The 62,787-nt window shown below is 38.6% G+C and overlaps 1 protein-coding gene and 1 pseudogene across 1 annotated transcript; both read right to left on the reverse strand.

The window, feature by feature from the left end:
• Nucleotides 1-6,776: 6,776 nt before the first annotated feature.
• NDC1 (NDC1 transmembrane nucleoporin) lies at nt 6,777-56,026 on the reverse strand. Its single transcript, XM_090269500.1, has 18 exons — nt 55,648-56,026; nt 54,077-54,197; nt 51,112-51,213; nt 48,998-49,172; nt 47,066-47,204; nt 42,685-42,793; nt 40,591-40,642; nt 38,732-38,867; nt 37,838-37,930; nt 36,288-36,369; nt 32,271-32,429; nt 26,480-26,725; nt 26,273-26,382; nt 24,240-24,290; nt 22,458-22,521; nt 20,203-20,303; nt 10,289-10,449; nt 6,777-7,094 (listed from the first exon to the last, which is right to left on the reverse strand). Exons 1-18 carry the CDS (start codon nt 55,702-55,704, stop codon nt 7,031-7,033), a joined length of 2,022 nt encoding a protein of 673 aa, XP_090125626.1. The 5' UTR covers nt 55,705-56,026; the 3' UTR covers nt 6,777-7,030.
• On the reverse strand, nt 20,643-21,258 carry LOC150014930 (nucleoside diphosphate kinase B pseudogene; annotated as a pseudogene).
• Nucleotides 56,027-62,787: the final 6,761 nt, after the last annotated feature.

The following is a 62,787-nucleotide window of genomic DNA, read 5'->3' on the forward strand; positions in this document are numbered from 1 at the left end:
CGATGATTTTATACATGTGTGTAGTTTCTACTATATATATGTAGTTTCCAGTTCTCTAAATAAGAATTTCATTTTTAACCTTACTGAACAGTAATCATGATTATTTTAAAGTGTTTTATAACTATAATATCTGGAATCCCTATGTATTCTTCTTTGCAGGCCCTGAACCTCCAATTTCGTCCCCTCTCTTAGGAGGGTATGAGAACTGCCCCTACCCTCCACTTTCTCCTTATCAACAAAAGTAAGTTCTTAGAAGCCATGTTGGCACTGCATGACTTTGTTCCTGAAGTCTAATTAGACCCTTGAACACTTGATCCATTTGGGCTAATTTCTTTCAATCAAGAATTTGGTTGGCATTCGGGTACAGTTCGTCAGTCTCTATTATATATAAACTCAGGAGCTAGAGGGCAGATGGAAAGAGAGGTAGAAAGCCAGTAGACAGAGAAAGAGAACTAAAGCACTGATGCATAAAGCAGAGAACCATTTAGATATCCTGAGAGCTTTACAGAGTCTTCATGGGGTCCAAAAGCAAATCTGTACTGCGTCCACACTTTCCTGTGCCCTTAGGGTCAACTCCCATTTTTACACTCACACTAAGTTGAGGTCAGGATTATTTCCTTGCAACTAAGAGTCATAATATAGTTAGGGACTATTCATTCAAGCTGCAAAACCCTGTTTATAAAAAGTTGAAAGATAAAAAAGATAAACCATTCAATAGTCAACATATCTTCAAAAGACTATCAAGGTAAAGGTCTGTGCCTTAGAGGTCACCTTCCAATGTTTCTCTGCCAGGGGAATCCCATAGGTCTTCTAGAACTACTTTTCCACCAGCATCACTTGCAGGACACACTCAATGGTGTCTGGTGAGATATGTGCATGCAAGGAGAACACGAACACATGAGGGCAAGGCAGAGCCACACAGCTCCTGCAAAATAATACAAGTGACAAAGTGGGCTAGCACAAGGACATTTAAGGCAATGCACTTAGTGCAAGCTAGGAACAGAACAGATGCTCCATCAACAATGAGACGGTAAAGCAAGACACATGAATTTTGTAAATAAGTCGAAAAGAGGACTGTGCAAGGAAGGGTTGCCTCCACTTATTTTACCATACAAGGCGGCGGGCTCTTTGAGGGCAAGGTCTGTGACTTTATACTATCAGAGCCTATCACAGAGCCTGCTACACAGCAGGCAGTGAGTGAATGCTGAATGAGTAAATGTAAGAATTAACAGCATTCTACAAAAGCAAGTCTACACCACCTTGTCTTAAATTCCTTAAGTCAGACCCATGGGGTCTGGACAGCACCTTACAATCAAACATACTATGGGCAATGTAAGCATAGTCATACTACATTGAATAAAATTTAATCTACGAACAGTCTCATATAAGTTAAGGTCAGGTTTAGGTGCCAAATAAATGTCGATATACTGAGAAAACGTAACTGGAATCCTGGAAGAAGGGGGAGCTCGTATCCTACAAGAGGACACAGATTTGTAATCAGTTAATTTACAATTCAATGTGATAAGATCCAAAAACAGAAGGAATGGCAGAGCACTGAAAAAACGAAATCTCTGGGAGTATGTGGGGAGGCTAAGCTCACTGGAAAGAATGAGAAGTTTGCCAAGACAGGGAACACCACAAGCATCTAATGGCGCGAAAAAGCAGCCGTTTCTCATCACCTGCTGCAATTTCAAGATAAGCATATAACCTCTTGACTATGTCTCAGATTTCTGCCTTACTTAGAGGATCCAATCATATTCTCCAAGCTTTCCAATAAATAAATCAGATGGAAAAACTGTACCTTATAGCAAACGATAGCTCACATGCTTCGATGCTCACCCGAGAGCACACCGCATGTAAGAGAACTCGCTACAGCAGCGATTAAGTGCGCCCTTCTGACTGGCAGCATTACCTGAACACTTGTTAGAAATACAAGTTCGAGGGCCCCACCTTAGATTTACATAATTGGAAACTCTGGAGGTGGTACCCAGTGTTTCAACAAGCTTTCCAAGTGATTCTGACACATGCTAAATTTGTTAACTTCTCATCTATAATAAACTCTTCTCACAGTGTGATTCTGGTCAGCAGTTTGCTAAGAATAGCTGGATTGTTAACTGATAAATTAAAGCCACCTCTGTTATAAGCTATTTGGTTTTCAAGAAAGATGACTGGATTGGGAGAGCAAAAGAGGGATCTGAGGGCCTTTAGTACAGCACCTCAACTACCTTGAGGTGAAGTTCAGACTAATTTAAGTAAAGTTGACAGACAACTGTTAACCTGGGAGAATATGATCCGTTTAGAAACACTATTCTGGCAGGAAAAGAAACTTCTATTAAAAGATAGCTTTTGGTACCTGCCTCATTTGTTTAGTTTTGAAAGAAAGGAGCCAAGACAATGAAAAAAAGACTTAAATTCAAGCTCCTTAGAGTTACCATTAAATACTGATCACCCAACAAATTAGTCTAGTTAAGAACAAAAGCTGATTCCTCATGAAGTTAAACCGGCTTCCGACCAAGACAGAGGCATAGACAGACACGCTGTGTCTCCCTCCACAACTAAGAAGGAATACAACTACCTCAAAACTAGAGACAACCAGATGTTCCAGAAAATCGAGCTGCATGGAAGTCCAACAAACAAAGATATAAATAAGAAATACTCATCCAGACAGGTAGGAGGGGCAGAGAGGACGTGGTGTGGTGGCTGCAGCGGCAGGCCAGTGGAAAGCATGGTCACACGTTTTAGAAAGTCGGGAGGGACACCTGGGGAGCGTGCCCAGCCCCAAACCAGACCTCGAAGCTCATAGTCCCAGCACCGGGGAAAATAAAGCTTCATTGCTTCTGACTGTGCAAACCAGTGGCGGTTGGGGCAGAGGAAGACACTGCCCATCTCTCAGCAGAGTACGCTTGTTTAAAGGGCCCCCAAAGTCCTAGAACATCCACAGACCCACCCACTCTGGGAATGATGGCCAGGGCAATAGATAGAGAAGCACCAGTCCTGTATGGAAGTGGGAGAAGTGGCTGGAAAAGGGGCAAGTGCTGAGCAAGCAGCATTGTTCCCTCTCAGATCCCTCCCCACATACAGTGCCACAATGTGGTGCAACTGGTCTCCCTGTACTGATGAATACCTATGGCTCCGCCCCTTATAATGTAACAAGAGCGACGCCTCTACTTAAGACACGGAGGCAAACAAACACAGGAGCCTGTCAAGATGAGGAGACAGAGAAGTATGGCCCAAAAGAGGAAATGGATCGAGGTTCCAGTGGGAGAACTAAGTGACGAGGAGATAGCCAACCTAACAGATGAGGAGAGAGACAACCTAACAGACGCCGAGTTCAAACCACTGGTGATAAAGATGCTCACAGGCTTGACAGATATGCTTGAGTACGGCAAACGCGTAAGAAGTGAAGGCTATGCTAAGTGAAACGAAGGAGAATCTACACAAAACCAATGGTGAAAGGAAGGAAACTGGGGTTCAAATCAATGATTTGGGGCATAAGGAAGAAAAAAACAGTCAACCAGTATAGAATGAGGAAACAAGAAATGAAAAAAATGATGAGAGGCTTAGGAATCTCTGGGACAACTTTAAATGTGCCAACATCCGAATCATAGGGGTGCAAGAAGAAGAGGAAGAGCAAGAAATTGAGAGCTTATGTGAAAAATGAATGAAAACTTCCCAAATTTGGTGAAGGAAATAGACATACAAGTCCAGAAAGCACAGAGAGTCCCAAACAAGGTAGACTCAAAGCAGACCACACCATGACACGTCATCATTCAAATGCCAAAGATTAACGATAGAGAATCTTAAAAGCAGCAAGAGAAAAGCAGTTACCTACAAAGGGGTGCCTATAAGACTATCAGTTGATTTCTCAAAAGAAACTTTGCAGGCAAGAAGGGACTGGCAAGAAGTATTCAATGTGATGAAAAGCAAGGTCCCACAACCAAGAATATTCTATCCAACAAAGCTATCATTTGGAATAGAAGGGCAGATGAAGTGCTTCCCAGACAAGGTAAAGCTAAAGGAGTTCATCATCACCAAGCCATTATTATATGAAATGTTAAAGGGACTTATTTAAGAAAAAGAAGATCAAAACTATGAACACTAAAATGACAACAAACTCACAACTATCAACAACTGAATCTAAAAAATAAAAACAAAATCTAAGGAAACCAGAATAGGAACAGAATCACAGGTATGGGGACCATTTGGAGGCTTATCAGCTGGGTGGAGGAAGGGGGAGAAATGGGGATATGCTGCAAGGATTAAGAAGCATGATTGGTTGGTACAAAATAGACAGGGGGAAGTTACGAATAATATAGAAAGGGGTGAAGCCAAAGAACTTATATGCATGACCCATGGACATGAACTAAGTGGGGTTGGACTGCTGGAGGGAAGAGGGGTACTGAGCAGAGGGGAGCAAAGATAAAAAAAAATGGGACTACTGTAACAACATTATCAATAAAATATACTTAAAAAAAAAAAGTTAAACCTTTTTAGGTTTTAAAAGCATCAACTGTAGAGAAGGAATTCAAATGGCGAAGGAAACACACCAGAAATTAACTGACCATGTAAATATACATTTCAATTAATAGTCCTATTTTTTTTAAATGTCGATTTATTTTTCTACCCAATTCAGTGTCAGTGATATACAAAAAGATATAAACATTACCACATTTACAGGAAGACATACAAAACAATTACCAAGGAACAAATCCAGCAAGGTAACCAATTGTAGCTTGTCCATGTCCACTGAACTGTAGCATGTTTATCCTAGGACAGTTTCAAAGTTCTCTGGGAAAGAAGTTATATGGATTTATACCTTCCATAAGGGTCAAGCAAACATTACAAGAGCTGATGGAATCATGTTTTATACTGACAGAGAAAAGCTCTTAAAGAACACTCTAATTTTCAGGCCAATGTTACAGCACCAATGGGCTCATAGGCAAGACACGACTTCTTCAGCAAACAAAAACACTTCTCTCCTCTTGGCCTTCCTAAGATCCTCCTCCTGTACACAGCAGAAGGAGCTCTTTTTAGTAGCAGGTGATTGAGCCACACCCTCCCCCAACAGATGGTGTGGAGATTATCAACAAACAATAGGGGAAAGGAACTGACTTCCTTCCCAGTTAAATACAATCCAGATTTGGGGAGACAGTTTCCAGATCCCACCAAGCAGACTTTATGTGACCCGTATTTTGTACAAAGCACATTCTCTGGATAGAAAACAGGAATGAACACCTCAAAATTTTTCACATTGCTCATCAAACATACCTTTGCCCAAAGTCTTAGCTAGACATTTTAACTAAGAGTTTAAAGGAATCATCCCATCATCAGTCCCAGGAAGAAAATGGGTTAAATACCATAATTCCTTATGGCAGAAGAAGGTTAAGAGTCCTCTTCTCCCAAAACGCCTCAGCCAGGGGTAGCACAGAAAATCGAGTGTAAAAAGCTCAATGGCTTTAAAACATAAAACTCAACAGTTCTCAGTCAACCTAGTCACAGTTTTCTGGCCATCTGCAAGTAACTACCACATTCAAAATTCAACTTTCACATTTAAAAAAAGAAAGAAAAAGAAAGAAAAAAAAAATCAACTCCACTTCAGAGGGGAAAAAGGCAATGACAATGGCCATAGCCTAAGTTCTCCAAACACTTGTCAACTGGGGAGCTGTCTCATGAAGACACTTTGAAAGTTAGCAGGATTCATTTATAATTTGGCACAAGCTCGCTGAAGGGGCAACAGAGGGAATAAAGATATAATACATCAAGTAATCAAATTGTAGACATATACACCACATTAAAGAGTCATACACAACTGTGCTGACTGAGTAAAAATTTGGGGACACTATAGGGGAAAAGATAATAGGAAAAAAATTAGCAGGAAACAATTCAGTTCAAAGCTAGTCCAGTGAATATCTACTAGTAGAATTTCCAATCTTTCATTTCCAAAGTTAAACAAATAAATTATAAAATTATCTCACTCACTTTGGGGACATACAATATGCTACCCAGTAATCCCTCTGATTTCTGGTTTCACTTGCTAGCTGAGGATAAGCTGCTTCTGGCTGTAAAGATTTTCCTAATATATTTTAATTAGCCAGTTAACACAGCTAAGACTGCTCCCTCTGTGAGGCCAAAAAAATTCACAAAATATTTTCATCTAATGAAGATGAAGGGTGAGAAAAAAGGGAGTTTCCTGGTTTTTCTTGCAAAACATTTTCTCTCACTTGAAAAACTCTACAATCACTTAATGTTTTGTTCCAGAAAAAGAAAGTAAAACTAGTTAGGAAGAGTCATACACTTATTGTTTACTAGCATGATACAAAATAAATTTATAGATGTCAGTCAATTGTATTTCAAAAACCAAATGTGAATGTTTAATCTTGTAACTTAAGAACTGAATTTTTCCACATTCCTTTATATAAAGTTAGCATCTGTAAATTGAGACTTTTTTTGGACAATCATGCAAATTTAATTTGTCTCTGCAAACAAAAACACAACCTAAAATATTAACAAAATATGTCCTTTAGACAATCTTTTTTCTGTGAACTTTTTCTCCAGTGTTACCATTTTTATCCTTTAATAAACAGAAACAACTCTTAAACAGTTTATGTATTTCAAGTTTACAGACAGTTAAACTCTCGATGAGGACAGAAGACTGGAGCAAGTCAACCTATCTTACCTTCTGAACTGGCTCTACTCCTCTCAAAAGTAAATTCTAAAAATTTTCTAATTATTATTAAGCTATACAAACTAAAGACATTTGTACTGCCATAGATGCATCTGTGGAATTGAATAAAGATTTTATTATACCACACACACAACAAGGAACTGGTACAGAAAAGGCCGTTTTCGGTTATTCTGTTGAGAATTTCTTTCCATGATTTCTCCCATTAAAGTATAGTTTTCAAAGCAACCACCACGACAAAGGAAGCATCTAATTAGTCCATTTTCTTCTGATCCAAGAATGCCGAACATTTACTGTCCCATCTGTAGTTGTATCAGCAGTGTAATGAACACAGTTTATATTACTTAACTATTCTTTGAACTCCAAGAACTGTTGAAGTCTTTTCTGATGTTCTGCAGATGCTTGCACAGCACTAAATGAAACATAAATTCAAAGCATAAGCTTTATTTTACATTAAGCATATTAAGTGAACCACAGAGCACAGAGTCAATATTTTTCAAAACAATTAAAAATGAAGAGAAATCTTCACTTATTTAGTACTTCTGAAAAAATTGGATGAAAACTCTCCTTAATCTAATGAGGAGGAGGGCTTTCATTCAGTAATGGCATGCTTCCACCTTCTAAAAGACTAAAGCAAATTAAGATTGACAAGTAAAGGCATCGATTTTAACCTGCTCTGCTGTGGAACCTGCTGTGCAGAGTTCCAGGCCTTACAGATTTTCTGGATTTTATTATTTTATTTAAACCAGATTTGAACATTATCTTTGAGTTGTGGAGTATTTGAATTGCCTTTAATATAAAATCCTTTAAACTAAAATGTTTGGTTAAAACATAATAGACTCCACTAATCGTTTTCAAAGGTAACAGCTTGGTGGTTTAGATTTACTTTTCTCTTTGAAAATAAATTATGTCTTGGATGGGGAAATTGAGTTCTCTCCCAATCCTCAGCCCCACAAAAATACATTATCTTGACAAAGTTAGGGCAAATATATATTAAAACTAGTGTAACACTTCCTTTTAAACTTCTATGCAAAAAAATAAAAACAATGAAAGATTCTGGTTTTCTAGTTGTTGAATAGTAATATATCATTACTGAATGATAAAGTTCTAGTAACAGGAAGTCACCATTTTTAAAAGTGCCAAAGAGTCTTACTATAACAATTTTGCTACAAATCATTCTTTAAGTCCCTACACAGACATCTCTGCTTTCTTAAACCATGTAGCTGCTTCTAATTGAGCCATTTCAAGTACTCCACTGTGCAGATTCCCACCGAGGAGCTAGCGAGACTGTCATTTCCAACTAAATGGCTCTGAACTCTCCTAAACATCAAGTCTGCAGCTTTTTCATGAATCTTCTCTCTGCTAGCAGGAACTGAACTCTTACTACTATTAGTACTACCCACTCTAATATCTGTCTTTTCCCCTCAAATTTCAACATTATAGGCTAGAAAATCAGTAAATCAAATTTCCTTATTTTAAACCTGGTTCTCAGAGATAGCTTTGGATAATGAATAAATTAGGTATTATACAGTAATAACAGTTATTTCCCAAACAATATACAATGTATAGTGAGGGCTTTATATGTGTATGATCCATTTTAATTTTATTAACAATGGAATAACATAGAATGAATAACCTACTTAATTCGAGTATAGACTCTGTAGATAAAACTGTCAGGTCAGAAAGTTCTGAGTGTGAATTCTGGCTCTCCAATTTACTACCCACAAATTCTTGAGCAAGTTACTTATAAAATCATTAGGAAACTTACCCACACCAGAGACAGTCAATGATGTAACCAGACATAAATTTAAATGTTTTAACTCTAAATCTAACATTTTTTCACCCTGGCCAGTGTGGTTCAGTTGGTTGGAGCATCATCCAATAAACTGAAAGGTTGCAGGTTTGACGCCCAGTCAGGGCACATGTCTAGGTTATGGGTTCGGTACCTGGTCCAGACACATTTGAGAGGCAACCAATGAACGACGTTTCTCTCCCTCTATCTCTCCCTCCCCTCACCTCCCTCTAAAATCAATAAGCATATCCTTGGGTGAGAATTTTCTTTTTTAATTAACATTTTTCCAGTATACCATTCTATCCTATATTTGTACAAAATAGCCTCTACTAACCTCATTAATTTTAATGCACATATAAAATTTGGCTCTTCTCAGAGAAAAGCTAAGGCAGAGTTCCATTCTCAAAATTTTTTATCAGTCATCTATCTCCCTCCCTTTCTTTTCTAAAAAATCTCTATTTCCCCCTTTTCTCTGTTTTGGCACTGTCATCAATATAGACAGGAATATCATATCTCTTTCATTCTCTAAATTCATTGGGTGTTTTCTGAGAGTATTCTGCAGGGCAGTTTATATCTCAGGAGCAGTTTAGCAATAAATCAGTAAAGAATTTAAAATTTTAAAAGCAAGAAAGACCTGATTTCAGGTTCATGTTCTAACACTCATTGGACTGTGCTATTAAGCAAGTTCTTAATCTCTTTGGGCCTCAGTTTCTATTTCTGTACAATTATGATAATATCTACCTCACAGGCTTCTGAGAAGAATAGATAAAAAGAAATATATATATATATAATGTGCAAAGTTATTGTCTAGGACAGCACTATCCAACAGAACTTCCTGCAGTGATGAAAACGTTTTGTATCAAAGCTGTCCAACAGAGTAGCCACTAGCCATATATAATTACTGAGGACTTGAAATGATGAAAAACTGGATTTTAAATTTTATTTAACTTTATTTAATTTAAATAGCAATACATGGCTATCATACTGCAGAGCACAGATGTAGGAGGCTCTCAATAATATTTTGAATGAATAAACCTCTTAAGGAGAGACGGTTATCTACAGCTCTTTTGTATTCCCACTCAGAACCAAAGTATTCTGTAATACTCGCTACTGCTACTGCCTAGTTTTATGAAAGTAAAAGAAAATATACTACTGCTTCTAAAAGCAGGTGCATGAGGAAGTTCTCAACTATTAACTGACTGCGTACAGAAAAAGCAGAGTACTCTCTCGTCTTCTGAAGTTCATTTATAATTACGATAAAACACAATTTAGTTAATAAACTAGTATCCCTTACCCTGCTTAGCTAAATTATTTCATGAGAAGAAAGCAGCAAACACTAATGGAACTAAATATAAACAGGTTTAGCATTTGTGGTTTTCTCTCTGGCTACGTGTCTGAAATTGATCTGTAACTATTTTTCTAGCATGATTCACAAAGCATGGAGGACTCATTTATAGAAGACTCTGCTCACCCCAAGTCTTAGTTTGCTGGCCAAGATGCAATAACAGAATTATTTTTCTGCTTTTTTTCTCCCTGAAGGATGTTTAGGTAATTTTAAAAAACGGTATGCAATTGCATTTGCTGCTTTTATAACTTTCTCTCCTTTTTTTGTCCATTTGAAAGAAGGCCCCAAAGCTTATACAACAGGTCAAATTTTAAAATATAAAGTCTCAATCCAAGCTGTTAACTCCCAGTAGGAATCACGAAGGTCCCAAAACAACACTTTCAACATGTGAGCCTTTATAATTTTCATACCTATTTCTCAGAACTCCTGAAAATGGATCATCATCAGGGATCAAAACAGGTAAACTTACTTCAGATGTTCGCCAAATGTAGTAGTTATTCGATAGATAGCAGTTTTTAGTGATGCTCTAAATGCAAATCTTAATGTTTTGTAAGAAGTGTCCACAAGGGTTTCTGAAATCCGAGGTGGTTTACTGGAAGCATGAGGAAGCTTGAAGTACTTGTCAACTGCCTAGATCAAAGAAAGAAAACACATTAGAGTGAACTACAATGACGGCCAACTTAGTCCAAAGGATTAAGGAGATTTTATTTTGGACAGACAGACAGACACATATATACTACAAAATACTTATTTTGGATCACAAATCGTTTGAAAAACAATGCAGTAGACGTTCAGCCCCGTCAGCGATTACCTGAAAAAATTCCTTTCCTCTAAAAAAGAAAGCTATACTTCATAACAACCTTGAAAAGAAAGACATTTCCTCTAAAAAAATTAAAAAGCTGTACTTAACACCCTTGAAAATGCAAAACTGGGAAGTAAAACACAGATATGTTACTCTCCTTATGTTTAGCAGTATGAGTCCTTTACTGAAAAGCTCAAGAAAAAACAAGCCCAAAACTTTATGCTTAAAACAAAAGTCACTTACTTAACTATCTTATCTTCCTTTTCAATTCTAATGATAAAGCATCTAAGAGCAATAGGTTGGGAGAGGGAATCCGAAAGTGAAACTGATTTTATTTAGTTGACAGAATTGAGATTTAAGTATATCTTTAAAGGCCAAAGGTATGTAATATCATTTTTACATGCTAAAACTACACTGAGATGACAGAAGTGAAAATATAAAAGTGTAAGTGTACTAATATATTACAGCAATATAATGTTTAAAGGGACAAGAAATAATAGTATAAGTCTATTATTTCTAATAATGAATATAACCACCAAAAGAAATAAAAACAAGTTATAATGATGTTTTTAACTTCAAGAACTCTTTTATGTCATCTAAGTGCTATTTTTTATTTTAGCATCCTATTTTGTTTCAGAGATGTAACAGCCTCTCTTATTTCTGAGGATTCTGATGATTTTTTAATGTGTTTTTGTTGTTTTGCTTATAGCTTCTTTCACGACACTTTCCCCTCCTTATGTCTTCTGGTCTTTATCTTCTGCATTAGTGACCTTTATCAGAAATCTAGTGACCCTTTGCCCTGGCCGGGTAGTTTAATTGGTTGGAGTGTTGGTCCAGTACACCAGTGACCCCCAACCTTTTTGGCACAACAGACCAGTTTGGTGGAAGATGTGGGGAGGCGAAGCGAAGCTGGGGTGAGCTTCACACGCCCACTGTGAAATGGGGGCGGGGGGGGCGGGAACAGGAGGCAGAGCTCAGGCAAGCTTTACTTGCAGCCCAGTTCCTAACAGAGCGTGGACAAGTACTGGTCCTGGGCCCAGAGACTGGGGACCCCTGCCAAATACCAAAAGGCTTGATTCCAGGTCACAGCACATGCCTAGAATGTGGGTTTGATCCCTAGGTTGGGGTGCATATAGGAAGCAACTGATGGATGTTTCTCTCCACTCCCCCTGACCCCCTGCCTTTTTCTCTCTCTAAAATAAAAACAGCCAATAAACATATCCTCATGTGAGGAAAGAGGTGGGAGGGAGGGAGGAAGGAATCTAGTTACCCTTGGCTCACAACTGAGAGTGGGACTTTCTTAAAGATCCAACCAAAAGTTCTCAGCATGGTTAGATTGTCAACAATAGCTTTCAAAATAGGTGATCTGTGTGGACTTTTGCAGGGTGAGCGCCCAACTCAGTAACTTGAGGTCTTTCTTTCTGAATTATTCAGAGTTCCCCGAGAGTTTTCCAGTCCCCTAGTCCTCAGTGTTCAGGGAGCAAAGTGGAAAACAGAGCTACTGACCTTTGAGTACACCTACAACTGTGTTTGGACTCTCTCAATCCAGAGACCCGGTGTTCTAACCACTCTAGGGCATAAACTTCAACTACTGAGGGACAGAGAGGGGAGCAACAGCGGCAGCAAATCTGGGGATCTAGTTAGTTGGTTTTGAAACAGCTCTCACCTACACCTCTCTATTTCGGTACCTGTGTCTTCATCCCTGATCCCAGAGGCACTTGGTGCCGATCCCACTAAAAACTTCAGGTCTGCCTCTGAGATCTGCTGAGTCATTTATCTCAACCATCTGCTTCCCAGCTTTGAAAATTTTGTTGCTGTTGTCTCTTCTCCCGTTTATGGATTTATGTCTTTTTAAAAGTCCTTTTACTATAATTTAGCAGAGTTTGAGGGAAGAAACAAGATTTGATACGTGTGTTCGGTCTACCATGATAACATCAACTCTAATCATTTATTCTTTCAACAGTAACTTGTAAGACTATTTCCCAAGACTGGGACATACTTGAGATAATTTTAGGCAATATGGGAGGTGGTATTCAGTGACATATTTAAACAACATTAAATTGCACTGAATCACAATGGACAGGTTACTTCCTTTTCAATTTTCTTGCAAACCTTCTGATTAACTCTCAGTATACTGGGACAAATAGTCATCATCATTTACCACCTTGGTCAAATGGACCCTTTTTACAGTTTAAAGCTATTTTATAAACAATTTACAGAAGAATGGCAAAATAATGTAAGATAATTTTATAGAAATTTAAATAAGAATATAAACATATTTTCCAGGTTTTGAATATATATACATCTGAAATGGGCAATGAATATTTTGAATGCAATTCATCAGCTACCATTCATAAACCTGGAACATATCCATCCTATAATACTGAATTCAAACTGAAAATATATCTTCAATAGGTTATGGCTTATCATTACTTCTGGTTCTTTTTCTTGCATTGTACCATCAAAATGTAGTATTTTTAAAAACTTTTGACAGCTTATAATTTTGTTGAAGAGAGTTCAACCATTTTCTTTGCAGCACAAACTGCAAAACATTTTCATTCTTAGGTTTATAAAGGCAAATTCAAAAGATTAATCTAGAGAATGTTTTCATTTTGCCATCATCTATCCTTCCAGTCACCTTTGTATACTTTCAGCATTTATCCACTGATGAACTGTATAAAGTAAATTTTGGTGCACATATATCATAGAAGATGAAGGAATACTGTCCACGTGTTTTTAGCAAAATGGGATGATTTGGGTTCTTGTCAATATTGTGGAACAAAGTCCTTCCTGTTAAATGATTTACTAGATGAGAATATCACATATACTTATTTCCCTTTTTCTCCTTAAAAATATTTTCTTGTCATCAATTATCAATTACATCATTTGAAGATGTAATCTGAAATTCCTCTTGCATGATCAATTTCAACATCATCATTAAAGTTTTATAGCTGTTCTGTCCACTACAGTGACCACTAAGATATATGTAGCTCTTAAGCACTAAAAGTGTGGCTGTTCTGAATTCAGATATGCTGTAAGTAAAAAATACACACCAGATTTTGAAAACTTACAATTAAAAAAGGAGTATAGACTTCTGGCCAAGATAGAGGCATAGGTAGACACACATTGCCTCCTTCCACAACCATAAAAAGGATCATATCTACCTCAAAACAAGAAACAACCACAACTACCAGAAACTCTAACTACATGGAAGTCCAACAAACAAAGATATAAAGTAATACTCATCTAGACAGGCAGGAGGGGCAGTGATGGAGAGCCAGGTGGAGAGGGCACGGTGCAGTGCAGAGGCAAGGCAGTGGCTGAGGCTGGCCAGTGCAAAGAGCCATCACACATTATAAAAGCCAGGAGGGACATATGGGGAGCGATTTGAGTCCCAGGCCAGGCCATGTAGCACATGGTTCTAGCACTGGGAAAATAAAGCCTCATTGCTTCTAGCTGTGAAAACCAGTGGGTGTTGGGGTGGCAGAAGATACAATGCCAGCCTCTCAGGAGAGTCCGTTTAGAGGGCCTCCACAGTCCTAAAACAAACCCAAACCCACCCACTCTGAGAACCATCACCCGCACAGCAGCTAGAGGCACCAGTTGCATATAGGAAGCAGGTGAAGTGACTGGAAAAGGGGAGAGTGCCAAGGAAGCAGCATTGTTCCCTCTCTGACCCTTCCCCCACATTCAGCGACACAAGCAGGTGAAACAATTCACCCAGCACTGACAGATCATCTAAGGATCTGCCCCTTACAACATAACAGGTACAACAGCTCTACCCAATACACAGAGGCAAACACAGGAGGATGTCTAGTTGAAGAGACAGAGAAGAATGGCCCAAAAGAGGGAGCAGATCAAGGCTCCAGAGGGAGAACTAAGCAAGGAGGAGATAGCCAACCTATCAGATGCAAAGTTCAAAACATTGGTGACAACAACGCTCACAGGCTTGACAGATATGCTTGAGTACGGCAAACGCATAAGGGAAGAAGCAAAGGCTATACTAAGAGAAATGAAGAAAAATCCACATGAAACCAATGGTGAAGGGAAGGAAACCGGGGTTCAAATCAATTATTTGGAACATAAGGAAGAAATAAACAGTCAACCAGTACAGAATGAAGAAACAAGAAATGAAGGGGAAAAAAAAGAGGAGAGACTTAGTAACCTCTGGGACAACTTTAAACATACCAACATCCAAATCACAGGGATGCCAGAAGAAGAGGAAGAGCAAGAAATTGAAAACTTACATAAAAATATAATAAAGGAAAACTTCCTTAATTTGGCAAAGGAAATAAGACATACAAGTCCAGAAAGCACAGAGTCCCAAACAAACTAGACTCAAAGAGAACCACACCAAGACACATCATCATTAAAATGCCAAAGGTCAAAGATAAAGAATCTTAAAAGCAGCAAGACAAAAGTAGAGAGTTACCTACAAAGGGGTTCCTATAAGATTATCAGCTGATTTCTCAAAAGAAACTGTAAGCAAGAAGGGACTGGCAAGAAGTATTCAAAGTGATGAAAAGCAAGGACCTACAATCTAGATCACTCTATCCAGCAAAGCTATTATTTAGAACGGAAGGGAAGATAAAGTGCTTCCCAGACAAGGTAAAACTAAAGGAGTTCATCATCACCAAGCCCTTATTATATGAAATGTTAAAGGGACACATTTAAGAAAAAAAAAGATCAAAACTATGAACAGTAAAATGACAACAAACACAACTATCAACAAATGAGTCTAAAAAACAAAAACAAACTAAGCAAACAACTAGAAGAGGAACAGAACCATAGATATGGAGATCATATGGAGGGTTATCAGTGGGGATGGAGAAGGGGGAGAATGGAGGAGAAGGTGTAGGGATCAAGAAGCATAACTGGAAGGTACAATATAGACAGGGGGATGTTAAGAATAGTAAAGTAAATGAGAAGCCAAAGAACTTATATGTATGACCCATGGACATGACTTAAGAGAGGACAGGGATTGCTGGAGGGTACCAGGCATAGGGGGGCAAAGGGGAAAAAAATGGGACAACTGTAACAGCATAATCAATAAAATACTTTAAAAAATAAAAAAACTTAAAAAGGAGCATAAAGTATCTCAATTTTATATTATTACATGATAAAATGATAATAGTTTAGATATACTGAGTTAAATAAAATACATTAAAACAAACCTCACCTTTATTTTTTTTAATGTAACTACTAAAAAAATGTAAAGTTTCACATGTGTATTGCATTATATTTCCATTGAACAGAGGTGGTAGTCTGGAGTGCTGTTATCTGTCTCTTTGTATTCATCTTCTGATTTATCTAAATGACTAAAATTATGAAAATAATATAATAAACAGTTATGGCAAAAACTATGAAGGCAGTATACAAATAACTTAAATCTAGGAGAAGCTGGTTTATAATATTTAATGATGTGCTCTGGGTTAGGAAAACTGAAGTACTTAACCAGCTGTATGATTAAACAGGTATCTATTAGCCTCATTTTATGCACTGTAATGGTTCCTGCACTGAAGACTAAGATCACACAACTGGGATCTCAAATATCTAGTTAAGAATTACCCCAAACAATAAAAAGAGTAAGCTATACATCACTGAATATATTCTTCAGGAAAAAAAAATTCCATGAAGGTCTTACTTTGGCCCTAACAGAAGTCTAAAGAGGGGCTGTACTATGAAAACAGACACTTTTGCCCATTTATATTTATATGCAGTAGTATATTCACAAAAGCCAAATAAAGAGAACAGTCCAGTTGCTCGCTCCTGAATATTTATCTCCCAGTGTCATTAACAAATGTCCACTGTGCAGAACCTTGAAAGTTCCTGGTCTCAAGGATCTTACTTATAACCTAGTTAAAACAAAAGTTTACTCTACTAAAGCCAGAATCCCAAACAAATGCTAAAGATAAAAGTAGACTTTGTTACTGGAAATCATGACTATATAGCAGAGTTTCTCGACCTCAGCACTACTGACATTTGGACTGGATAATTATTATGGGGACTATTCCTGTGCACTACAGGCTGTTAAGCAATATCCCTGGCCACTACACAATGGATGACAGTAGCACTTCCCTAGTTGTGATAATAAAAATGTCTCCAGACATTGATGAATGTCTCTTGGGAAATAAAACCGCCCCTGGTTGAGAACCACTACTATAGAATAAAAATAATATTAGATGATGATGCTAGCCAAGTACCAATGAGATGCTACTCAGACACCATTCCTGCCTCTACTCTAATAAAGACAATAAAGTAAGGGGACAACTAAAATGCAGTGCAACCAAGTATTGAGATGGGGGTTATAGGGCAGAGCCACACAAAAGGAAAAAAAATGTGTTCTAGGCAAAGGAAGGAAAAGACATCATGTATAGAATTAGTTAGGTTAAGAAAATATATCTGGGAGAAAAAACCAAATAGTCTATGGTGGTTACTAGAGCAGAGGGCTAATGAGATGAACAGGAGAGTGGCTGGAGTCAGAACGAAGAATCTCTGTCAAGCGTTAGCAGGAACAAGAGGCTGCAGTAATAATCAGGTCAGGAACATCTCGGTCCTACAGTAAGGTCAAGGCAAGAGGGATGGGCAAAAGAGAATGGACGGGTGGTGAATATGGAATTGACCCCTTGGGGTTTGTACAGCTAAAGAACATGGGGACAGGGAGTAGAAAGAATTAGTAATAAAATGATTGTGACAGACATAAGGTCTAAGCTGGATAGGAAAGACAAAAAAGGAGCCAGGAGAGAGCTGAAAGACAGAGGAAGTGAAAACATTGGTAAGGACAAAGTAGGATATACAGAAGAAGCAAGGGCATGAGAGGCTTGTGCTTGGTATAAGGGGTCTCACATGAGCCCACAGATCTATCGGTAAAATCCAGGGGCATGAAGTTTAGGATAAAAATTGCATATTTATCTTCACTAGAGGACAGAATTCTGGAGTTTTAAGCTTTGGAGGTGGAGAATTCAGGGGACAATGAGGCCAGGATGACAGCCATGGGGTGAGACTGAAGGGAATACAAAAAGAGTAGCGAAGAGGAATAAGTCAAAGAGCTGTGGTGCCAAGGTGTGGGACAAGTACCCACCCATGTGGACCCTAAATTACTCATATAATCAATGATTGATTATAGGAAAAGATTGTAAGGTAGTTTGCAAAATCTGATGACTTCCACGTATGATAAAAAGGCTGACGGCGATGTGGCCTAGGGGAGAAGAGATGCCACAAGCAACACACAAGGAAGAGTTTTATGGTCAGGACCAAATTACAGAACCTGTTCTTTGTTCCTTTTACCTTTTCCAGCTCTCAAAAACTTAACTCTGCCTCCTTCTACTCTGCCCCTCAAAAGTATTCTCCTTTCCAACTCCTGTTTCAAAGTAAACAGACCCTGACCTTTTGACAAATCTGTAATTCCTACCTTCCTAACCAAAGGTATAAATAACTATAATCAAATAAATAGACTGCTTCACTTGTCATACCTACCCATAATCAACTACGAAGAATTAGGAATATCTACAGTGGGGAGGTGAGAAGAAAGTAATCTGGGTACACAGTATCTCTCAACAGTGATCCCTATGAAATCAATTCAGTTTTAACCAGCATTTAAAAAAAATGAAATAGGATGAAAAACATCAGAATGCAATACACATAGTAAAAAGAAAGAACTGTTCTAAGAATCTTTTGTTCTGGACTTGAGGTGTGAACACACAACACAATATACAGAGGATGTGTTATTGAATTATACCTGAAACCTACATGATTTTATTAACCAGTGTCACCCCAATAAATTCAATTTAAAAGAATCTTTTGTTTGTTACTTACACACACACACACATTCTAAGTAATATAAAATAAAGGTACTGCAGGTCATGGTTCAAAAAGTTTTGGTTTTTTTTAAAGATTTTATTTACTTTTAGAGAGAGGGGAAGGGAGGGGGAAAGAGAGGGAAAAAACATCAATTCCATACTCACCACCCATCCATTCTCTTTTGCCCATCCCTCTTGCATTGACCTTACTGCAGGACTGGCGCATGGCTGACTCTAGCACGCCCCCGAAAAGGGACCTGGACTGCAACCCAGGCATGCGCCCTGACCGGGAATTGAACCAGAGACCCTTTGGTTTGCAAGCCAGCACTCAATCCACTGAGCCACACCAGCCAGGGCCAAAAAGTTTGAAAGCCGTGCGTCTACTCATAGAACCATTTTCTCTGAAGAGAACTCCGTGTGAAATTAAAAAGTCCTCAACAAGAAATTAGGGATATAGACCTGTAGCTCTCCCTGGGGTCTACTACATTGCTAATGCCCTTCAACTAGCTTTGGGTTCAAGTCCCAGATCTGCCACCTACAAGACTTTTGTGTAAGAAAGTCACTGTACTACCAAGCCTCCCTCAATCTATGAAGTAGAGCTAAAATACCTCCATCTTCAGTACTTCAAGTTATGAGGATCAAAAATAATGATTATGAAATCGCTTTGTTGACTATAAAGCATTGTATTATTATTGTCATTTGGAACTACAAAACCAGAGTGACTAAAAACAAACTATGCATAGAGTACCAAAAACAGGCAAACCATTGTTACCCAATTGTGTAGTTAGACAAGCCAAATATTGGAAGTTGCGGGGAAATACTAGGAAACCATTTCTTTAGCGAAAGGTAACTAGAAAAAGTGAACAAATCATGAAACATACATGTCTCAAATAACACACATGAGAAAGTGAGCACAAAGAGGACTCAAAGGAAAAAAAAATCACTGGTTTTGATGGGTAAGACTTTCTTAGAGGTAAAATGAATTGTGATGAAGAACGGAACAGTGAAGCATGTTTTTTCTTCGTATCTTTAATTGCTTCACAAGTCCAAAAGATATACCAATTGTTACCCTTCAAGCCTACTTCAGTTATCACCTCCTCCAAAAAACCTACTGCACACATCAGTCCCTACCTCTAGATGTCTCTAGCACTAAGTGTTCATGCCTCTCATCTGACATATAGCTAATATTACTAAGGGGTATAAATCACAGTACCCAACATTATGTTAGGAAAGGGAGCCTATTGGAAAGCAAGAAGTACACATTTTATTTTTCTGCCTTTAAGTCTAGGACTGAAAAGACTTATTAGTTTAAAACTATGTACCCATCCTGATGACAGGGAATCCACTGGACTCAGCTCTATCTTTTTCAGCCTCTGGCCAATAGATAACTTATTATCTTCATGGGTAATTTAACTACAGGTCACTTTCAGTAGCTACACATTGTGTAAGGATCCAACCTGGTATCACTGGACAGAATTGCAATCTCATAAATAACCTGTTTAATACCAGAGGTACAGCCTATGGGTTTAATATACATACTTCTTTTTTCTGTTACTGGAAAATCATTATTTATACGTGAATTAAAATATTTCTTTCTAGTCTCTCTTACATTGCAATTTCTTGAGGGTGAGAATGGTATCATTATTTTAACTTTAACTTCCAATATATGTTTTGTTACTCAATAAATACCATGATACATAACAAATAAAAGAAAAATTGGTCTGGGGTTGGGTGAGGAGGAGGAAAAGACCTTTACCTTCACCCAATGCACATATTACCTACCTCTTGTAGAGTCAACAAAGTATTAAGAATTGCTGGTAGAGTAGTCTGGACAACTCCAAATCTATCTTCTGTAAATGATGCTGCTACTAAGTGAGACAGACCTCAAAGGGAAAAAATAAAAGTTAAAAGTGAATTAAAATTAGGCAAATTGATTTCCAATATATCTGTATAATAAAGAACTGATATTCTGAATATATAAACAACTTCTAAATAAGAGAGAAAGTAATACAGAAAAATGGACAAAAGACCAGAATAGGCACTGGAAAGATACTCAACTGCAGTAGTTATGAATAAGATGATACAGTCTTTCCACTTTATGTTCTAACAGGAAAATGTTTTTTTAAATAATATCACATTTGGTGGTGATAAGTGCTAGGAAGAAAAACAAAGCATGATAAGGGACTAGAGTGAAAGTTGTGAGGATACTTTCTTTCTTTTTTTTTTTCCAGTTTCCAAAGGCTTTATTGGTAAATATACTTTAGAAAAGAAAGGTCGATCCTATTGCTTCCAAGTCAACTGAATAGAGTTGTGTCCAGGGACACATCCAAGCGGTGCCAAAGGGGACCGATGCTGTGTCCACCTCTTATTCGTAGATCCAGTCAAAAGCACAAGACTTGTAGTCAACCAATTCTTCGGGCTTAAACCATAGGCTGATTTCTCTCTTAGCACTTTTTACTGAATCACTGCCGTGAATGATGTTCCTGCCAATTTGAATGCAAAAGTCTCCGCGAATGGTGCCTGGCTTAGAATCTGCTGGATTGGTCTCCCCAAGCATCAGCCTCCCGGTCTTCACCACATTCAGCCCCTCCCAGACCATGGCCACCACAGGCCCCGAGTTCATGTACTTCACCAGCCCAGGGTAGAATGGGCGGTCTTTCAGTCAATGTAGTGCTGCTTCAGGAGTTCCTCAGAGGCCCGAAGGAACTTCATGGCCACAAGGCGGAACCCCTTCTGCTCGAAGTGCTTGATGATTTCGCCCACCAGGCTGCATTGCACGCCATCCGGCTTGATGGCGATGAAGGTGCGCTCCGTGTTGGCCATGATCCAAGAAGTGGGTGGGCGGGTGGGCGACGGCTGCGCTCTGCTGCTGAGCCGGAGCGGAGACCTGTAGCGACCACCCGAGCCGAGAGTCGCCCATGAGAGGGATACTTTCTTTAGGTGTCAGAAAAGACCTCTCTGAAGAAGTATCATTTAAGATTTCAGAAGGCAGGGTCTATAATATATAAGTTCTTTAACAACTCAGTTTTCATATTTAACCCAAGTTAAATGTTAAAATATATTAAATAAATTATGTCAACATAAGTTAACAGTGAAAAACAACCTATTAATTGCAATTTTTATGAAGGAAAGATATGCAAAAATCCCAGGCTCAGTTTCTCTGCTTATATGAGGTCTGTACAGAAAAAGTTCAGCCATTGTTAATATAATGAGAATTGCACAGTATCATGTCATCTGGCAGCCAAGGAGAGTGGACTGGAATGCACATGTGTGAACAATGACAACTTCACTGTACTAGTCAGTAGGGGCAATAGACACTGTTGAGTGAGCATGTGTACTCTGACTCTGTGGCCATCACAATCAAAATGACTGAGTGAGGAGAGCAATAAATCTGCATCTAATTTTGCATTAAGCTTGAACATTCATCCACAGAAACTTTGGGAGATTCAGGAGGCCACAGCTATGGGCAGCTGGTGCAACTTCATGACGACAACACGCTTGCTCAGTCTTCACATCTCTACAGACGTTTTTGGTGAAACATCAAATCACCCAGGTGACTCAGCCCCTCTATAGTCCAGATTTGGTGCCCTGTGACTTCTGGCTTTTCCCAAAACTGAAATCACCTCTGGAAGGGAAGAGATTTCAGACCATGATGAGATTCAGGAAAATACGACAGGGCAGCTGATGGTGATTGGGAGAACTGGTGAGGTCCCAACATGCCTGCTTTGAAGGGGTCAGTTGTCATTGTCCTATATACAATGTTTCTTATATCTTCTATCTTCTTCAATAAATGTCTCTATTTTTCATAGTGCATGGCTGGATACCTTCTGGACAGACCTTGTACTAAGGAAAATTTCTGCCCAGATTAAAGTACATCTACATATTTAAGAAAAATAATCTACATAAAACAAAGATATAAAAATGTATCTGAAAATTCAAAGGCTGAGTTCAAAGTCCAGAACTGACCTTTCAAGGATTACACTTCAATATTTAACTGATAATTAAAATCATAATTGTAGTTCACTGAAACTGCTTACCTTCCAAAGCCCAAATATGCATTTGGGCATCTGAAAAAACAGCCTGAATGGAGGCCTCTGGGTGCTACAAATACATATAAAAACATTTAAGTTCCCCTTGGCAAAAACTCTTTATTTCATCTAAGCAACTATGCAGACTATACCAATAGAATATTCAAAGCTGCGTCTCAAGAATTAAAATCTGAAATTTTTATACAATATGATCTAACTGCAATAAAACATTCTGCCACCAACTTACTATGTGACCCTTGCCAAGTCTCTAAATCACTATGTGCCTCAGTTTCTCATTTAAAATAAAGAGACACACTCAACCCCACTATAAAGGATTAGTATAGAGATCACTTAGGAGAATGATTATAAAAGCCTTTTTTAAAACAAAAACACCTACCTAAATACATACTACTTCTCTTGAATTGTCTACCTTTAACCCCACTCCGAAGAAAAACCACCTAACCTTCTTTAATATAATAAGGCCGAATAGTATTGTTGCAAACCTTGGCCCATTTAAACAAATGCTGGCTCTGGTAATGCAATAAATAAAGCATATTAAGTACAACAAACAGCATGTTACACTCTCAACATCAAAGGGCAATGCCCATAACTCCTTATCATACAGTAGATCCACCTGCAAACTAGAATCAAAGTAGCTGTTCACTTCCAAAGAAAAAAACGCTCTTGTTCAGCCTCTGCTCTCCCACTTACTGGCTAAGGCTAGCTTGACCCCTCTGAGCCTCAGGGTGCTGTATGTGTAAAATGAGAACAAAAAGACAACTCACAGGAATGCTGTTAGAAATATATAAATGAGGGACAAGTGAAAAGAGCAAGGGTGAGTTCTCTCCATCCTTGTGAAACAAAGCACTAAGTAAAATTCCAGACAACTCTTCTTCCTCTAGGTGGAAGATGCCTTACTCAGGGGTCAAACAGTTTTCCCCCAAAGCTCTATGGATAGCCTAAGGTAGATTATTTCTGATAATGGTAATTGCTAGGGGGGTGATCTTCCCTGCCATCATAGTAAAAAGTTTCAAGAACTTGAAGTGATTCTTCGTTATGTGCATCCATACTCTTATCAGAGTTACTCAGATCTTTCCCCACCAAAGTATAACCCCAAAAAAATAAAAATAAATAATGTATGTCAATGCAAACTTTCACTTGAAGGCATAATTGAGCGCAGTATTAGCTAATACTGCAATATCTTCAGAAAGAGAGAAGCTAGATTTTAAAAAACTAAAACAAAACAAAAATTCTTTCCCCTACATATGGACAAAGGTTTTGCTCATCAAAGGATTAGTTAACACACAACAGCTGTAGCTGGTGAAAACAGGAAAGAATTTTTAGCTTCTGCAACAGAGATTTACTCTCCTACTGCAGTGGGACTGAGCAGCTAAGAGACAAGTTGGAAAGTCATTTAGCTTGTGGCCTGAATTACAACTTTTTAATCTAACACAAGTTTAACATCTGTGATCTAACCCAGTCATCTCTCTTCTGAAGAGCAAATTGGCCACAAAGATGTTAGCAGGACAATGAGCCACAAGACTGTCATGGATTTGCTCCCTTTGCAGGATGAGGTTACCTATCAGCACAAAGCTGCCTGCAGTCAAGACATGCAGGAGGCCAAATGCAGTCAAGGCCCAAGAGGCCACTGAAGTGAGATGTGAGGTGAGAATGGGCTGCTATGGTTAAAATGGAGGTTAGTGAAGCACTAATGCAAAGCTGTTCTGCTACTTCATTTCTTATTTCATTTCCCCTGCCCCCATTCCCAATGCTATAACTATGTATTCTTACCTTACTGAAAAAATACATTATCAACACCCGTTTTGACAAGAAATTCTTAATCTGAGTTGGAAAAAAGAAGAAACACATTTAGTGTTCAATTCTATTCAAATATAGCATCATACATTTTCAGGTTCTTCTTGACATTAATTTAAATAAAATACCTCACATATTATAGAGAAAGAATAGTATTTACAATAAACCATGTAAGGACATACCTTTGTACTAAGTTGGATAACCAAGATAGGCCAGGCCATCTAACCTAAATTGCACTCACATGTACACATTAACCTCCAAATTAGAGACCTGTCATAATAAAAGGAATTCTAAGTGGTTCTGGTAATACTTTCTAAGACCATCTTCTTTCTCAGTTCTCCACAGCTGTCTTGCCTTTTAACTTCTTAATACTAAAAAAAGAGCATGTTTTCCCTAGCCATCCCCCCCATCTTCAAATCTTAAGATGTGAAGTGGTTTTTTTCACTAGTTCACATTTACAGAGAATATTTCTTAGTATTATTTATAAGCTCACAGTATTTAAGGCATACAGCGCCATGCTGAATACTTAAGTTCATAAAATGTCTTCAGTTCTTCCCTCTATTAATTAATCCTTCCATCAGCAAATGTTATTATTCCTCCCATCTTAAAAGGTAAAATCCTTTCTTGACCCCTCAACTCCCCCCAGCATTTACCCCATTCTTCCACTCCCCTTATAGCAAAACTCATAGAAAGTCCCAGCTTTTCTTATGGTCTCTAATTCTTCTCCCAATCTCTCCTGACCCTCTATCAATCAGGCATTCATCCCAACTACACCCAAGAGCTCTTGACAAGGACTCAATGAAGGCTACATTTCTATTGCAACAGATCATTATCAGTTTAAATCTCATGCTGCTTATTAGCAACAGCATCTGACACTTCTTGAAACACCTTTTTTCTTAGTTCTCTTCTCACCTCAATGGCCACTTGGTCTCTTTGTTATCCCTCACCTCCCAGACCTTTAGTCACTGGAAGATCCCAGTTCTTGCATCTCTTTTCTTCTGTATCCACATTCCCCAAAAGTTTACTTGGAGTCTCATGGTTTTAAAAATTGTCAATACTCTGATGACTTCCAAATTTACATTTCCATCCCAGAACATTCCCCTACACTCCACATATATGTCTACTTTCTTACTCAGTATTTTTTCTTGGCTATCTGCCAACATTTGTTTGCATTAACATGTTTAAAATCAAACTCCAGCCCTGGCTGGTGTGGCTCAGTGGATTGAGCGCTGGCCTGCAAACCAAGGGCTCACTAGTTCAATTCCCAGTCAGGGCACATGCCTGGGTTATGGGCCAGGTCCCCGGTTGCGGGTGTGTGAGAGACAAACAGTCGATTTATCTCACACACAGATGTTTCCCTCCCTTGCTCTCACTCTAAAAATAAATAAAATCTTTAGCAAAATAAAATAAAACTCCAGATTTCCCCCCTTACCTCCATCAAATCCCTTCTTCCAGGATCATTAGCAAATTGCACTCAATAAATATTAATTATTTCAGATCCTTGGGCCAAAAACTTTAGTCAACATTTAATCTATCTTTCACACCACAACCAAATCATAAGCAAATCTTATTATGTCTACCTTTCAAACATATCCAAACCTTGATCACATCTTACAGCCTCCACCACAACCACATCGGTCACAGATACCACCATCTCATCCTAGATTACTTCAACAGCCTTACTAGTGTCTCGCTGCTTCTCCTGCTGAGTATGTAGTCTCAACACAGCAGATAGTGCAGCACTTTCAATTAATAAGAGCAAAACCGTACAGTGGCTTTCCATCTCACTCAAGAGAAAATGCCAGTCCTATACAACACTAACGGGCCCAACTGAGCTCTGGATGCCTGCCACCCCCTCTGACCTCATCACCCACCTACCTACCACTTTCCACTCGCTCACTCTGCTCCAGCCACACCAGTGTCCACATTCCCAATAGCTTACTCATGTGAGATCCCTGATGCTCTCAATGTTACATGCAAATATAAATCCTATAACCATACCATCATACCTGCTCATGTTTATTATGAATCCATGAATAAATCACACTGGGCTGTCTCACTGTCTTAGCCTCAGCGCTAATAGTAGATGGAAGATTAGAAAGTTCATTCATCTGCTGATCTATTAAAAAAAAAAAACAAAAAACCAAGGTGAAAACTTAAGCTATCTGATTCTGTGCAACTATGACATTTCAAATTTTACAAAATAAAGTCCTCACCAGAAGCAGAAGTCCATAATCTTGGCCCTCTTCTTATTAGCCGAGAACTTTGAGGTGACCCATAGCAGGTGTTTACATCAAAAATTCCAGCCATCCGATTCATTACACTAGAGCCAAATGGAGATCCAAGGGGACTTGCAACATCGGGTGTAGATAATTTTGAGGAAAACAGTGATGTCTTAATTAACGGTGGCACTGAAGGCCGAGCCATCTGGCTGGATTTGGGAGTCTGAAAGGTAGTTTCTTCTGCAAAAGAACAGATCCAGCACTAAAAGGGCAACCTAATCTAAATAGGCCAGAATGGGGGTTTTCAAATTTTACACACCTCAACTTTTTGTTGAATGCATGTCCTAAGGTTCAGTAGGTTGTTTCCACTTAGGTTTACATTCTCAAGATCCAGTTTTTACTACTGCAACTCAATGACCATTCAAAGAGCTTTAAGCATCTTTTTCCATCAGATTGGAACAGCCTCTCTTGTTTTTTCCCTTCACAAATATCCTCATCTTCAAGGTCAGTTTCTCTAAGGTATTTTGAATAAACTTCTCAATTTATATTTTATTTTTATATTGCAACAACTTTAATTATTGCAATAGAATCTTTCCAGTTTCACTGCATTCTCCTACTACAACTATTACTTGGCTAAACAAAACCAAATTTATAATACTGTACACATAAAACCCAGTTAAGAAATGGGCAAAAGACCTGATAGACACTTCTCCAAAAAAAGACATACGGGGGGCCTGTACACATATGAAAAAATACCCAACATCACTAGTCATCAGAAAAATGCACATTAAAACCAGTGGACTGAGCATTGGCCCGCAAACCGAAGGGTTGCTGGTTCGATTCCCAGTCAGGGCACATGCCTACGTCGTGGGCCAGGTCCCCGGTTGGGGGCATGTGAAGGGCAACTGATCCATGTGTCTCTCACACATCGATGTTTCTGTCCCTTTCTTTCTTCCTCCCTTCCTCTAAGTAAATAAATAAAATCTAAAAAAAAAAAAAAAAATACACAATGAGATATCACCTTACACCAGTCAGAACAGCTACCATCAATAAATCAACAAACAATAAGTGCTGGCGAGGATGTGGAGAAAAGGGAACCCCAGTGCAATGTTGGTGGGAATGCAGACTGGTGTAACCACTATGAAAAACAACATGAAGTATCCTTAAAAAATTTAAAATGGAGCTCCTATCTAAACCAGTTATTCCACTTCTGGAAATATATCCCAAGGATCCTGAAACACCAACACAAAAAAATATAGACAGTACACCCCTATAAACATAGTGCACTCTTTACAATAGCCAAGATTTGGAAACAGCCTAATTGCCCATCAGTAAATGAGTGGATAAAAAAGCTGTGGTATATTTACACAGTGGAATACTATGCAGCAGTAAAAGAGAAGAAACTTTTACATTTTGTAACAGCATGGATGGACCCGGAAAAAATTATGCTAAGTGACTTAAGCCAGTCAGTGAAAGAAAAATACATGATCTCACTTATATGTGGAATCTAATGAACACAATAAACTAATGAACAAAATAGGAACAGAAGCTTAGATACATAAAACAGACTGACAGCTGCCAGAAATGAGTTGGGGATGGCAGGATGAAACATGGTGAAGGGATTAACCAAAGAACATTTATGCACAGCCCATGGACACAGACAACAATATGGGGACTGGCTTGGGGAGGGGAGAGGGTGGAGGTGGGGAAGAGAGAAAAAAGGGGCATAAACAATAAAAATAAAATTAAAAAAATAAAGATATTTGCTAGTATAAAAATGTATAGATAAGAGTGCTAACCTTATCCCATTCTCCCCAGAGTTCTTTCAAATTAACAGAAGTCACACCAAAGACCAATTTGCCCAGGATATGTACACATGTGACTCTACAAATCTGATCTGTAAACAGCTTCTTCACAAAGTATAACTCTACCAATTTAGTTACAGAATCTGTTGTACAAAAATAAAGGAACATTTCTCTGACACTCTAGTACAAGGCATAAAGACAGATAAATCATACACTAGTATTCTATCTTCTTAATAAGACATTAAACATTTTAAGTACTAAATTTTCATTACATAACTTTTTATGAGTTGGTGGCAATTAGAAATCTTTGAATACTCAATAATTAAGACTGGGGGTTTTAAATTAGAGGCAAGTTTTGCCTGCATGATGATATAGGACAATTTAAAATAATGAAAATCCCATTTAGACCCATAATCCCTCCAATCCGAGATTACAATGACCTTTGTAAAATGCTAATTTGATGCTATTCAAAATCCTCTACCAGTTCCATATTCCTATGGGATAAAAATCTGAACTCCTTTTTTATAACATACAAGACCTCCTTTTATTATCAAACATCATCTTACCCATGCATTCTTTTTTGACATATTTCTTTTTAGCAGTTACAATGTCTTATCATTATTTGTATCCCTTCCACTAAAAGGTCAGTTCCAAAACTGTTTTTGTCATCTTTGATTCTCTGGCTTTCTAGAACATTACTTGATATGCGGTAGGCATTCAATATTTGTTCAATACATAAATGCTAATCTGAAAGTTGGTAACACCTGAAAACATTCTAGAATATTTTAAGATCTGACATTCATGATCCTGACAGGTATGGCTGAGTTGGTTGGGCGCCATCCTGCAAAGCAAAAGGCCATGGGTTCAATTCCCGGTCAGGGTACACGCCTGGGCTGCGGGTTCTGTCTCCAACTGGGGGCGTGCAAAAGGCAGCTGACTACTGTTTTTCTCCCTCTCTTTCTCCCACCCTTCCCCTTCTCTAAAATAAATAAGTAAAATAAATTAAAGAATTAAAAATAGGACTTCCGGCCAAGATGGAGGCTTAGACGGACATGCTCGGCCTCCCTCTACAACTAGAGAGGAATGCAACTACTTCAAAACAAAAGATAACTAGAAATTCCAGAAAATAAAACTACACGGAAGCCCAACGTATGAAGTTATAAACCAGCGGTACTCTTTGGGCAGGTAGGAAGAGCAAAAGTGGGTGGTGTTGTTTGCGGTCGCACCAGGGACAGCAGCAGGGAGAACAATCCCAGCGGCAGGGAGGACAATCCCGACTGCAGTCAAATCCTGGCGGCTCGTGACCCCAACGCTGGGAGAAGCAGCCACCACATCACCTCGAACAGTGAGGCCCAGGGGGCGGGAGGACGGATCCCGGTCTCCTAGCGGAATAACTGTGTGAATCCATCTTGGACCCCCCGCCCCCACACAAACCACCACAGCACTGCGAAATAGGTTGCGGATCGCCACTGGTCGCTGGGCAATGACGACAAAGCACCGGCGAGAAAGGTTGCGGATCGGCGCCAGTCGCTGGGTTCTGACGAGTACATAGGCACTGCCCCCTATTGCCGGCCCAAGAAAGCAAAACGCATCTGTCAAAATGTGGCAGACAACTATAGAAATCCCGGTGGCGCAGCTCACCAGGCAACAGATGAAGAATCTGACAGATGAACAAATAAGAAACCTGTCAGAGGCTCAGTTCAAGGCCATTGTTATCACGTGGCTTACAGAATTAACAAAAGATGTAGAAAAAGATGAGAAAGAATCGAAAAACACTCATACTGAAAGGAACAAAACCACATATGAGACAGATGGTGAGGAAATAAAACCCAGAGTTCAAATCAACAAACCAGAACACAAAGAAGGAACAAACAGTCGACCAGTGCAGAGAGAAAAAACGGGAAGCAAGGAAAATGATGAGAGGATCAGAAACCTCTGGGACAGCTATAAAAGGCCCAACATAAGAATCATTGGTTTGCCAGAAGGCAAAGAAGATGAACTAGAAATTGAAAAATTAAGTGAAAATATAATAAAGCAGAACTTCCCAAACTTGGGGAAGGAAATAGACTTACAGGTCCAGGAAGCACAGAGAGTTCCAAAAAAACTGGACCCAGGGAGAACCACTCCAAGACACATTATAATCAAAATGTCAAAAGTTAAAGATAAAGAGAGAATCTTAAAAGCAGCAAGAGAGAAGAAAAGAATCATGTACAAAGGGGTCCCAATTAGACTATCAGCTGACTTCTCAAGGGAGACCCTGCAGGCAAGAAGGGACTGGCAAGAAATATTCAAAGTAATGAAAAGCAAAAACCTACAACCACGAATACTCTATCCAGCGAAATTGTCATTCAGAATAGAAGGGCAGAGAAAGTGTTTCCAGGACAAAATAAAACTGAAAGAGTTCATTAGATCCAAACCACTGTTATATGAGATGTTAAAGGGACTGGTTTAGAAAAAAGAGGATCTAAACTATGAACACTAAAATGAAAACTGCATCACAAGAAACAACATCAGAAGCTAAGGAATTGAAACAAAGGCAAACTAAACAGGCAACGAGAGTGGAAAAAGAACTATAGGTATGGGGAGAATATTGGGGGGAGGTCAGCAGGGAGGGGGAAGGGGGAGAAGGAGGGAGATGATATAGGAATTAAGGACCATGGTAGGAGGGAATGGAATAGACAGAGAGAGGTTGAGAAGAACTATATGCACAACTAATGGACATGGTCTAAAAGGGGGGGACAACTGGAGGGAGGGGGGGCCACCGGGTGGAGGGGAGAAGAGGGAAGGGAAATTGGGACAAATGTAACATTATAATCAATAAAACACATTAAAACAAAAAAGAATTAAAAATAAAGCCACTTAAAATCTGACATTCATGAACTTATTTCAATCGTTTTTCAACTGTAACCTTTGTTTTTAGTATATGATCTCTCCAGAGCAATAAAGTAAAAAACATGTTTGTGCTTTGATCCATAGAGGAACTTTTTAAAATATCAAGGTTAGTTGCCAACGTTTAAAAAGTGGAAGATTTCACATAACATTTTTTTAGGTTTCAGGCTTCTCTTTTAAAAAAGACCACAACTTCAGCTCTAACCAGTGTGGCTCAGTTGGTTGGGTGTCATTCCACAAAGCGTGCCGGTTGCAGGTTCTGTCCAGGTTGGGGTATGTATGAGAGGTAACAGATCAATGCTTTACTCCCTCTCTTTCTCCTTCCCTCCCCCTCCCTCTGAAAATAAATAAATAAAATCTTAAAAAAAACAAACAAACACGGGTTCAGATTCTCCCTTCAGATGAAGCCTGTGCTCTCAGGTTTGCTACTGTCCTCGCCTAGTTAGTTTTGCCCATTTGTACTAAATGCCTAGCTCCAAAAGGCACTGAACAGTCTTACATTCCTAGGCATTTTCCACTTAAGGGATTTGGTGAAATAGCGTGAAGTTCCTCCACTTGTACTACTTTCTCACAATTCTTATCTTTCAAACAGAAGGAGTACTAAGATTCTATTAGGCTATCTTATAATAATGAATGTATTTAAAACATTAAGGTTTATTCTTATGTGTAAGAATGTATCTCAAAACAATGAATGCCCTCCACCTCGCCAAATCACTCCTCATTTCCAGCTGCTCTTTGGACATTTTCCAGCAACTTTTTGTGTCTGAGATACTGCAATCAGAACAGCATCCAATATTATTTATAAAGATTCACCTGGCTTTGTATTAGGGTAAGCTGAGGTCTCCTATTTGATAGCCAACATTTTATTTTATTATTTTAATACCACCACCACACTGGACTTAAATTTTTTCTACCTATAATGATACCAAGTTCTTTTGCTTGGTTCAGTACAATATCCCATATACTGGATCAATTTTCCCTAAAAATATATATCTCACATTCATATACATATCTTTGGATTAACTACTATCATCTTTCTTAGGAAATAAAATGCAAATGCTTTCTCCTCTCTTAGTAACACAAGGGGTTACCTGGATAATTCGATTTCTGAGGTTCCACTGTGTATGATGAAGACATTACTCTTCCATTCGTAGCAGCAGCTTCTTGGTAGAGAACCAGTTTCTGAGTCATATCATTTAAAAGATTTAAACACTCCCTTGAAATGGCTGTCCAATTGTGGGGATGTCCACCTAGGAGGTCAAAACACCAAATTTTAAAATGTAGATAACTATAGTCTCTCAAATGAGAAAAATCAATTAGAAATGATTTGTATCAGGGCTCACTTTTCTTAGTTAAGCTACAGTCATGCCATCTAATACACAGCAGAAGTTCAATAAATATTTGGAAGAAACAATTTTCCCAAAACTCTACAAGCATTGCTATTTTACCTTAAAAAAAAAAAAAACTCTCAAACTGATCACTAAAATATTAAGCCAAGCACTAGAGTATGGTTGGAGTGCAAACACCCAGGGTTACTTTACTAGCAGTACTGAACAGACTAAGACAACAAACATTAGCATGTCTAAAGAGATGCACACCATGGCCCCTGGTGACCTCTAAATTGTTGTATCTGATCCACCGTACTTCCTCATATTGTCATTTGTATAAAAGTCCCTATTTGCTCTTATATCCATAGGAGCTACACATTATTTTGTAATGATCATACTTTATACTTAAACTACTATGGTCCACACTCTTATTCCCTTACTTCTCATTATCTTCTGATTTTCTAAGATTTTTATATCCTAAAGGCTGTCATGTAAAAAGCAACTGTGTTTCACTATGTGTTAGGAATAGCAGGAGGAGGACTTCTGGCCAAGATGGAGGCGTAGACAGACACGCTGCGTCTCCCTCCACAACTAAGAAGGAATACAACTACCTCAAAACTAGAAACCACCAGAAGTTCCAGAAAATCAAACTGCATGGAAGTCCAGCAAACAAAGATATAAAGAAGAAACACTCATCCAGACAGGTAGGAGGGGCAGAGCTGGGGCAGAGAACATGGTGTGGTGGTGGCAGCAGCAGTAGACTGGCGGAAGGCGCAGTCACACGTTTTAAAAAGTCAGGAGGGGCACCTGGGGAGCATTCCCAGCTCCTCACCGGACCTCGCAGCCCACTGGGGGTGGGGTGGGGTGGGGGGATGAATCAAGCCTCATTGCTTCTGGCTGTGCAGACCAGTGGGGTTTGGGGTGGAGGCAGAAACTACTGATCTCTCAGCAGAGTCCACTTGTTTTAAAGGGCCCCCACGGTCCTAAACATCCGCAGACCCACCCACTCTGGAAACGATAGCCAGGGCAGCAGCTGGAGGGGAGCCAGTACGGTGCAGAAGTGGGAAAGGTGCCTGGAAAAGGGTTAAGTGCTGGGCAGGCAGCATACTCCCTCTTGGATCCCTCCTCAACATACAGCGCCACAACATGGTGAAACAGGTCACCCTGTACTGACGAATCCCTAAGGCTCTGCCCCTTACAATGTAACAGGAGCAAAAGCTATACCACTGGAGCCTGTCAGAATGAGACAGAGAAGTATGGCCCAAAAGGGGAAACAGATCAAGGTTCCACTGGGAGAACTAAGTGACGAGGAGATAGACAACCTAACAGATGAGGAGACAGACAACCTAACAGATGCAAAATTCAAAACACTGATGATAAAGATGCTCAGAGGCTTGACAGATATGCTTGAGTATGGCAGATGCATAAGAGAAGAAGTGAAGGCTATGCTAAGTGACATGAAGGAAAATCCACACAAAACCAATGGTGAAGGGAAGGAAACTGGGGTTCAAATCAATGATTTGGAACATAAGGAAAAAAGAAACAGTCAACCAGTGCAGAATGAGGAAGCAAGAATGGGAAAAAATGAGGAAAACTTCCCAAATTTTGCGAAAGAGATGGACATACAAGTCTGGGAAGCACGGAGGGTCCCAGGCGAGCTGGACCCAGAGAGGACCACACCAGGACACATCATGATTGAGATGCCAAAGGTGAAAGATAAAGAGAGAGTCCTGGGGGTAGCAAGAGAGAGGCGGAGAGTTGCCTACAGGGGGGTGCCTATAGGACTATCTGCTGATTTCTCAGAGGACACTTTGCAGGCAGGAAGGGACTGGCAAGCAGTATTCAAGATGAAAGGCGACCTGCAACCAGGACCTGCAAAGCTATCATTTGGAATGGAAGGGCAGATGAAGTGCTTCCCAGACAAGTAAAGCTAAAGGAGCTCATCATCACCAAGCCATTATTAAATGAAATGTCATAGGGACTTACTTAAGAAAAAGAAGGTCAAAACTATGAACATTAAAATGACAACTAACTCACAACTATCAACAACTGAATCTAAAAAAGAAAAAGAAAATCCAACTAAGCAAACCAGAATAGGAACAGAATCAGATATGAGAACCGTTTGGAGGTTTATCAGCTGGGAGGGCGGAGGGGGAGAAATGGGGATATGGTGCAGGGATTAAGAAGCATAATTGGTTGATACAAGATAGGGGGAAGTTAAGAATAATATAGGAAAGGGTGAAGCCAAAGAACTTATATGCATGACCCATGGACATGAACTAAGGGGCGTGGGATTGCTGAAGGGAAGGGGGGTTCTGAGAGGAGGGGAGCAAAGGGGGAAAAAAATGGAACTACTCTAACAACATATCAATAAAATATACTTAAAAAAAAAAAAAGAAGAATAACAGGAGTCCACTGAAAACTGGTTTCCCCATCCTGGGTGCCAAATAATCGTTCTCTTTACTCAGATCCTTCCTTAAATATTTCCCCTTTACAACTCAAGAGGACAACCACTCCACCTGCAAACAAAATACTTCATCAGTAAGCCCCAGAATGTTTTGTACTGCTATAATTCAGGACCACTAGGGAACTATGTAATTGTCCAATTAAATTTTAACAATATGCCCTAGAATGCAAGTTCTCTGGCAGAGAACATGCCACCCTGTTATAGTTTCCTTAAATAACTAGTGAAAATATTTAATGTATAGAGAATTCCTAAGTGAACCTAAGTCTGATAGAAAAGTATTGCTACAGCCGTGACTGGTGTGGCTCAGTTGGTTGGGCATCACATCCCACAATGCGAAAGGTTACCAGTTCAATTTCCAGACAGGGCACATGCCGGGGTTGCGAGTTCGGTCCCCTGGCAGGGCAGGTGCAAGAGGCAACAGATTGATATTTCTTTCACACATTGTTTTCTCTCCCTCTCTTTCTCCTTCCCTTCCCCTCTCTAAAACTAAATAAAATCTTTAAAGTATTGCTACAGTTATTCTCCACAGCATCAGCTCTGAATTTTTCTTGTTACTAAAAGTAGAGTGGCTTCGATCATTTATAGTTTTATATAACTGGATTTTATATCCATGTAACATTTAACTCTACAGAAGGTTTATTTTTACAATCAAGGAACTGTCAAGTTTGGCAAAATAACGAAGAGCTGATTAAAGAGAAGATGAACGCTACCCAGTTCTCTGTTTCCAGTGGTAGAAGGAGCTGGAATCCCACCAGTGCCCCCTAGGAATAAGGCAGAGCACTCACACAATTACTAGCTTGAAGAGGATGGCAAGTAAGAGAGTCACCAAGAGCACCTTTGGGTCACCATCAAATCTAGCTCCTACTTTTTTTTAAGGGAGGCAGAGTAGCATGACAGGAAGAGGGAGGTCTGCACTTGGAGTTAAATGACAGAATGTCTTATTCCAACTTTGATATTAACTTTATTTAAGCCACTGATCTCTGAGAATTAGACCACCAGATATTAAGATGCCCTGCAGCATTAAAGCTTTTAGGATTCTTAAACTGCTTTCCTGCTCTACGACTGTCAACCTACCAAGTTAAGGGAATAAGGGGCTGTAGGAAATAATATAAAAGTTTAAAAATACCTTTCCTGATGATATAACTTCTAACCACAACCCCAACACTTTGTTTTATAAGATTTAAATCATGACTTCATCTAATGGGCTCACTCATGTGTGATATTTTATTAAATATACCTAATTTACCAAAGACTCTAAGTGGAACACTTCCAGCACACATGTGCCTAATTAGGTCTATTACTTTTATCATTACCTGGCTGGCTAAGACTAAAAACTTCTTGTCTTCGTGAAGGAGAATATTGAGAAAGCAACATCAGGTCCTGCAAGGCCAAATACTAAGAGAGAAAAAAAAATACATATTGTTTAATTTTTTAATCTTTATATAGAATTTTATTTATGAATTGGGATCAGCATAATATGTCTATGGGGAAATTAATTGAAATTTTTCATAAAGAAAATAAGATTTAACCTTCCTTTTTAGACTTGCAGAACTTTCTTGTCTGTGCCCTCTACAGGCTACCCCACCCACTATAGGTTCCAGCTACAAGGAACTTTAGGGCTCCCTGTGTTCTTTCACACCTCTGTGGTGGGAAACTTAAACATCACTTCCTCCTGGACCTTTCCTTGGCCTCCCCACACTAACATACACACACCATTCTCAACTGTGGTACTTAATTTATTGTAACTGCCTGTTCACTTCTCTCATCTGGTTCCACCCACCTAACTGAAAGGCAAGAAAAGTCTTGTTTGCATGCAATGTCTGTGGTACCTTTTCACAGAAAATCTTCATTCTATTCTCTGGAAAACCTCTTAACTCATCATTCAAGAGACCATCCCTTCTGCAAAGCTTTCTTATACTGGTCCCAAGCAGAATAGTGATTCCCACTGTACTTAACATCATAAATTTTCATTATTTTGTGCATCTGCCTTTTCCATTAGATTATGATACATCTTATTCATCATTACACCCTAAGTAACTAGCAGTGACTAAAACCTGCCCAGTAAATAAAGATTTGGTAAATAACCAAATGAATGATAGCTGCTTTTGTTTATCTATTAAATTAGTTATAATTGATATTTAAAGATAATCAGAGTCTCACTGGTTCATTTTCTTATTGATTTATACTTTTCCAGAGTGCAATCAGAACTATGGACCCTGACTATTTCAATTCTTTTTTAATTATTATGACCTCTTAACTGGATTACATATATTGTAGATCTACATTAAAATTTCAAAATGCAATTTAACTCAACTTATTTTCCTTAGCTTGATTTGTAAATTTACTGCAACTACTTTAAACTCTTTGATTAAAATTTGTTTTGAATCATTATTATTATTCATATCTTAAAGAAGAGTTCACTGAATGTCTACACACTACCAAGCACTACCTTTAATCTTAACGGTCAACAATACCACATGAGTAAAAATACATACTGATCCAGTGATTAAAAAAAAAAAAAAAAAGTCAACAGTGCTTTGTTTTGCCACCATGAAAAGTTTATAAAAAACCTATTGAATATCATATTTCATGCTTAGAAATATTTTTATATCTATTCTGAATATAGAATTAACTTGTACATATACATTGCAATATATACTTTTATTTTCATCACTTGGAAAGAAAACTGAAAAAATTAAACAGCATCCATGTAACCCGTAAGTGATTTTTATAATACCAGTACTAGAACATTCTAGGCCCTCAAAAAATATATCTAAATACCTAAATATATTAAGTATTAAGTCCTCCCATAAGAAAAGATAGAGATGACTATATAAAGACACAAAATAAACAGTTCTGGTACCTTTATGATGAGGGGTGGGTTGCTGTTTAAAACTTTTGGGAGGCATTCATCTGACTCTTCTGCAAATGGTAGCTGAACTGGGAACAGATGAGCCTATCAAATATAATCAAAAGGATTATGAAAATGAGTATTTTCTTGACTTCATTACCTTCAGTAAGTACTAACTGAAATTAATTAGAAAAGGAGACAGTGTAACAAAATTAACATCTTCAGTGTTCCTTGCAAAAACTGATTGTATTAAAAGTTACATACAACCAAACATACTACTTTCTAAAATATTACTCCCACAATATTATTAGACCTCTGGCTTCCAATAGAAACAAATTTTAGAAATAAAGATTCTTTGAAGCCACTAAAGAATATAAACTTACAGAGATGGTAAAATGGAACAGATAAACTCATTTTCCAAGACAAGCACATGGATAATAAAGATGATGTAAATCCCATTCACTTAAAAACATTTCTTCAATATAAAATTTTAAGGTTTCATTTAAAAAACAAACATTTTATTGTTGTACATTTAAAATTTTTTTAAAGAATACCAATAGCACATAAAAATATTTTAAAATGCAGTACATATTCATACTAGGTGGGAAAGAAAGGAAAACCTTCAGAAAAGAATTACAGTAGATAAAGCACAATAAATAGCTACCACTAGCAGTCCATTTAGTTTATTTTCCAACAATTAAGAATACCAATACTGTTCCTCATTAAAAAAAACAACAAAGTAATGATGGTTATAAATGATACATCCCTAATGAAGTCTCAGAAGAAAGACCAAAACCCAATTTACCAAAATGGCTTTGGGCATAATAGCATAGTGATCAGTGCTCTACTAAAAATAAACCTGTGTACTCCAAAATATAAACATAGTAAAAAAAACTCAGTACTAACCTCTGTGGCATATATTTTGAAGAGCATCCATGAGATGTACCAAGTCGTCAGGAGAAAGACTCCGCATAACCAGATATGGTAGAGTAAGGAGAGATTCAAGAGGCCACTCACAGTATCAAGAGGCCTATGAAATTGCCTATAAAAGCAGAAATTACTGTTTAATCCTATGGGAAATACAATCTAAGCATTTAAAAAACTTCAGGCTCAACACTGAGTAACAAATAAACCCTATTTGTGAATGATAATGGTAATAGACTCCTCTCATTTTGTACCCTATAGAGTCCTTTCCCTAATACCCTCTAACAAGGAACGTCAAGAGAGCCTAAAGGGAAGAGTAGTAGACCTAAACTGGCACTCAGTTTCTTCTGTTCAAAATCTTCACTGCCATCTACTATGGAGAAAGAATAACCCAAACCTGTAAGCCAACCCCTAGAGGATGAGTAAAATTTCATTATTGTTGCTTTATAGTTTGATACCAAAAATCATTCAATGTAACTAGCACCTCTCCAGGACCACATTTTAACTCTATCTCTACACCCTATGAAGTTTCTTACTAGTTAAAAGCACATAGTATTAACTAAAAAAATCTTTACTTTTAAAATAATTTAAGAAACTCTATTGGAATGCTAAATAAAACGAATGCTATCTTACCAAAACCTTGAACAGATCATTTAGTGAAGTCATCATAACCCTACAGGAGCACCTATAAAAAAGGATTTGAACCTCTGACTCTGCCATTTGTAAGAATTGTGATTACATATACTTCTTGACCCATGCCACTCTCGGTTTCTTCATCCATATAATGGAGGCCTAATCTCTTTATTCTACCTCTTGGGGCTATTATGAGATTTAAAACACCTTACGTTAGAACATTCACTTCTGGAGTGGTGGGCACAATAAATGGAGTTATTTTCAGCTTTTTAAGTATACATTTACTGAGGATTTGGCATACATTAAGGACAGAATACCCGGCACAAACAAACAAAACATTTTTTAAGTGAAAGAAGGAAAAAGTGTTATGTTAAATTTCTATCGAGCATCATTATTTTTTTCCTTCCATTTGGCTCAGTTTAAAATCTGCGCTAACATAATAACTGACCTATGCATGTGGCTTCACATCTAGCAATTCAGCCGAAGACAAAACTAATTTTACCTAGGAACTTCTAAAAGTTAAGGGCTGAAATTAACACTGGAGAAACGTAATATCTCATAAACATCCATATATGCCAATGTTTCCACTCCCAAAAACTTAGTGAAGCCCATATGTGATACAAAAAGTCTCATAGTAAAATAGCTAATAATTAAAAGAACAAACACTAATAGAGAAATTTGCACTTATCTGCAAAATAAAGATTAAAGCTTTAACGATGTACAAAGCTCATGGGGAATAATTAGAACAATACACCTGATTGCCACGTATGGCCTTCAACTAGTCACATGATCCTCCTCAATTTTGCTGTCCTCATAGGCAAAATTAGAATGATGCCATAGCATTGTGGTTGTCTAGCACAACATAGCACAGAATTATTGCTGAGGAGAAAAACGAGAGGCATGTCATGCAACTCAAGAAGTCTACTTTTATGTAAGAGCTGTATCTAACAAAAAATGAATTATTGCTTACTTCTGGGGACAATAACTGGGTGACTGGAAACAGGGGCAAAAGGAATCTTCTTCACTCACACCCTTTTATATACCATTGAAATTTTGAACTATGTGAACTATGCTTATTCAAAAGTGAATACAATTTTTGAAAATCTTAAAAAGTCTAAACCAATCAAAAGATCTGGAAAGAAGCAAACATCTAAAAGGATGAAGACATCTAAAAAGAGTTATAATTACACTTTTCATAGAGCACTTACTCGTCTATTTGAAGGTCCATGGCAGTGCTAATCCAAGCTTTGGGAATATGGCCTGATGGGGGAAAAACAGCAAGTTAAAAAAACAAACCTTAATCTTGCCTTTCATTATTATTTTTTATTTATTCATTTATTTATTTTAATTTTAGAGAGACGGGAATGGAGGGAGGAGGAGAGGGAAAGCAACAATGATGTGAGACAGAAACATGGACTGGCTGCCTTCTGCACCCGCTTCAACTGCAGACTGTACCTGCAACCCAGGCAGGTGCCCTGACCAGGAATCAAACTGGCAACCTTTCAGTATGCGGGCTGATGCCCAACCAACTGAGCCAAACCAGCTGGGCTTCAATCATGCTTTGAAATATGAGGTTGATGAGACAATCAAGTAGACACCAAAACCTCAGTTTAAATGCTAGATTGTTGGATTTGGAATGGGTAAGAAAAAAAGAACAATTTCTAAATATAAGCAGTCCTTGCTTTGCAGTTCCAATATGTACATATTTCAGTTACCATGGTCTATTAAGATTAGTCCTCCAACAATTCAAATCTCAGTTACCATGGCATATTCACTGTTGCTACTCAATATAGTACCTCTAGCTTTTCAGTGCACAGAGCAGTATGTAGATAACAGAAGCACACCATGATCTGATGACCAATCACATCTCTCCTTTCAAAGTCTGTCTGTGACTGTCACTCACATCAGTTATTCAGTTCAGACACAGACAACAAAGCATGTAGTTGTGTTGCCTCCTTGTCTCTCATGGTAAACCCATGTAACATGATACAAAAATGAATAACTGAAAGAGAAAAATGGCCAAAAATGACCAAAGTACAACAAAACAATAAAAAGTGGTAACACTGGAAATAAAATTTGAAAGAAGGGAAAGAAATAGCTGACCATGGAAATGTTGGCATGGCTGCGATGTCAGCCCAATGTACAACTACAGGCATACCTCGGAGGTTCTGTGGTATTCCAGAGTACTGCAATAAAGCAAGCCGTAATCTTTTTGCTAGTGAAGGGTCTTGCCTTTAATTTGTAAAAAATGCAATATCTGTGAAGTGCAATAAAGTGGGGCACAGTATGGAAGAACAGCCAGGCTATTTGCAGTAGGTTAATACAATGAAGTATTAACACTAGAATGACATGTTTGAAAACTATGTAGACAAATGGATTCTATAAACTACAACTGAAAAAAAGTAGACAACAAAATGGCTTAAACACAGTGAGAACAATTTTGTAAAATTTTATCCATAGGAAAAAGTAGAAACAGAAAAAGTTAATAGTCTGAAAATAGTTTTAGAACATTGGGTTTTATTTATATATTATGTGTTACTACTAAGATTATTGTTTTCCATCTAACTTGTATTATTCATTAAAGAATGTGTATTTTTATATGTAAACTCATGTTAATAAATTCTACAAGCTTCCCTTAACAACATATTTATTTTGTATTAGTACCAAGTTATAAACTTATAAAAAGGAGTATGTTATATCCAGAGTAATGACCAAATCACATACAGTATTTTCCTTTTTTAAAGAATTCATTTTTTTTATTGTGGTTAAAAACACATAACAAAAAATTTACCATCTTACCCCTTTTTTAAGTAGGCATACATTATATGTGCCTTGCTATGCAACAGCCTCCAGAGCTTTTTCATCTTGCAAAACTGAAACTCTATACCGACTGAACAACACCTCCGTTTTCCTCCCTCCTCTCAGCCCCAGCAACCACATCATACTTTTAGTTTCTAAAAGTCTGACTACTCTAGATAAATCATATAAATGGAATCATATAATATGCCTTTTTGTGACTGGCTTACTTCATGCAGTATAATGTGCTCAAGATTCAGCCATGTTGTAGCATACAACAGGATTTCCTTCTTTTTTTAAAGGTTGAATGTATGTATATTCCACATTTTCTTTAATATTTTCCCTTAACTAAGTAATCTTTGACAATCTAAACAATGAATAAGTTGGGCTAATCACACGCATACAAATGTAGGCAACACACAAAAACAATAAGAAAACAACTCTGTAACTGACATTTTCTGAGCTATGAGCTAACACATAGTCTATCAAAAAGCATAAATTCTTACCAAGAAAATAATACGCAATGCAGAAATTTCTCATCAGGAACAGTGATTCCATACAACTGTGTTTAACTAGTAAGAGCAAAGATCTTCTAAAGCGTAAGAACTTGTATTGCTATGGAAAAAGAAAAACAGAATCAAGTAACACACCCAAACAGAGGTTCTACTTCATTCTAAAGCAAGCACATAACTATAAGAGCTCACACATAAACTACAATCACTGCATAAAAGACAGAGTTCATTCTATTGTGGAAGCAAAGAATCAACTATTTCCTATGTTAAAATAATTAATATTTATATTATCTAACATCTCATTGATCTAAGATTAGAAAATTAACAATATCAAACAAATACTAAGGACTGTGGTGATAAAGTACGAAAATTATAATAATAATAGCAACTAACATTCTTTGGGCGCTTAACATGTACCAGGTACTATTCTAAGTACTCTACATACAAGTAATCCATTTAAACTTCACAAGAATTCTATGAAGGAGGTTCTATCATAATCCTCAATTTACAGATGAGAAAATCAAGGAGGTAAGGAAAAGTTCAATCACTTAACAAATACTACCAACTAGCAAAAGGAAAATCTGAGATTTTTAATCCAGGTAAGGCTAGCTTCAGAGCCTGTAATCTTAAAGATGATATATATTGCCTCTACACTAAATTTTTTAATGTTATTTTCAGAAAAATAGTCAGCAGTGAAGATGACACTAGCCTAGGAATCAGGAGACCTGAGTTCTAGTGCTCTCCTCTTTCTGTACAACACTAAGCAGGTTATGTCTCCTCTCTACTTGTCTGTGGATAAGAAGGCTGAACCAGCTAAATGGTTCCTTAGTAGGCACCTTCCAATTATGTCAATCTAAAACAGTTATTTTCAGCAGGTGTGCCACAAGAATTTTTAAAACATTCAATAGTTGACTATTTAGTCAGGGGCACTAACCTCTTTTCCTTTACTTAGATTGTCAAAAAAAAAAAAACAATCACAACAGTCAACACAACAATAGCCAGCTGGTGTGAATAATCAGAATTATACTTATTTTGGGGGGCAAAAAAGTATATTTTTTGGTGTGCCGCAGAATTTTAGTAACTAGCTTATGTGTGACATGAGATGAAAAAGATTGAAATCACTGATCTAAGAGAAAGGAATCAAATAAGAAAAAATATTAAACTTTTCCTGAAAAAACTACACTTATTAAACAAGAGTTGTTTGCCCCTCTCCCATCCCTGGCCCTAAAATGCCAATGAAAAAGTATTTTAAATTATTAGAAAGAATCTAAGGAAATCTAATGAACAAAAGATAATCTTCCCAAATTCTGGTCTTTTGTGCTTACTATATTCTTTAACACGTAAAAGAATATATTTATTACACATGAATGTATAATATATAAAAGTATATGTAAATATTATTTTGTGCTTATAATACTTGGACCAATCCTTCTTTAAGGAATTTCAGAATCTAAAGAACATTAAAATTTATAGTACTTAGGTGGAAGTTATATCTTCATACCATGTCTGCAGATTCTTAACAGTATCTTACAAAAAGCAACCAACATGAATACTGGGTCACTCACCATACAATTTCAAGTACACTGGCTTATTCAAACATTTTCCAAGTGCAAAATGTGTAACTGCACTACTCTGTGCAGTCCCTGGGTGTTAGCATCTTCTCCCTTCAACCCCGCCCCCCCAATAAAACCGGCACAGTTCGGGCACTATTCTGTACTACTGCAGCTCTCACTCTAACCGTTACTCGCAGGGCACAGAGACACTAGGGGAGCAGGTAGACTTTTCAGTAGGTTTGCTCCCAAACTGAAGCATTTTTAATTCCTTACTGGGTTTCTTCCGTGGTTTGGCTATGAGCTAACCTTTACTGAATATTTACTATGTGCCAGGCTCTAATGATCTTATCTTATTTAATTCTCCCCAACAGTCTTGTTAGCCTAGAGTTTGCCAAACGCCTCTCGGTGTGCATCCATTTCTTTGTCCTCTATTCCATGCTCATGTTCTACTTTTCCCTACCTATTATTAAGAATTCTATAAAAACAATGCAACTGCTTTTAATAGTATAGGCAAATTTAAAGAAAAATAAATCTAATGGACTAATACAAATTGGTTAAAACTAATTTTTAAGAAGATCTAACTTTTTACATTAAAAAGTAGTTACTAAGTTATATGTACAATATAGAACTATTTATAAAAACTCCACCCCACAAAATACATAGTGTTACAGATACATATATATGTAAATGTACAGTCTGGGGTCTTGAAGAATATACACTAAACCAGTCACTATCTCTGAGGCAAGGAGGTAGACTGGTCACAGAGGGGCCAAGGACCCTTCATTTTATCTATAGCATCTGAATCATTTATAATAAAAATGAAACCACTATACTCTTGGAAAGCTGGCTGACAGGGAACACCAAAAATAAGGATGATGATGATGATGATGATGATGATATCAATAACAATAATAATTTTTAAAGTCTAACATTCCCTGGTTAGCTTAGTTGTTAAAAAAAAAAAGTAAATGGCTATACCCATCACATCACTTTATGGAGGTTCAGAAGAAATGGGCTTCACTTCTCACATCAAGCTCCCAATTCCCTGGCAATCAATCCCGCTTGTCTTAACAACTTAAAATGCATAAGGGAAGGTCATACACTTTGTGCGTGCTCTTAGAACTAATGAAAGAATGTGAAGCTATGGTATCCTCCTTCCCCCTTAGCTTTCAGAAAAGGCCAAATTACCTAGCTAGGCAAACAAAGACAGTTACAAACCTGATGGGTCCAAACTTCACGGTCCCAAGCACAAAAGCCATCAGTTCAACTACTATTACAAAATCTTACCTCCTTTACTCTACTGCGCCCACTCAGCGAAACCCCTGCAGCACCAACCATCACCTTTCGGGACAGTAGCACCCAACTGGGCAGACTAAACACCACTGTACACTCACGGTTTCAAGAAACACTGCCAAATTTTGGCTAAATACTGAATTGCCAAATGTTAAAAATCAAAATTCTGCCAAAGTGAAAACTGAAGCCAAAGAAACTAGAAAAAAACTTTAGTAGTCAAATTTTACAAATGTGACATTACATGGTTGGAACAATAATTTATTAGCACTGCCAATCATTGGACTGCTCCTATGTTCACACCACTGCACGTCTGTGATGTTAAATAAATGGCCACTTTCAAGTGAGGCCCAAAGAGGAGCAACAGATTTTGGGGTATCTTACTTGTCTCTAGCACTTTCTTTTCTTCATTTCTATATTCTTTAGTTATGTTTGGAACAAAGATAATTTACTATGGATATTCCTATACAGAATTTTGGAGTCTTTCTCCTTGTGAAATTTGAGGTGGCAAAGCTGACATTCTACTTTTAATTCATCTTCACGAGATGTGAAGAATTTCTAAAAAAGGGCTTTTTTCTTCATACACTCACAGACTGCAAGGAAGTAAGGGCCAGAAGCTTTCCTGTGAGCACTATCTCCTTGACGTATGTGTATTTTCATTAGATTGTTCTAATGAATGCAACAGGCATGTTTAAAGTTTAGTTAAACCCAGAGTACCCTAACCCACCACACTCTAATACTTGATATTCTCATGACACATCATTTGTTTACATATCCCTCCCTCCTTAACAAACCGATTCTAGTGGGAAGACGCTGGTTCTAGTATGTTTGCTCCAAAGCCTAGCCCTCAGCCAGACACAGAGTGGGAATGAAGCAAATAACAGCACAGTCAGGAAATTGTGGGAAAAGGCTGGGAAGAGCTTTGATGCCACAGTGAGAAATCTCAAGTTATCTCTCTCTCTCCTGCCAGAGGAGATGGTTCTGAATCCTAGAGACAGCTCCTGCCCAATTAGTAGACCTTAAAAACTCTTAACTGAAAGGTAGTTTAAACTGTCTCACTCAAACCAAAAGAAACTGATTTATTTATACACATCATGCCTTATTCTGAAAAGAATGAGACAATAACTGACATATTCTATACTTACTTGCACATCCTCAACTCATGAAGTTCTTAAGTTCAAAAAGCTGGCACTTGCACAGAGGTACTTTGCATGAATGTCATCATCATCCTCCCCCAGCCCTGCTAGGTCACAGCAACTGCCATTACCCAGCAGGGAGGGAAAGAGTGGAGCAAAGCAGGATTCTGGGAGTGGCAGCAGGAAAGGTGGCTAAAGCTCTCAAACATATGCTGAAGTCTCATGAAAACAAACCTCTCCTCTCCAAATGGCATTTTTAGGATCTCAGTTTTAAGTCCTAAGTTTCGCTGATCAAATCCTGAATTAATCAGATGAGGCCAGTTATATACACATATACCAAGGCAATTTTAACTCTGCCAAATTCTGACACAAGGTAGTGTTCAAATGACAGCTTACCTGTATGATGGGAAATGGGAGGTAGTTCATGTTGTTAATAAAATAAAGGAGGCTATAGCTATAGCCCATAAATGCTCCAGCCAGTAGAAAAAAGAGGTGATATTCATTTAAGCAGGTTTGTGAAGCAGGGGTATCTAAGCTGAAAAGAAAAAATTAAGTCATTAATTCAACAGTCAGGGACACATAACACAGTTTTGGGCTCAATATGTAGTGAAGGAAATACTTTGACTTAATCACTTAAGAAATGCCCCAGTCCCTGGCTGCTGTGGCTCAGTGGATTGAGCATTGGCCTGAGAACCAAGTGTTGTTGGTTCAATTCCCAGTCAGGGCACATGACTAGGTTGCACGTCAGATCCCCAGTTGAGGGCGCATGAGAGGCAACCGCACATTGATGTTTCTTTCCCTTTCTCCTTTCCTCTCTCTCTAAAAACAGATAAATAAAATAAAAATAAAATAAAGTAACCTTGTTAAAAAATAAATTTAAAAAAAAAAGAAAAGAAATGCCCCAAATTCTAGCAAAATGATTTCTTTTAGGTAAGTGTGGGCAAAAGATTAACAAAACCTTTTTCCATGATACATGAGAATCTGATCTTTAGTTAACTCTAGCTCTGTCCGCTGAAAGCCTGATAAGGTTAAGAATATGTCCTTCGATAATAAGCAATGCTACTTACAAACTAGTAAACTGCACCTGGACTAAGAGGAACTATGAGCTAGATACTATACGCCTGACAGAGACACCACAACTCGAGCTTCTCTGCGTTCTCGCTCACAACTGGGCAACCCCTCAAAGAAAATATATCACCATTGGTGGGAAAACTGCCTTATATGATAGTAGCTGGAGCACAAAAGGAAATCAAATATTGAGCAGTTCTTATGAACATTGTTTTAAAATCAGTAGAGAATAGGGAACTTAGGATTATTTCAGTAATCTTTTTTTATTTTTAAAGTCACAGTATCAACTTGCAGTTTTTATCAATGCCATGTGCTCAAGAACTGTTTAAATTTCAATGAAAGCATTTTACTGGAGAGGGTAGTTAAAATTATTTAAAACATCTTCTTCATTCTTCCCATACTATCCTTCCTTCGAATTCCAATATAAATGCCACCTTCTTGGCTCCTTAGAAAAATGATATGGGAGACCCGTCTGTCTGTGCTTTCTCCAAACCCAAGGGAAAAAAATCTTTTTCCAAGGAGGAGCCGGTTAATAGTGATCTTGAAGGAACAGCTGGCAGTGGAAGCCTTTCCAAAATGAAGAAATCTTTCCCCAAAGAGGAACCAATTAGTGATCCTGAAGAGGCAGGTAACAAAGAATCTGTCCAAGAAAAAGAGGACTTTCTCTTCCAAGTACAGGCCAGTGAGCAGTGGAACTAAAGAAGCTGTTGGCAGCAAGAGCAGCAGCTCCAAGAAAAAATTCTAGAAACGATACCAGGAAGATTAGAATGGGCATTTCCCTAATGGAGAATTTCCCATCCCAACCCATCTTATACCTCAATAAAAATAAATTCATGAGAAAAAAAGGGCCACCTCCTCTAAGCAGCTCTGCCACCTCCCTGCTTTCTGCACTCCCACAGGTTTTATCTGCACACCTCACTTTCTTCCTAGTACAGCCTATTTCTCACACATTCCTATTTCTCTATTGCATCCATTTGGGTCCGTAGCTTAATTCCCCTGTTCTCAACTCCCAAGGAGTTTATATAGCCTCTGTGTGAATCACTCTTATAAATCCAACAGCACCTAATATAGCGCTGTGCATACAATGGTTCTAAAAAAATTGTTAAAATTCAAAACATAAAATATCAAAACATTTGATGTAAAAAAGTACCTTATGCAGAAGTTTAGAAAGCAAACAATGTCCATAAACTATTAAACTATACAAGTCATCTTTGGCTTAGTAACTAAATAAGATTCCTTAGGGAAAAAATTTAATATTACCTCTCAGTACGAGTGCAAGGAACCGCAAGAAAACTGTATCGGCCTTTGGCCATCACTGCAGCACACCAAGCCACCACCATTCCCATTGCGGCGTGAACCAACGAGTGCATAAGCTGCTGAGGATGGATGATCTTCCCTATCAGAGCCAGTCTGGAGCAGGGAATGGAAGGCACAACTGCAAAGAGAGCACAGTAACGTGGCTTATAATCTGCCACACATGACACCAGAGGACCCAAATGATTCCCTCTCATCTTTGCACAAACACTCCAAAGGGCAGGAAGAAACCTAGAAAAATTCCTAAACATTCTAAGTTAAAATAATTTGAGAAATGATTAACTACAAGGAGATGCACACACACAAAAAGAAAAACCAAAGAATCTAGAGAGATGAAATCTAAGGACAGCATGAGCAACAGCTTTCATTTCTTTTTAAAATTTCTTGATAGCTCAAACAGTGCCTACCCTGGCAATCTCCTAAATGCGATAAAAAAATTAATAATTTTTAAAGACAGTGCTTGCCCTCCAGCAAGTTATCTTTATTTTTGCATTTTAAAATTACCAATATATAGTACATCTGTGAAAAATAAACCACAAATTAGGTAAACACTGACAACACTGAATGCAAAAATAAACGTTTGTATAGGAATTTCTACTACCTTCCTGATAATCCAAAAGTTTTCTGGACAAGAGCTGGGGGAGGTGACTAAGGGTGTGAGGTGAGGGATGCTGACCATTTAAACAGCTATTACAGGGTTCCCTAACCTATCTCTGTAGGCATTCTTCTTTTAATGCACTCAAAGCGAAGAGGTTCAGGGGAAGTGGAAAATGAAGTGTGAAGGGAAAGGAATTAGGTGCTTTCCGCTTTGAGGAAGAGGCTGCTATCACCTCTCCATCCTCACTAGAAATGCCCACAAAGGGCAGTGTGAAAGACCACAGGCTGTAAGCCAAGGGGCGCTGTACACGGTTTGAACAGAAAAAAACATCCATCAACAAGTAGTAAGATTAGGAAAACAAAGGAAAAGGGTACATATTGTAACATCCGGAGTAAGATTTGAAATCTTATACCCTATCTAACATGAAACTGAGGAAGAACTAAAAGGGGGAATGATGTTACAGTTCAAACAAGTATTGTCGGAAAAAGCTTCTTACTGTATCTTAAGGAGAGACTAAAGGAATCTGAAAGGCAAGAAGAGATGAGAAGCTGAGGGGGAAAATGCTCTGGAATCTAAAGGTGATTCTCCCAAGCATAACATAATATATTTAAGTTTTTGGGAAAATCTTAGAATTAGCCTTTTATATTTGAGAAAGACCTAAGAAGCCACCTGGTCCTAATCTCATACCCTATAAAGGCATTATTTTTATAATATTTATATCTGCTAAATCACAACTTGAACACCAGCTGTGAACCATTAAAAGATCTAAATTTTTTTGTGGTAAGATATACTTCAAGTTTATTGGTTTAGTCCTGACTGAGTAGCTTGGTTGGTTAGAGCATTGTCCCAATTCGCCAAGATTGCTGGTTTGATCCCTGGACAGTGCAGGTACAAGAATCAACCAAAGAATCCATAAATCAGTGGAACAACAAATCAATGCTTCTCTCTCCCTCCCTCTCTCTCTCTCCCCTCTCCCTCTCTCTCTCTCTCTAAAAATCAATAAACTTTAAAAAAATAAAAACAAAAATAAAGTTTATTATTTTAATCCATATTAAGTGTATGGTTCTGTGGCATATAAGTACATTTATTACACTGTTGTACAAACACCACCACCATTCATCCACAGACTTTCCCATGTTCCCCAACTGAAAATCTGTCCCCATTAAACAATTCCCCAAACCCTCCTCTCTGAAGCCCCAGGCAACCACCACTCTACTTTCTGTCTCTACGAATTTGACTACTCTAGGTATTGCATAAGTAAAATCATAATATTTGTCCAATACAGAGAAACCAGCACTCAAATTTTAAAATAAGATATTCAAATCATATGATTCTGTATAATTTGCAAAACTTTGACATAAAACACAGTCTCTATTACACACACATACATAAAATGCATTGAGTCTGCCCTTAATAAAATAAATTCAAATACTTTTAAGATAATTAACTTTTGAAAACTCACCTGTATAAAACTCCACATTGAAAATACTTATTATTATTACCACCACTGACAGCAGCAGGAGATAAAAGATCACATGGGAACTATATAGATCATTGAAAGAATCTAAAATACAAGAGACAGGAATTAGTAAAGATCATTCAGTCATGCATATTTAGTAGACAGTAATAGAAAAGGGGTTTGAATCACAAATATGATTTTAATTTTAAAAGTTGTCTTTTCTTTAAGAATGTTCTCATATACTGCTGACAAGTCCTATAGGACAACCACTCAAGAACTACAATGAGACCTATTTGGACCAAGCTCTGGGTCCTTCAAAATTATACTAGAGTTTCTTTCAGATGACCCAGATGTTAACATCAGTCAAAATACTACCATATGCAAACATATTTCATCACGTGAAACAGAGAAATACCATACTTAGTATACACCAACAGTTTCTTTTTAAAATGTTAAATATTTTTCAGATACCCTCTTTAAAAATGCAATTAGCCCCTTAGCTAAAAAAGTATCATTTCTGGAACTAGTATAAATCCATAAATCATGTAAATTAGCTGACTTTAAAAAAATCAACCAAGTGTCGCTGGTTCAATTCCCAGTCAGGGCACATTACTAGGTTGCACGTCAGGTCCCCAGTTGTGGGCGCAAGTGAGAGGCAACCACACAGAATAAATAAATAAATAAATAAATAAATAAATAAATAAATCAAGATATCCCTGTGAAATACCAATACATTGACATTTTAGAGTAGTTCAACAATCAATAATCCATTTCAAAAACATGACAAACTTTAAAATATATATGTATTATGCCTAAAAACACACAAAAAATAAAAACAGCAAGGACATATGTCTGCTAAATAGACTAACACTTAATAAAACCAATTATTTTAAAAAACATAATTAACTAAAATTAATAAAAATATGAAGCATCCACAATTAAACCCAAATGTAATACTCAGCTAAAAAAAAAAAAAAAAAAAAAGAACTCATTCATGTGACTGAAATAAGTAAGAAAAGAATACAACTTCTCTGGAAAGATCTTGTGAAGCAAAAGTTGAAGAGGACAAGTAACATCTGATAGAAGAAAAATGGCATAAAACATATCTAATTTATGAGATTAAAGATAAAACTGTTATTAGGATTAAAGAACACGTGGCCCATGAAATGGCAAAAAATTTTGTATCTTAATTGCCAAAATGGATAATGGCTCTAGATTATAATACTGAATATTCTGAGGCTGTGACTAGACAGCCAAGATAAAAAAATCAATAAGTAATGCAAACTCAGGCAAAATACCTGCCATCCTTACACTGGTTTTGTAACAGTGGGGAATTATAAGCCACGCTACCATTTTTTGGACATTGTTTCTGTAAATGTTGACTCTGACCAATATGTAGCTTGTAGATAAACAGCATATTTGTATAAGAATCCTAGGAACTAACTTCTAAAGATACAGACTCCGACCTTCAGGCATCCCAGCTCCAGATTTGCTGACCTTCATCCATGGAGTCAGAATGACAAAGTCAGGATGATGTGAACCAGAATGACTAAATGAGGATGATGCACATGGGACCATTACTTGTCTTATCGGAACGGACTGTGCTCATCTGCACATGGAGAACTTTTCAACCCTGTCCCTTGATTTCTTTCTCTGTTCCCCGCTCCTTTCTTATAAAAACCTCTTCCTTTCTTATAAAAACCTCTGCCTTCACGGAGATGTGGAGATGGGCTTTGAGACTGAGTCCCCCATATTCTCAGGGAGATGGGCTTTGAGACAAGAGTCCCCCATCTTCCAGGTTACCAATACCTAAAATAAAACCACTTTACTTTCACATCGGCACCTGTCTCTCGAGTACTGGCTTTTGAAGTAGCAGGCAGCTAGACCTGTATTCGGTTAGTTCATGGCTTAATTTCATCTGACCTGTGGGGATCCATCCAAGAAGTGATTGATATGTCTCAACAAAAACTTAACATGGCTTTAATTCTTTAGCAGCAATATCTCCAAAAGCCACAGAGTAAAGCTTCAATCTCCTTGAAAGTCAGCATTTTCTTCTGAAAAATTAAGTTAACAACACGCTTCCCACTTTCCAAAGCAAAAGAAATTTATTGTTGTTGTTGAGAGGATATAAAAAGTATTACAAGAGTATTTGTGCTTCTTAGCCTTAGGCAAGAACTTTAAAGACTTCAAAACCTAGTCTGGCAACATTTCTCTCTTTTTATTTTTTGTAATTCTAATGTGGCATAGTGGAAAAACATGGGCTTTGAAGTCAGAGACGAATTTCAAATCCGAGTTCAGTTACTCATCAGCTGTGTGTCTCCAAAGACTTTAACCTGAGTCTCAGTTTCCTCATTTACAAAGTAGGAATTAATACCTCATTATTACACAGAGTTGTAGGAAGAATAAGAGGTAATATACTTAGGTACTTAGCATGGTGCTTGGCACACAGTTGGTAGTAATAATTGATAGATCCTCATCAATCCTCGAATTTAACTCTATGTTCCTTAGTCTTCAACTCTTTCCTCCTTTTCTCCTTTCTCATCTTTCTCTCTTACTAGCCACAATGTAAAAATGAAGTATTCTTAATTTTAGACAGGTTTTTTAAAGAGATATCTCATATTTTCTATCAACAATGTTTATATAAAAGGAGGAATTCTCCTTCAAAAGACAATTTCAATAAAGCTGTCAAAAAGAGACAAACAAACAAAAATTAAGTTTTCATTTAGGTGCTCTTCTCATGATTTTTTTGTTCATGTGATAATAGTCTCTAACAGGTTTACTAATCTTATCATTACATAATGAAAAGGTGGTTTAAGTTAAGAAGTGAAGGCCTTAAGATTACGTCGAAGTGAATGTTTTCCCACGTCAATATAAGCAATAATTAAAAATCTATTTGAAACATAATGCAATTTTTATGTTAAGAAGTAGGTCCCGCAAATTTGTTTTCCCCAAATTGAATATCGCTTACCAGACAGCCACTGTATTGGATGAAATAAATCAATGCTGCTTAAGATTATAAATACTGTGGTACAGATGGGTGTAAGCAGCACTGACCAAACAATAGTTGCAACTATCCTCCAGCCCAAAACCTATAACAAACAAAATCAACAAAATCACTCAACCATGAAGTCAGTTAAACTATTTCAGTTATACAAATGCTATCTTTTCATACAGAATGTTAATTACTAATATTTACACCTAGATCATCATCCATGCAGGTATAGATAAACCTCAATGGTTATTATTATTAATCACTTTAATTTACATACCACTACAGAATCTTGTAATATCAGTGAACTGATGGTTGTGTTAGTCTAGAGTCAGGTGCCACATTAAATGTCTGGGACAGGGGCAGGGGCAGGGGTTAAGTTTTACAACTGCATTTTGTAGCACCTTGTACTTGTCTCTTTTGGTTTAATTGATAGACACATCAATATCTAAAAGCTATACACATTTTATAAGAACCATCTGTATATTGTAACTATTTCTAATTATTAGATACACACTCTTTATTGGGCAATCAATACATGGTATTCATGCCTGAATCACCAGGGCCTATCATATAAGAGGCACAAGATTTACTGCTGAATAAGTGAATACAAGAACAAAATGAATACTGAGGGATTTTAAGCATGAAAGTGACACTCAAGTTTATATTTTGAAAGGTAAAACACCCTTGTGTATGTAATGTGGCTATGATAAAGATGGATCAGAGGGGACAAGACCCCGACAGGAGGCAGTCCACCGCAACTGCCCAAGCCAAAGATTACAGTCAGTGTCTGAAGCAACGGGAAAGGAAAAAAGGAATAATTGCTGCCACATTTGTGAAACACAATCTACACAACGTCGGTGATTGATAATATAGGTGGTAAAGAATATATAAGACTTAAGGACTCCAAAGTTTTTAGCTTGGGATACGGGGACTGTACAACAGGGGTAGCCTAAAAGGGATATTACGCCTATTCCTCTTTGCCCTGCACAGAATGGATACAGAGCTGTTAATTCAACATCAACAAGTATCTCCTCACTTCAATTCCCACAGCACACACATTCCTCTGACTTAACAAAGAGTACCTGTCCTGCTTACCCAGTCCCTAGCCCAAGTCTCTGCTTAAGGCCTCGCACTCACATTCTTTCCAATTCGTACTTCTGACCCCAAGTGACCAACAAGTTATCCTGCACCTACTAGGTACATCACCCCTTCCTAGGCTCTTCCTCCGTTCCCTACTCCAGTTCCCAAGCAGGTCAGCCCCCGACTCTTAACTAGCTTCCACTCTGAACTCCCCTTTCACCCCGTAACAAGTTTGCACTCAGGACGTCACGCACGCACACTCCTCCCACCCTGTAACCAGCTTCTACTCAGGACGGCCCCCACAACCCTGTAACAAACTCCCCCTTAAGAGGTCTCTTTCCCACGCGCTCCCCACTACACTCGAGCCGGCTCCTCCCCCACCCACCGCGCACGCGCGATCAGCGCCCGTCTGTCCAGCAAGACCCCAGCAGCGGCCAAGCGCAAACCACAGTGAGCGCAGCACTCACGCGCCACAAGATGTCCCGCGACCCGCCGGGGCAGGGCAGACTCGCAACCGTGGCCATGGTGATGGCGGCCCCTACTCTGAGGGGAGCAGGAGACAGGGAGCCCGCCCGCCACTGCAGTTCAAAGGGAGGAAGGCCCCAGAAGGACCCCGTTGGGGCTGCCTCGAACGCCGCCTGAGCGAAGCCCGGCCCAGGCCCTAACCCATTCCTTCGAGATTTCGTCTGCACAGGCCCAGCAGGCCAAAATTGCCCCGGAGATACGTGTCCGAAAGTGGCGCGGGACTCCAGAACTCGCCCTCTGGAATCGAAAAGGTCTCTCCGAAGCAGAGTCCAGCGAGGCGCTAGAAATTGGGGGCGGTGCCGCTGTATGCTGGGAACTGTAGGCTTGATGGCCCTCTAAGAGCAAGGGCGAGCGTTGCATTCTGGAACTCGGAGTTCCAAAGTACAGCATGCTGGGAGAGGAAGTCTTCCCCAAGGTACCTTGTGGCCTTCTGGGATTCGTAGTCTCATATAAGGCCTATACGTACTAGCCACACTGTTGATGTATGGGAATTCTGCAGGTAGAAAAATCTGGCAAAATGATTTGCCCTCGTTTTTCCGGATTTTACTTTATTGACTGCCTGAAAGTAAAATCAAAAGGTATTGTGGCCTTCTCCACAAAGGTGCTCACTAACTTTACTGAAATGGAAAATTCTTTTTCCCTAGAGTTACGTTTAGTTTTGTAAAATCTGGTTTCTAGTTCCATCCAGTACAGCCAACGTGCTAAGTGGAGTATCTTGACCCTCTGTGAGTCTCCATTTCATCTATAAAATGAGGATAAAAATAAAGATGGCTTCCAGTGATGCTGTAAAGATGTAATAAAATGCTATATAAATGATACCATCAATTTACTGCCAGTAAGGAAAAAGGCTTTTTACCAACCCAAGTCCCACTTAAGGCTTTGATGGCATTTGTCCTCAGTGAGATACCTGGAGGCATAGAGCTAACACCGTTTAATGCCCAATTAGATATCACAGTCAACATTCAGTACTCTAAAAAGACAGAGATGTAGATTCAGTGGTTTACTTACTCTGAAGAAACTCACTTGAGTGAGACAAATTGAGATCATACACACTGCTCTGCAGTATTTGCTAATGATGGCCTCCTGAGTTGCTTTAAGATTATATGATATTCACTTCCAAAGAGTTAATATCGCTCATGTCTGAAGCACTGCAGGACAAACTGGGAATACAAAGGTAGATCAAGTACTGTGACTGGTGTGGCTCAGTGGGTTGGGCATCATTCCCAGAAAGGTCACCCATTCTATTCCAGTCAGGGCACATACCTGGGTTGTGAACCAGGTCCCTGGTTGGGAGTGATCATGATGTTTGTCTCCATCTCTTCTCCCTCCCTTCTCCTCTCTCTAAAAATAAGTAAATAGTCTTAAAAAAAAAAATAAAAAGATAGGCAAAGAAGATCTAACATATAAATAATGGGAGTCCCTGAAAAATCTAGACTTATTTTAAACCACAATTCTCCCAACAAGGTATAGGGATGTGGGACTTTTTGTGCTCAAATTGCCCTAATATTGTTAATGAGTCATCATTTTCCTAGTTTTCATTTCAAAACTTTCCCTTATTGTATAGTCCTGGGCACCTTATAAGCCTGAAAAATATTAGTGGGGTGGTGGTGCAAATAGCCCTTCTTTCTCCCCATCTGTAACCTGTTTAGTGTCTAACTCAGTCCTTACTAGAGAAAAGGCTGCTAACTCCTGAGAAAATATGAATAGCCATTTCCAAAGGCAAATAAGACATTTATTTTGGAAGAACTCCCTGGACAGATCCAGAGTCCCTTGTGCAACAGAATTTTGATGAGTCAAGCAAAAATAAATAAATTCAAAATACATGGATAACATTTCCTGGGGTAGGGGGCAGGAGAACACATACTTCCCAGATAAACCTAAGTAGTAGTATTTATTGTTGTTGTTATAATTATTATTACTTTACCAAACTCCAAGCGCCTTGGGGAAGAATTTGAAAGGGTCACCAAACTGAAAATAAGGCTCAGACTCCTCTTTCCTTTGAAGCCCCGTCTCTGGAGCCAGACTGTACCTTTTGTTGGATGTTGGGTGGGGCTGCCCTCTGCTGCTTGTTTCTTGGGGGTCAGATTTCAAAGGAAAGAGAGAGGGAGAGTATTAAGGGGAAAGCCACCTAGTGAAAGCGAAGTATGTAACCCAGAGTTCAGAAATGGCTTTTTCACCCTTTTAACGTGGCCTAAGTTGTTTACAAAGTCTGATTTAACCTTCTGCCTATGATAAACAGTAAAATGAAGTCTATGGATAAAGGTGAGAGTACTAGGTGACTCGTCTCCAAGTATATGAGGAATACACGGGATCAAAGGTTTTTCACACAAATATTTAAGTACCTGAAAGGCAATAAACAACGGCTTTAGAGTCAGACAAATGAAGATCTGAAACCCAGCCCCCTGTTTAATAGCAGGTAAGAGTAATTCAATCTCTTAGTGCATGTTTCCTGTACTGTACAAAGAGGGACAATAGTGTACACTGTTTTAAGTCTTTTTATCTATCTGTCTAAATTGAGCTCCATTACCTACTTTTCAAATGTGACAGTCATTAATACCGCCTACCCAGTATTTCCAGCTCTCTGCTTTCTAGACATAATAGAATTGCACTTCATGGCCCTCTTTAAAGTTAGGTATGGCAATGTGACTGTTCTGGCCAACAAATTGTGAGCAGAAGTGACATGTGTCTCTTATAGGTGAGAGATTTAATTGCCATTGTAAGACTCTCCAGAGCTCTCTGCTCTTCTGGCACAGTGACCAACAATATTTGAGATAGCAGTTGCTCCATTGACCCCAGGAACATGAATGACTAGAATGACCAGAGTTTCCCTGCCAATCTGTGATGGGCTTGTAACATTTTAAACTACTTATGTTTTGAAGTTGTTTGTTATTGCAGAATAACCTGACCTATCCTGTATGATACAATCAACAAATGTGGTTACGTGAAGAGGGCTCGAAAAGTCCTTGAAAACCTTTGTTTATGTTACCTTACTAATTCACCCCACCAGCAGTTACTGGGCAATGAGTATGGGCCAGGCACTGTGCTGGGCCCTGTGGGAATGTACAACGGAGCAGAGTCCCTGCTATCTGGACCTTTCTGTCTGGCATACAAGCCCCGCCTTTCGACACTCGCTCTCCTAAACCAGACCCTCAGCTAATGCATCTGGTGGAACTGGTTATCAGTTTTTTGTTTATAAGTTGTTTTGGGGAAAAGGATGAGTAAAGATTTAAGAAGCTAAAACTGACTTGCTAACAGACCCCTCACCTCCTCACCAACATGATTTGCTTCTTCTCCTTCTTGCCTCTGCTTAAGCTGGACTCTCGGTATCTTCGAATGCCACGTCTCCCACAAAACCTTTCCTGTCCAACCCCTCCTTCTTCCTATAATTCCACCATAGTGGATACGGCTTGCCTGGAGTAGCACAGTAGTGAAAGACCAAAATTCAAAGCCAATCATGTATTCAAACCCTAGCTTTACCCGCCCTCCCTGGCTGAGAAGTCCAGAGATCTTGCTTTTGTTCAACATGCATATCTTATGTCTTTTTTTTTTAAACCTATTATATCTTGGGCACTGGAAATCATATCATATAAATTCAATTCTCACACTTGCCCTTCAAGTGAAGCAGGAATTCACACCTATATCTATTTGAATGTTTCAACTTTTTCATATAGTTTTTCAGTGTGTGATCTACTTATTTGCTTGCTCTTTTTTAATATTTAAAAAGGTTTGTATTTTTCTAATTATTTCCTTTATATGACATCATTAATCCCCTCTATTTGGGGAGGGCAGTTATTGTCGATCATTTCTCTTTCATGAACAACATTGCTCTAACCTAATACCTTCTTCCTAGCCCTTCTTCTCTAGCATCTGATTTGAAGCAATGTTCTTTTACTCTTGGTTAATACCTAAAAGGCAGTCAGCAAGCTTATTCTGCCTTATAATGTTCCCCCCTGCTTCCATTTTTGTTAGTTATACTGTCTTTTTTTAAAGTATATTTTATTGATAATGTTGTTACAGTAGTTTCAATTTTTACCCCTTTGCTCCCCTCCGCCCAGTACCCTTCTTCCCTCCAGCATTCCCACCCCCCTTAGTTCATGTCCATGGGTCGTGCATGTAAGTTCTTTGGCTTCACCCTTTCCTATATTATTCTTAACTTCCCCCTGTCTATTTTGTACCAACCAATTATGCTTCTTAGTCCCTGCACCATATCCCCATTTCTCCCCCTCCACCCTCCCAGCTGATAACCCTCCAAATGATCCCCATGTCTATGATTCTGTTTTTATTCTGGTTTGCTTAGTTGGATTTTATTTTTATTTTTCAGATTCAGTTGTTGATAGTTATGAGTTTGTTGTCATTTTAATGTTCATAGTTTTGATCTTCTTTTTCTTAAATAAGTCACTTTGACATTTCATATAATGATAGCTTGGTGATGATGAACTCCTTTAGCTTTACCTTGTCTGGGAAGCACTTCATCTGCCCTTCCATTCCAAATGATAGCTTTGCTGGAGAGAGCAGTCCTGGTTGCAGGTCGCCTTTCATCTTGGATACTGCTTGCCAGTCCCTTCCTGCCTGCAAAGTGTCCTCTGAGAAATCAGCAGATAGTCCTATAGGCACCCCCCTGTAGGCAACTCTCCGCCTCTCTCTTGCTGCCCCCAGGACTCTCTCTTTATCTTTCACCTTTGGCATCTCAGTCACGATGTATCCTGGTGTGGTCCCCTCTGGGTCCAGCTCGCCCGGGACCCTCCATGCTTCCCAGACTTGTATGTCCATCTCCTTCGCAAAATTTGGGAAGTTTTCCTCCTTTTTTTTCCATTCTTCCTTCCTCATTCTGCACTGGTTGACTGTTTTTTCTTCCTTATGTTCCAAATCATTGATTTGAACCCCAGTTTCCTTCCCTTCACCATTGGTTTTGTGTGGATTTTCCTTCGTGTCACTTACCATAGCCTTCACTTCTTCTCTTATGCGTCTGCATATCTGTCAAGCCTGTGAGCACCTTTATCACCAGTGTTTTGAATTTTGCATCTGTTAGGTTGTCTCTCTCCTCGTTGCTTAGTTCTCCCACTGGAACCTTGATCCGTTTCCCCTTTTGGGCCGTACTTCTCTGTTTCCTCATCTTGACAGCCTCCTGTGTTTGTTTGCCTCCGTGTCCCAGGTAGAGCTGTCGCTCCTGTTATGTTGTAAGGGGCAGAGCCTTAGGGATTCGTCAGTACAGGGCAACCTGTTTCACCATGTTGTGGTGCTGTATGCGGGGGAGGGGTCCGAGAGGGAATAATGCTGCCTGCCCAGCACTCGCCCCTTTTCCAGGCACCCCTCCCACCTCCACACCGGACCGACGCCCCTCTAGCTGTTGCCCTGGCTGTTGTTCCCAGAGTGGATGGATCTGCGGATGTTCTAGGACTGTGGGGGCTCTTTAAACAAGCGGACTCTGCTGAGAGACCAGTAGTTTCTGCCTCCACCCCAAACCCCACTGGTTTGCACAGTCAGAAGCAATGAGGCTTGATCTTCCCTGGTGCTAGTGCCGTGAGCTGCAAGATCTGGTGAGGAGCTGGGAAAGCTCCCCAGGGGTCCCTCCTGACTTTTTAAAATGTCTGACTGTGCTTTTCGCTGGCCTGCCGCTGCCGCTGCTGTTGGCACCACCACACCGGGTCCTCTCCGCCCTGGCTCCACCCCTCCTACCTGTCTGGATAAGTATTCTTCTTTACATCTTTGTTTACTGGACTTCCATGCAGTTTAATTTTCTGGAACTTCTGGTTGTTTCTAGTTTTGAGGTAGTTGTACTCCTTCTTAGTTGTGGAGGGAGACACAGCGTGTCCATCTACGCCTCCAACTTGGCCAGAACTCAGTTATACTGTCTTTTTAAGTGCACAAAACCAGTGCTGTTGTCAAAAAGTCTGGTGACAATCCGACTATCCCTTATAAATGAATTTGTCTTTTAGCCTGGATACCCCAAATATTTTTTTCTTTAAACTCCACTACTTTTATGACCTGGCAGGTGTGGCTCAGTTGGTTCAATTCCCGACCAGGGCACATACTACGGTTGTGGGTTCAGTCTCAGGTCCGGGCATGTGGGATCCCCAGTTTGGGCACATATGGAAGGCAACTGACTGATGCTTCTCTCCTGTATTGGTTTCTCTCTCACCCTTCCTCTCTCTCTAAAAGCAATTTAAAAAAATATCCTTGGGTGAGGATTAAAAAAAAAATGGAGATTTTTAAAAATCCACTAATTTTACTACAATATGTCTCAGCATTGATTTTCTGGATTGAATTCCCCAGGTATGAGGTATGGTCTTTCTATATGAAGTCAAAGTCTTTTTAATTCTTTTTTCAGGAAAGGTTTTTTATTATTATAGTTTTTTCACATTTTTTTCTTCTTCCAGGACATGCATAATACACCTTTAGAACTTCTTAGCCTATCTTCTGTATTTGTCATTTTCTCTTTGATTTCTCTTTATTCATTCTGGAATTAAGTTTTTTTCCTTCTTTTCCATGTTTATTCCCTTAAGGCATTTACCTGCTGTGCAACAACTTTGTTACTCTGATATTCCTTCCAGTTTAGTCTTTTGTGAAATGAGTTTTCCCTTTTCTTTCCAATTTTTTACTATTATTACCTAATTTCTGCTTTCTAATTCTGATCTGTGCTTTTCTATGTTTTTAAATTTATATTAGCTCATTTTGAAATATGGTTATAGTTTTTATCTGGTTTTGTGGACATGTGTTTCTGGAATGCTTCATTCATTAGGGATGTTATCCTGCTCCTTGTTCTCATTTTTTAAAAATAACTTCATTATGAGATTTGTTTGCAATCCTTTCAGTTGCTTCTTTTTACATGGAATTAGTTTTTCCTGCACATTTAGGAGGGAGGACGGAGTCAGGACAGCTTTGCTAATAAATTCAAGGCTCTACAGATTCATTTTCTATATTTTCATGAAGTGTTCAAAATCATGGCTTCAGATGTTCCGCTATCTCCTGGCTCTGTTCCCCATCCCCACTCTCACCTGGACTTCCCTTTCCTTTGCTCCAGATATCCCTTCCCTACCCTATTTGTATTCTATTCCTGAATTTTTTCCTTTGGTGTCCTGGAA

This window comes from Furipterus horrens, unplaced genomic scaffold (genome assembly GCF_987537825.1).
Source record: "Furipterus horrens unplaced genomic scaffold, mFurHor1.1.pri manual_scaffold_3, whole genome shotgun sequence".
NCBI lineage: Eukaryota > Metazoa > Chordata > Mammalia > Chiroptera > Furipteridae > Furipterus > Furipterus horrens.

Excerpts from the sequence above, each read along its gene's own strand:
- NDC1 (XM_090269500.1), bottom strand. The coding sequence starts at position 55,704 with ATGGCCACGGTTGCGAGTCTGCCCTGCCCCGGCGGGTCGCGGGACATC. Across the intron at positions 20,304-22,457 it reads GCATATTTGGGCTTTGGAAG|GTCTGTCTCACTTAGTAGCA; the intron begins GTAAGCAGTTTC and ends TTTCCCTTTGAG. Across the intron at positions 10,450-20,202 it reads CTTTGTTGACTCTACAAGAG|GCAGTTGACAAGTACTTCAA; the intron begins GTAGGTAATATG and ends TCTTTGATCTAG.